We start from the raw sequence: 72,089 nt of genomic DNA on the forward strand, positions 1-72,089 counted from the left end.
TATGCAATGCAATATTTTTAAAATTTTTAAATTAGAAGGTTTCAAAGTACAGAGCAACATTGCAAACGAGGGTCGGGATGTGCTTACCCATGCATGCGGACTTGGTGCGTGCCAGACAACTAGACCGCATTAGCACACTCTCACCTTGGAGGTTCTAAAGTATCGAGCAACATTACAAATAGGGTTGGAAACAAATCGGGCTGGGTTGAGACACACCCCTCCTTGAGTCCGGTCTGAAATTTTTTTTTGAGCTTCGGGCTAGCCTAATGCCTAAAATCTTTTAAAATATGAGATCCGAGTTCGATCTGAATCCAATCAGACTGGTCCATATCATTCATGATGGGTTGGAAGCAAGCTCATCAGTGCCGCCACTCGAGTCTTGTTGATTATCTTTGAGGGACAGATGTTCTTCGTCGGAAGTACATTGGTCATCGAAGAACTCGTCGAGCTACTCCGACTGTTGTCGGAGTAGATGAGTGGGCCAAAATCAGTCCGACGATGGTCCAATCTCGAACTCCTATCGTCGAAGGCACTGAGGCTACTCTCATCGGAGAGATCTCCGGAGTGGTTCCACCTCCCGAGAGCAGCATCGGATGTAAGATTTCGTACAGTAGCGAGGCTCATCCGGATCTTGTCGGTACCCGAGAATGTGCTTTCTGTGCATAAATTAAATTCAAATATTATTAATTTAAATAAATATGATAAATCTAAATTTCAATATTAAAAATTTAAAGAGGGAACAGGGTGTTGCGGCAGCTCTATCACCGTTACTAATACTCACCAGATAGGGAAGAAGATCTTCTTGGTCTAATTGGGGCACGGGTTCGACGGTGTAGCTAGGGAAGAAGGGGGAGGTGGGGCATGGTGGATCCAACGAGGGGAAGGCCGATCCGACTAGGCACGACGGCGGGGGAAGAAGGGGGGAGGCCAGAAAAAAGGAGGGAGGCTGGGGTGTCGGGACGGTAGCTCCGAGAGGCTATCAGTAATGTCGGGGGAAGAAGGAGGCTCGAGGATGCAGGCTCGAAAACAGTCGATCCAATGTGGGGACACTAGATCCAAGGCAGGGACGGTGGTGCAGGGGTTGAGGGGAGGAGGTCAAAGGCTCCGATGGTGCGATGGGGGAGAAGGGGGATCAAAAGCAGGGAAGAAAGGGGAGTTGGTGGGGAATAAAATCGAGCCCATCAGGGACAGAGGGAGATTTTAGGATAGATTATTAGGTGATGGCTAAGTTACATCGCTAAAGCCGTCGCAAATAATAATTAAATTTATAGCAATGACTTTTCATTTCTAATAATCAAAAATACCATTGCTAATAAGTTTTTACGCTTTTAACGATAGATTTGATTTCTGTCATAATAAGTTATCGATAAATAGTAGTATTAGCGATGGCTTTTTTGCCTGCGCTAATAGCTGTCGCTAAAGCTGTTGCTAATAATCGTTACTAATACACTTATTTCTTATAGTAGGAGCAACAAATATTCTTCGGGATTGCCAGATGACATTAGCTCCATATTCGTAGGAGGCAAAATCCACAATTGGAGTTGGTACGGGGCACGACCTGCCATGTGATCGGGAGGCAGACTAACTTGGCATGAATTTCGAACCAACACAAGGTGGGCATTGAAGAGTTGCACATCCTATGCTACTAAAGGATCGGAATGGAAGCACATGCCAAAAAAATGCAAGAAAGAAGTAAAAGAAAAATCTCTTTTATTTCAAAAAAAACTAAAAATAAAATCAAATACATCTGATTAAAGCATGAGAGAGGTGGTCAGGTCCTAAATTCTCTTCTTCTCATCCTCCCAAACCTTCGCTGTTCCTCGAGAGAAGCTGATCGAGAGATGAGGTAATGTAGCACGGACTCCATTGCTAAGAGGCAGTTGCAAAGGATCATTTGGTAGCTTTCGAAGTCCCACTTGAAGGAATCAAGTGGCTTCTCTATCTCCTCTAGCTCAAAGAATCTATTTGCTTTGACAACTCTGTAGGTCAGGGCAACCTTGGTCCTTGGTTCCAGAGGTCCTCTCTTAGAAAATAGAGGTGAGCGCACATCTCTTATAAATGAGGCACATCCTGAGTTGTAGCCCTTCGAGATGTAGCTCAGATGGGGCATAACATTAGGACTCCTCCTATCTGGCACTCCAGTCGAAGCATCAAAACCTAGCTAGTAGTGATCAAAGGATATGCCTCAGCACAGCCTCACCTGGACAATCCTTATCAACATCGACCTTGGAAAGTCAAGGCACGAAGCTTCAGCACTCATTCTGATCACCAACACTAAGGCAAGCACAGACGTCCTCTCTACTCCCTTCACCCAAGCCAAAAAGAATACCTCTCAGCCTTGGAAGTGGGGGCGAAGTGATACACCGATGGACTATCTATCATGACATTGATGATTTAGTGATAGCTCGACACATATCCTTGGTAGAGGGTGACGGAGCGATTGTTCGATCTTTGCCATTTGACCTTTTACAACCATACTATAGGAGTTCCAAAGCATTTACTTGTAAGACAACAAGCGGCCCAGCTACTCACTCCTCCACTCCCTCCTCCATTAAGCCAAATATATGATCTTAATAATCTCAGGACGTGCATGCCGTAATCTTTTTGTCAACTAGAGTACGTCTCCACAACCATCACTCTTTGGTGCACGATGCACATCCTTAAAGACGATAGGTACCTATCCTCATTTATAAATCTTTTTCTCAGAATCTTTCAGATAAGAGGTGAACACCTACCTTGCATGCCCTCTCCCAGAGATAGATTCCATATGCACTGGAATCCAGCTCCTTTATAAAGCTCTAAGTTCTCTCTTCTCCACCCTCCATTCTTGAAATCCCATCTTTCGTTCTCCATTAATAGTCTTCCACACTTCATGCTTGATACCATCTCTCTTCTTCATCCACCGGTCAAATATATTTTCTATTTGTTTTTATGAGAGATGGACTTAGATATCGAAGGATTCATAGTCGAGGAATCCTTTAGTGTGAAGATTTTTCTATCTTTAGTAGTTTTTTAAAATAAATCCAAAAGATCGATTGAGGATCCAGCACTAACGTCTAGCTCTGAAAATCTTGATCGGTTGTCCTATGCCATCATCTTTTTTCATGATCTAAGCCAATTCCATTCTTCGGCGGCAACAATTATAGATGATGTTAGGATAAATTAGGTCCATGACCGCATATTTAGTTTTATCTTGGCCATGCACTGGACACATCATGGGTGTCTGCTCGGGGCCAAGTAGCTTCTAGCTAATTTTTTTCGACGAGGTCCTAAATTGTTACACCACCTGCGCCTGAGAAGAAGGGAGGTGGAGATGTGTCCGGGTCCCCTCATCCTTCTCGAGGTTGGCCGGGCATTTGGGCACGGGTTCCTTTTTTGCCCGCCCTTTCGAGCTCTTAGAAGCCTCTGTTCCGTTTCGGGGGGTGTGTTGGACTTGGACCACCCACCGCCGCTGCTCCATTGTATCAATCCAATTCCTTTCCTCCTGATGCTTTTCGTATTTTGCCTCCTCAGGTGCTGCTGCTGCTTCCCAGAAGGATTCTTACACGAGCCTTGGAGGAAGGTGAGAAACTGTCACCCGAAACCAAATTCTTGATCGGGGTCGGTTTTTTTCTTGGTTTTGCCGACTCTTTGAAAGAAATCTCCTGGTATATCTGCCTTCTTGATGACGTTTGAGGTGATCTCCAGCCCATCTATTCGGCTGTTTTTCGTTTGATTTTGGTCGCGTTTCTCATGGATTTGAATTGAGTATATATCTTGGTGGATCGGATTTCGAGACAATCTTCTACTCGTTTTGGGCATTTTGGTGATCGTCGATGCCTTTATCCGAAAAAACTTTCCGAAAGACTCTTAACAATACCGGGTCACCATTTCTTTTTGCTTTTTTCACACTATTATATAAATCAACGATTGTCTGTTCTCCGAAATCGGGATGGAGCCTTTCTTGCTCGGTGCCGAACAGAACGTGGATGACTTTTGAGATTAAAGAACGGGGTCGCTTTTCTCGTACACTATTTTTCTTGGTTGCTTCTAAGATGCTTGGCTCGTTTCGGGGATAATTTTTTGACTTTGTACTTCGTCTCTATAAAGATCGTAAATATAGCCCATCTTTTTTTTTTTTTTTAACCTTTGCTTTTTTTCTTGACAAAAGATGTTAGGATACGCCATCGCATCACATAACGATACGATATACATATAGAGATTTTAAAAATTTTAAATACATAACGAAAAAAAATTTTAAAATTTTTTTAATATCATTTTAGAATAATAATGCAACATAACATATCAACGTTATAACAGGATAATCTTATATCAGAACGATATAAAAATAAATCTCTAATTAGATCTAATCTAATCAAGCATGCATGCATAGAGGTCATATCTCAACATAAAATTAGACATCATCATATGTATAAAATTAAGATTTATGCAGAAATAAAAATTAAATTTTTATCTTTGCGTGGATAGATCTTCACTGCGATCGATGATCCGTGAATATCTTCATGGTCCGTTGAAGTCGTGATCCAATGATCTATGAATATCTTCAAGGTTCTTTTTGAAACCGCACAAGTGTCTGGCCTCTACAAGAATCCATAGGGAGCTAATCTGATAAGGATCCCAATCTCACCAAGGTACTAGCAGGGCCGGTCCTGATATTTTTTAGGCCCGAGGCCAAATAAAAAAAAAAATCTTCTCTATTAAAAATTAATATATTTTAAATATTAATTATTATTAAAAAATTAATCTACATACATTTTGTAATACAAAATTTTTTATAATTTCTTTGTAATCAATATTTGACAATAATTCTTCTTCAATAGATAGCATAGCTAAACCATTTAATCTTTCTTGTAACATTGTTGATCGTAAATATGATTTTAATCATTTTAATTTTGAAAAACTTCTTTCAGCAGAGGCAACAGTGACATGTATGGTCAATAATATTCTATATGCAATTGATGTATTTGGATAACAATCTATTTCATTAATATAATTAAGTATATCCATAACAGTATTTTTTTCTTTTGGCATAATTACTTTTAGAACTTTTAATTCTGAAAATAAATCAATCCCATCAAGATCATAATGATTACCATTTGTTAAAATATTTTGAAGATTAAGATAAATTTTTTTCAAACTTTCTTCATCCAATGAAATTAATGTTTTAAAATCAAACAAAAATTCAAAATTATTTTCATATAATTAAAATTATTTAAACCTACATTTTAATGAAAAGATAGCTTGATCTACTAAATATAAAAAATAATTAACTCTAAATGATTCTTCTGGTGATTGTTCAATATCTACATTAATATTTTCATCAAATTATCTTTTTCTTTTTACTTGACGTTTTATACGAAATATATGATCAATTCCCATCTCATTTGCAATTTTCTTAGCTGAAATCATGGCAGAAGTAAAGTCAGTCTCTCTATATCTTTCAAAAAATGAAACTAATCCTTTTAACTGATCAATGGCAACATCTATACGCATATCCTTAGATTGTAAATTTTTGCTAACTAAATTAACAGTAAATAGTATATCATACCAAATAATCATTCCTAATAAAAATTCAAAATTTTCAAGATCATGTGTTGCTAAAGATTCAGTTTCACTCTTTATTTTTGAATCCTCATAAATTTCAGCTAATTGATATAAAGCTTCTTTTATTTGTGAAGTTTGAAATCTTATTGCTTTGATGCTCTCAATGCAACTTTTTCAATGTGTTTGTGATAATGACTTTAATGTTAAATTAGGTACATTATCAAGTAAAAGTTTCCATCTCTTTGTAGAATCACCAAATGTATTATATATACGTTGTATTACACCAAAAAAAATTTTAGCTTTACTACAAGATGAAGCCATATCACAAAGTGTTAAGTTAAGACTATGACAAGCACATGGTATATAAAATGCTCTAGAATTTATTTCTAATAATCTTTTTTGTACTCCCTGATTTTTTTCTTTCATATTAGATCCATTGTCATATCCTTGTCCTCTTATATCATCAATGTTTAAATCAAGAGTTTCTATAATAGATTGTAATTCATTAAAAAGGTCTAAACCTGATGTATTATCCACTTTTAAAAATTTTAAAAAGTATTCTTCTATTGTTATTGATCTTTTTGAAATATTCACATATCGTATGATCAAAGATATTTGTTCTTGATGACTTGCATATGGAGTACAATCAAGTATAATGGAATAATATTTTACTTCTTTAATTCTTTTAATTATTAAATTTTTTATATTAGATGCTAATGTAATTACTAACTCATCTTGAATTTTATGACTAAGATAATGATATTGAATTTTATTATTTTGAATACGTCTAAGATGTTCTTGCATAATTGGATCAAAAACAGCAATCATTTCAATTAATCGTAAAAAATTACCATTACTATTTTGATAAATTTTTTCATTCGTTCCATAAAAAGCTAGAGAACTTTGAGCAAGAAATTTAACAGCAGCTACTATTCTTAATAGTACTTTTTTCCAATGTTCTTTCTCTTTATTAATTTGCTCTTGAATATATTTATCGATTGTTTGATATTTTTTTAAATCTATTCTGTAAATCAATCTAAGTGGTCATATTATGAATGTGATCATTACTAGTTTCATGAGCTTTAAGTCTTTCACTATTATCATTTGATTTAAATAGCTTACAATAAAAATAAAATAATTTGTCTAACTCTTTTGAATATACTAATCATTTTCGGTCATGTTGCTCTCCATTTGATAAAGTTCGATCATAATGTGTTAAAGAAAAATGTCTATTATATTGATCAAGAGGAAACTTTATATTAATATCTCTTTTAGGATCATTTTAATTAATAAATCTTTAGAATTTATATCAAGACTATCCCATATCCTAGGATCATAAATGTCAAAAGTATTTGATTCACTTGATTTTTCATTCATTAAATTTTTATCACCACTATATGAGATCATCTGTGCTATTAGTATTATCATTATTAATAATATTATTATCATTATCTAATTCACAAGTAATATTTGTATTTTCATTGACAAATTCACTAGAAATATTATTTGAATTCTTAACTATATCACTTTTTTTACTTATAATAAATTTATCAAGACCTTTTAATGATTGAGTCAATTGTTCTTGTTTTCTTTTTTTCTTAAGTTTTTCATGACTCGAAGGATATTTTTTTGGTATTATTTTGATAAATAAAATAATAAATATTAGCTAAAATTAGTAATCAATAAATTTGAAGTTTAGAACAATAGAACCTGATTTAAAGCTTTTTGATAGAACAATAGAACTTGCTTGAAGGCTTTTTTGATGGAACAAAATTTAAGCAAAAGCTACTGTACTTGTAATAAAAATTTAAATCTAAAAAATAAAATATGATAATTAATCAATTATTTTAGGAATAAGATATAGTAAAAATAATAAGAAAATGAAGTGAAACCACAAGCTATCTAAAAAAATAAGATGGATATAAAGACCATAATTATATTTATTTAAAAAAGCAAGTCCTAGGTGTACAAAATTAAATATATTCCATCATATGCAAGAATACTGACCTATTGATTGAGACTCTCACATAGACGGGCCAAATTTCATATACCTAAACCAATTAGATTATAATTAACAAATCTATGTAATTATATTGTGGGAACCATCTTTTTTTTTTTTTTTATTGTGTGGACTGTGGACCATCTTTTTTTTTTCCTTCTTCTTCCATAGTAAAACAGAGAACTCATCCTCTCTTTTTTTTAACGGAACAGTGTGGATCATCTTTTTTTTTTTTTTTATTATGTGAACTGTGGATCATTTTTTTTTCTCTTTTTTTTTTTTTTCTTTCATGGTAAAATAGGGGATCTTTTTTTTTTTTAACGGAATAGAGGACTCATCCCTCGTTCCTGAGGTAAGGCCGTAAGGGAGATCCTCCTCCCTGACCAACACTGCCCACAACTAAAGGAGCGATCCCCGACGATCGGATGACGACAACCACAAGCTCCAGTGATTTTTTTTTTAATTTTAAATTTATTACATGTGCGTAGAAAATGGTCAGAGAAAAAGTTCATCTGGAAGACTCAATGAGCTGAGAACAAGAGAAGCTGAGAGTACAACATATTCAAAGATCTAAAAAGAAAAATAAAAAAATTTATATATAAAGCATCAAAAAATCTAATTCAGCCAACAGTGGTCGAATAATTTTTTTTTCCTTCTTTTTCCATCGTAAAACAGAGACTCTTTCTCTCTATTTTTTTTTTTAATGAAACAGAGATGAGAGAACTCATCCCTGTTCCTGAGGCAAGGCCACAACCCACAAGGGAGATCCTCCTCCCCGACCAACACCGCTCACAACTAAAGGGGCAGTCTTCGACGACTGAACGACGACAACCACAAGCTCCGATGACCGACGGTGGCCTAACGGTGCCGAAAAGATAAAAAAATGAAAAAATAGGGAAACTTGCTGAACTAGGATTTCAAAAATTTTTCTGACAATAAATCGATAAAAAATCAAGTTTAAAATTCATAGCAGATTGAAAGAGGAGGATTGAAGAGATTTACTTGACTTTTTGATGGATTTTGATCTGATTTTTGGTGTCCAAAATAAGGAAGAATCACCGATGGACAGCAGAATAGGGAGAAAAGGTTGGAGACGGAGGAGGAGGCGGGGGAGAGGAGCCACAGGTCATCGGATCCGGAGGACATTGAGGGCTAAAAAGCTGTTGCTGAGAGCCGTTGGGGTGCTGGGACTCGGGAGAGGGAGAACGACGTTTGGTTTACCCAGAAAAAAAAAAAATCGGGGGCCTGGGGCGGTCACCCAGTTTGACCCACCCCAGGACCGGCTCTGGATACTAGTTCTTTTGCAGAGATTGCTCTTTGGATTGTCGAATCTTTTATCTCTTTTGATTCTTTTCTCAAAATAATTAAAAAGATCTACAGGAAGATCAAGAAATCAGATTAGATAGAAATTTTTTTTTCTTTCTCTTCTCAAGAGAAAGAAGAAGATCTAAATAAGAAGAATAAGAGATCCAGTCTCTTTTTTTTTTCTGTCTAACTCTTGGACTGATTATAGAGGAGAAGAAGAGGAAGAAGAATGTCTAACTCTTGGATATTTGTGGAGAAGAAGAAAGAGAGAGTCATATCCAACTCTTGGACAAAAGAGAGAGAGGAAGGAAGAAGATAGCTTAACAACCAACTCTTGATTGTAAGAAAGAAAGGAGGAGCAACCTCACACCTTTCTTCATGTGCGCCACTCCCTCTCTCCCTATTTTTCTCACACCAACCACCTCTCATAATCACCGTGAGATACCATGAGGTGCCCCCTTTTATCCCTAATTTCTAGAGTTTGTTAGGGTTTAGGTGGAGTTTGTTAAGAGTCCATCAAGAGAAGGACTCTTATGTGCCGCCCACCCTTGCCTTGCGCCATCCCCTTTTAGCACCATAATTTCCATGGTAAAACCATTATGGCATGGTCCTCTTGAGCATGGATAAGGGAAGAGAGTCCCAATCCAATGGGACTTTGAAATCTTATCTTAATTTCAATCTGATTCGAATCTAATTCAAATTTAAATTGAGTCAAATCTAATTAGGAATCAAGTCTAAATTCTATTTAGACTAAAAAATCAAATAAACCAAATCCAATTAGATTAGATCTGATTTAATTCGATCTATATTTGATCAAATCAAATAATTAATAATAATTACAATTAAGTCCTCCTATAACTTACTAACTCTTAGTAAGTTTTTCATGTAATTTTTATATATTAATCCAATCATCAGTCACATTGATAATTGGATCATTTTGTGATTTAAAATCACTATTGAATATCCCAATCAGTTAAGATCTTTTTTGCATATGACCCCAAGGTTCTATTTTATCTGGTAGTGAGATATACCATGATCTCTATCACAACATCATTGAAACTACTTTCAATGGGTTGAAATGATTCCAACTCTGTCCATTAAGGATTATCGATCATCAAGATAATGCTCGATGAGTCTCACAATCCATCAGTGACACCTAACAGTATATAGTAGCAACTCAGCAAAATAGAAGTAATAAATCTCTAGGTGTAGTTACCGTATGATTCAGTCTTTCTATCGTGAATCCCGACTAAACAGAGGATATGAAAAATTCATCAAATCCCATCATCTGTCATATGCAAAAATTGGCTCGACTCGAGTTCATTTATGAATTTTTATGAAAACTCTTTTTCAGTATTCACACTTGCTTCGATCAAAGACTTTTTAAACTCAGTCTCGCGAATTGCATAGAACTTCTCTTTTTCTACTAAAATTGATAGATTCCATCTAGATACATATCTTATTCCTATAATGAATCTACTATAGCTAACATATATCTCAAGACTCCATATGACTAGGAGATCGAGTTATGGTATAGTCAAATTACAGCAACCTCATTATGAATAATTAAAATTCGCAGGTCAAAAAATCATTCACACTACTACAGCATCGAGAAAATTACTGACGAGTGAGTAGACATCCAAGTGACTTTTCATATTGATCACGCTTGATACTTTTATTCTCTAACAAATATCTGCACTCTCGCTCTAGTATCTCCATATTATAGACTTGAGACTTGTCTATCCTAAGGAAGTGATCCGTGCATCAATCTAACTGAATTAATCATCATTTTCATGATGATCCAACGATCGAAAGTAATTTAAAAATTAACCATCAATGAGACATACCTCAAATTCTCAATTCTTGAGAATATGTGTCATCATCTTATTAACTTTCTGGACGATTCATGTACACATACACTATATGAATGATAATTAACAGCCCTAATTAATTAGATCAAGTACGAAATTACATCCTAAAAAAAATTAATGTGTCAATCCGATTGACTTTTAGGACATACATCTAACAAAACAAACAAATATATATTTTTTTTAGTGAGTTTTGCTCAAAAAGTTAATCCTCTATCAAATTATTATAGTTGTGCTGTTAATTATAGATCAATTTATTTGTCAAAAATTTAAGGAAGAAAATTTTTTCAGTATTGATCTCATGTAGAAGATTAGAACACAAGAAAATCTTCCCAAAAATCAATAATAAAATTTAATTTATAAATCATACCTTGAAATTTTTGAGTGGCCATTAACGATCGCCGTACCAGCATCCTATGGAAGAAAAAAATAATAATGCTGCATAGATCTTCTTCTCTGTCTCCACCTTATGTCTGTCTCCTTAATGAGATAGGTTCACCCTAGGAACGCAAACAATTTAGTACCTTAAGATTTCTCTACAAATAGATATATATATAAGAGTGGAGTGAGAATCTAGTCCAGTTAGTAATGCTAATGGGTCCATCCATCACAGAGCCCATTAATCGATTAGGCCTACATCGTTATCTGCTATATCACATGATTAAGATAATAGGATCCAAATAATATGATTATAAATAAGCATGGGCTCCTTAACCATTCATTCAAGCGACAACTTAGTCCGTATTTTTGTAACAAATCAAAATAAAATAATTGGTCTAAAATCAATGAAAGCTCATCTTATGAGAATTTTCAATATTCTACCACTTAGGTGACATTGATTAAGATCTTTTTTTTATTTAAAAAAATATATTTATTATATATATATAGTCTGAAAATGACTTTAGGGCTAAGCGCACCTCATGTGGCCATATCTGCAAATATCCTGAATATTGAATAATATCTTTAGTCAAAATCCAATCCACTAAAACCACTAACATTGAATCATAGCAGTTTTCATACCGTTTATCAATATAAGATCACTCTATGGTTATAAATATTAGTAATCTCACTGACATGGATTCCAATGATATAGTACGTGTAGTGCGAACTTTGTACTCATATGATCAAATCATATAAAGCTCATCATTAGTCCACTTTATGGTTTCAAATGAAACCTCTTTATGCTTTCTAATGAAAGCTACAACAATTTTCAACTTTATGTCATAATTTCATCATATGTCTCAAAATGAGTTCTTTATGTCTCAAGACAAATCATGATATCAATTATAATATAAGCAATATTTTCATACTTAAGTGGTATCTTTATGCTTAAGACTTCGATTCAAACAATGCCTTTATGCTTAAGCAACACCTTTATACTTAAGACTTTTATTTAAACAGTATTTACAATCAACTATATGTGTACAAATGTAAATACAATATTTCATTATGAAAATAATGAAAATAAAAGCTTTATAATATCCATATAATGTTCAATAAAAATAATACTCCCACTAACTAAGCATATCAAAAGATTTCAATAAACTCATATTTTTCACATATTTAATGGAACAATGAATCTAAGTCTTTTGGTCAATGGGTCTATCAGTATTGTATTAGTTTTTATGTGTTCAATTACAATGTCTCTCTTTTAATCAAATCTCTGATTGTCAAATATTTTATCTCTATATGGATGGAGATTTGGAAACTTTTGTTATTCTTTCAAAAGAATATAGCTATACTATCACCATAAATAAATCTAAAATGGTTTCGAGATAGAATCAATAAGAATATGTCTTGGGATGAAGTTCCTAAATAAAATTACATAAGTTGTAGCTCCTAATATGCTGCAAACTCTACCAGTATAGTACAAAATGTTACAAGAGTCTGATTTTAAATCTTTTAAAGAAATAGCGATATAGCTCCTCTTGCCACCATAAAAAATATAATAAAATCGTATTTCACATTATCCATTATCCATGCAACCAATAAAATTCATAATCATAATATTCAATTACCTCCAAATGATCAGACTTTCAAAAGTCAGCATGCATCAAACTACACAGTAGTTGAATAATGTACATTCCTTATGGATTTTTTTCTACATTATTCTTAGGACATTGATTCCTTCTGAATTTATCTCTCTTGACCACATGTACATCTTCAAGTTTGTAATTATGCATACCAAAATCATTCAGTATACCATTAATGTGAGCTCTCTGAGATAGTCCTAATATATCACAGACTATTCCTATGAATCTTAAAACCAAATATAAATAAAGTTTCTTTAAGATCTTAGATAGCATAGTTTGGTCTCATACAATAACAAAATCACTACTGACAAATAAAACAGCATCCATATATAAGATAAAGAAGAGAGAAATTACTCCCACGGACCTTAAGAAACATATATTGATGCACTTTATTATCTACAAATCCCAGAAAATGCTCAATGTCATCAACTTAAGATATCATTTTTCAATGACTATTGAAAACCATAGATATATCCCTTATGTCTGTATATTATATGTTCTTTTCCACTCTCAATAAAATCTTATAGTTAATTTATATAAAATTCTTCCGATGAAGCTCTAGGTCAAAATGGGTTACCGATGCCATGATTATACTTAAAGAATTCTTACAAGAGATTGAAGAATTAAAAAGCTTCATTGTAATTTATGTCTCTTTTATGTACTATTATGCAATCAATCTGATATTGAAGTATTTAATATTACCTTTAGAGTCATTCTTAATTTTAAATATCCACTTGGACCTTATAGGCTTAGGCCCTTCAAGTAATGCCACCAGATTCCTTACTTTATTTTTAACCATAAATTGTATCCCATAATACATAGCTTCAAGCTACTTAGCTAACTTGGAACATACAATAGTCTAATCATATAAGACTAAATTAACTTTTAACTATATGGATAATGCTATAGCCATTCTCATCTAAATAAATCAAATGATCATTAGGAATGATGAGTTTCCTCCTTTTTTTAATATGATTTCTTTATTGGTACTTCATTAAATAACTATGGAGGTGCTATAATCGATTTATATATCTGATATTGCTCTCGCACTATCCTTCTAAGATGAAATATGATATTTTCTTAGACAATTCAAATAAGAACAATAGCTTTTTTTCTTTAATGTCATATCTCTAATATAAGAGCATCTGTAATCATCCAAATCAGACTCTAAAAATTTGGCATGATTAAATTCAACAATCTTTATATCTTTATCAGGATAATAGAATTTATATCCTTTAAGATTATCTGAATAGCCAATTAAATAACAAGAAGTAGTTCTACTCCAAACTTTCATTATTAGATTATATATTTTAACTTTATAGGACAGTCCCAGACATGAAAAAGGTTAGTATCGGACTTCCTACCAACCAACAACTTAAAAGATATCCTATAAATTATCTTATTAAGAATCTACTCAAGATATTGATGGCGGTCTTCAGGGCCTTACTCTAGAGATATCATGATACATTGTACCCATTTATCATATTTCTAATATATAATTATGAGTGCAATTACTCCTTTCAGTCATATCATTTTGTTCAGAAGTTTCAAGCATGATGTATTGAGCAATTATCCTTTTTGGAACCATTATTCTTTTCTTATTATATATCGATCTCTTAGGGTGTGACCGATATACCATATTAGCACTCTTATCCTTTCCCCTAAAATATTAAAATTCTTGAACAAAAGTAGAAATAAAATTGTTCATATTCCATTTATCACTCTATGTATTATATATGGTTTTAAATTAACTATATTGCATGAGAACTAAGAGCTTAATGACTAAGAAAAGCATTAGGGATAAGAATCTTAAAAGTATTAAGCTGAGGTGCGATACTCTCTACTTTCATAATATAAGCCCTAACACCATCATGCCATCATTCCTCTTATTGATTAATTTATCTATTAGTTATCCAGCCTTTGTCTTATCAGATTCTACGTACCTCCTACTAATGAGGTTAAAGAATTATTTATAATAACCATTATTAAGTATAACATCCAGAATGGTATTAACAATGGACTTCTTCATGATTCCCGAGCTAAGATGATTCACTCTCTATCACCTTTTGCAGGTAGTTTGTATTCTATAGTACTCTCACTAATAACCTAAAATGAAGGATCATTACTCATTGCAACATCTAAATTCCATCAAATATAGTGCTAGCATAATTTCATATTTCTATATTTTATAGTTTATTGCAATCAAAGTCTTAATGGAAGCAATAATTACTCAATGTAGAGTGCTAACTGCTAAACAATCTTTATGTAGTTAATCAACAGGCAAATATGAGTAATTTATATGCTTGAAAAACTTTATAAGCATTATATCAATGAAAGCCCTTGGTGCATGCTACAAACTTTCTTTGAAAAAGAAGTGACCCACATAAGGTGTCTCTCTCCAATAGATAATATTTATTCAATAAAAAGATGCTAACTGCCAAACAATCTTTATGCAGTTAATCAATGGACAAATATGAAAAAAATATATACTTAAAAATCTTTATAAATATTATTTTAATGAGAATCTTTGGTACAACACTACAAACTTTCTTTGAAAAGAAAGTGACCCACAAAAGGTATCTCTCCAGCATCTAGTGAAATTAACATAGCAAGGTATCATCCGCTTTCGAAAGTCCATCTACTTTGGTAGAATGAATCCCTAGACTATGCACACTCACAAATCACAAAATATTCCGCTTCAATATTATAACACACTATAAGCTCCCTTTGGAGAGATAATTATATGTAATAATTTTGCAATGCTTCTCAGTCCCTCTAAAACATTATATATATATATATAGAAGATTTTGAAATGTCAGTGAATGGGCCACTTTGGTGGTTACCATCAATGAAATATACAATCCTTCAATTAGGGATTAACCAATCATACCCATAAATCTATTTATTTTATTTAATACACTAATAGCAAGCAAATTAAAAAAATCAGCATATTTAATCCCATGAAATACTAAATAGAGGGATCCTGTAAATCTCAACAAATGAGCCACTTTGATGGCTATCATCTATTGAAATCTATAACTCTCTAAATCATGGATCAACCAACCATTCTCATAAATGTATTCATTCATTTTGATATACCAATATCATGCATTCTGTTAAAATTTAACATATCTAATCTTCTTAAATACCAAATAGAGAAATCCTGCAAATCTCAATGAATGGGTCACTTTGATGGTCACCACCCATTGAAATTCACAACCCTCTAAATTTAGAGATTAAAATAAAAATATATCATTATGCAAACCATATGTGAGAGTATAAAATTTATAATAGAATATTTAAAGAGGATCTTTATGCAATTAAATTGTACTCCAAGGATCATAAAATAATTTTTCAGATTAGTCTTATGTAATATACTTAATGGGGACCAAACCGTGGTACAAACACTTTAACATAAAATAAAGTTTCATTTCAGGGACTAAAAGATAATTTTTTGATGACTGTGATCGTAAACAAACTTTTTAGAGACTAAATGTAATTTTAGGTACTGAAATCAAATATTATAAACTGAAGGGACCAAATTGTAAATATACTATAAAACTGAATTACCAAATCGGGTTTGGATTTCGGGTTGTAACCCGAAACCCATTAAGGGGTTCTTCCTCACGGTTGGGCGGCGGAAAAGAGGGCCGAACCGGCGCCTCTTCCGCCTCAAAATCCGGCCGGCGGCCGTCGGAAAAGGACCTAACCGGCGGACCGCCGTCGTCTCCCAACCGCCAGCCGCTGGCGATCAAGGGGAAACCACCGGTCAACGGAGATCCAGCGTTCCCTTCCCCTTTCATTTTTTTCATTGAAACCAACGAGAACCCGCGTCCGGCGCCTCTGCTCACCCGGATCACCGTCGGCCTCTTCCAGATGGCCGTCGGTGACCAGTCCGGCCACCGTATGAGTGGAGGATAGAGGGCACGACGGCGGGAACCACCGTCCCTTAACACTTTTTTTTTTTGTTTGTTTGAAACTTCTTGAGATCTGGTGGAAGGGAGAGGTTGGGCCGGCGTCCAGCGCCACCGCCCGCCAACAGCGCCGCCGATCTGTGCCCGATGAACACCTGCGGTCATCGGAGGAGTGGAGGAATGCACGGCAGTGGGAGCCGCCGCTCCTCCCTTTGTTCTCCTTCCCTTTTTTTGTTTGTATGTTTGGATCTTTGGATCCGAAAGGGAATCGCCGGCCCTTCACCGCTGGCTGGTCCCAGTGGTGGCCGGAGCTAGATCCTAACAGAGATTGGTCCGGCCGGCAAGAATAAAAGGAGAAGAGGTGAAGAGGGCACGGCTACAAAGAGACCGTCCTCTTCCCTTTCCTCAATTTTTTTTTTAATTGAATCTGAAAATTTTGATTCTTTATTTGACTCTAATCCTTTATAAAATTATGAATTTTGATTTTAAACTAATCTAATATATACATATATATATATATATACATATATATATATAAAGGCATGTTGGGAGAGAGAGGAAGGAGCCATGTGGCAAAAAAAAAAAAAAAGATTTTATCAAATGCGTCGGGCGGAGACGAGCATGAGAGAGGGAGCGACGATGGAATCAAATATCATGAGAGAGAGAGAGAGTGACGATGGGAGAATCGAACATAGTTCCGATCTTGCATCTCCCCAAGAGATGGAGAGAGAGAGGGGCCACTCATCTCCCCTTACCGTGATTGCTCCTCCGACGCCGTTCACGTTCTCGGATCATGGCCTCGCCTCCTTCATGATGTGCACAAAAAAAAAAAAAGAGCTTCGGTCTTGCTTCCGCAGTTTGGGGACATCAAGATAGGAAGGGAAGGCCTTCCACCTCAGATGGGGGTCGTTGGCAATGCCCCCAATGAGTGCGGGGGGAGAGGTTGGTGACGGGAGGGGGCGATGAGAGAGTAGGAGAGCTTGGGGACCGCTTGCCTCTCTCTCTTTCCTAGGTCCGAACCTGCACCATCTCCATCATCTCCGATGACCTCCGCCAAGATGTCGAGGTAGGAGGGGAAGGTCTTACGCCATCAGTAGAGACGTACACCAAGAGAGCTGTCGACTGCAGCTCGATTTCTTCTACTTTTACTTGTCTTCCTACTTGGCCGCTGGATCTCTACTTTTTTGGCTTTGAACCCAAAGGCAAAAAAAAATATTAATTGGGATTGTGGGAGAAGGTAGGAAGGAGGTGGAAGGAATCGTGAGTATCTGAAGGTGGCTAGCGACGAGTATTGAGAGTCTTCCATCGCCCTATGATCGACTCTGTGAGTGGAGCGACCGATAAGAAAGGACCGCTGGCGAGGGGGAGAGACTGGGCTACTTGTGAGAGGAGAGCCCTTGCGCACAAAATCCGAATAGACAACAGAATGGGGTTTCTATTTGCTTTTCCATCGTAGGTGACGATGGCACACATAATGGTCTTTTTTTTTTTTTTTTGATACAGTAGCACACATAATAGAATTTTGACCAATGCTATTTAAAATAGATTTAGTATGCCTACCTCCTACTACTACTTAACCATCTATTTTTAAATGGATACAAAACGGACACAAACTACTGACCTCAAATATGTATAGGTTATTATTGTATCTTAGTCATTCTGGATGAAATTCTGAGCTACTAGGACTAAGAAGTTATTAACAATTCAACTATCAGAAAATTTGTCTCTACCTTTTCGCTGGAGTAAGTCTTTAATGATGACTAAAAATTCAATAAAATAAAAAATTATATAATAATAAAATATATATTATTTTTATTGATACGACTATAAAGAAAAGAGATATACATGGGATGCAAATAGATGGTCATGTTTTACTTAATGATGATGATTTTGAAATAATTAATGCTGAAAATATTAATACTGAAAATATTGATTCAAGAAATGATTTCTCTGTCAGTAAAAGATAGAAATGATTATGTTACTTCTTATTAGTATATTATTTAAATATTTTGAGTTTATATTTTAATTTCGAATATTTAATATCATCTATGATATCTTTTATATTATGTTAGATTTTTAATTTATAAAAATTTTATTTAAAAAAATAAACTATTGACCTCAAATATGTATAGATCATCATTGTCTCTTAGTCATTCTGGATGAAATTTTGAGCTGCTGGGACTAAGAAGTTATTAACAATTCAACTATCAGAAAATTTGTCTCTACCTTTTCTTTGGAGTAAGTCTTCAATGATGACTAAAAATTCAATAAAATAAAAAAATTATATAATAATAAAAAATATATATTATTTTTATAGATACGACTATGAAGAAAAGAGATGTACATGGGATGCAAATAGGTGGTCATGCTCTGCTTAATGATGAGGATTCTAGAATAATTGATGTTGAAAATATTGATTCAAAAAATGATTTCTCTGTCAGTAAAAAATAGAAATGATTATGTTACTTCTTATTATTATGTTATTTAAATATTTTAAGTTTATATTTTAATTTTAAATATTTAATATCATCTATAATATCTTTTATATTATGTTAAATTTTTAATTTATAAAAATATTATTTGAAAAAATAAATACATGCTGTGCATCGCACGGGGTTCTAAGCTATAGTCCTTTATAAAATTCAGGTTCTGATATCAATTATCGAAAATTTATGGAAGAAAATTTTTTCATTGATCTCATGCAGAAGATTAGAACATAATAAAAGATCTTTTCAGAAATTAATAATAAAATTTAATTAATAAATCATACCTTAAAACCCTGAGCGGTCATTAACGATCGCAATACTAGCATCCTATACAAGAAGAAAACAATAATACAACATAAATCTTCCTCTCAATCTCCACCTTATGCTTGTCTCCTTAATGAGATAAGTTCACCCGCAAACAACTTAATGTTCTAAGATTTCTCTACAGACGGATATATATAGGAGTAGAGTAGTGATCTGGCCCAGCTAGTAATGTTAATGAGTCCATTCATCATAGAGCTTATTAATCGATCAAACCTACATTGTTATCTGCTATATCACATGACTAAGACAATAAGACCCAAATAATATGATCACAGATAAGCGTTCGCTCCTTAACCATTCATTCAGATGGCAACTTAGTCTGTATTTTCATAACAAATCAAAATAAGAAAATTGGTCTAAAATCAATGAAAGCTCGTCTTATGAGAATTTCCAACATGTGTTATCTTTTTCTGAACGTATTTCACAAGGCCAGATCAGGTTGCGTCATTCCTCCATGAAATTTTGGATTGTTCTAAAGCCAAAGGGTTTTCTCCTGCAGCTTTTGTAATCTAAACAGTTGGCGCTGTTCATTGAGTTGCTTCGGTTGGCCTTGCATTGTAGAGCTAACAAAGCGAAGTTGTGGAGATGGCAGCTGGAACAGTTTCAGCTTCTTTTCCCGGACTAAAAAACCTAGGATCGTTGCTTGACTTTTCCAAAGAGCACATAGATCTTGCAAGGGTGTCTTGTTTTCCTGATCTGAAGATATTGAGGTTCCAGAGAACCAGGGTGCCCGTGATTAGGAATTGCGTTTCTGGTTCAGACACTGTTGAGATGCAGTCTGCTTGAGAAGTTAGTCCTCTCTTAGGTGTGATCTCTCGCCTGTGGACATTACATTTCTCTAGTCATCTATTTTTGTGGATTTGACATGCAGCTGTGGACGAGTATCCCATTACCTTGGACATAGAATATCAGAGCATGCTAGCATTGGTATGCGAGAATATGTATGAGGTCCTCCGAGTTCCTTACAAACTGTCTTTTTATTTTGCCCCCCTCCGCTCCGTATGTCTTTTCCCCCAGCTTAAAAGTGCCTTTTTCCCTTTTTCTCTCTCTAATTTAGAACTTTGAGAAATTGTTTGGTTTCTCTCAGTAGTTTCTTCTTTTTTTTCATGCAAAATGTATTTAATTTTTCCGGTAGGTTGTTTATTTAGTTCTCATTATTCTGATAGTGGTAGATGGATTGAACCACATACTAGTTTTGCATTCATGACAAGATGTGATTTGAAGTTATCTGACTTGTGGTCCTATATTTGTTGGTAGATCCCAGACAGAAATACTGTGAATCAGTACACAAGACTGTTAGGAGAACAACTCGTACTGTGATGGTTGGAAATGTGGCTCTTGGCAGTAAGCATCCTATAAGAATTCGGACAATGACTACTTCTGACACCAAGGATGTGGCTAAAACTGTTGAGGAGGTTCATTTGCTTCCACAATTTTATGTCGATTGAAGCTATGATGGTCATTAATTTTACTATTAGATGTTCAAAGTTGCACTTCACTTGATGTCCATTGCAATAGTTTGCATACAAGATGTTGGGGGGAATACATTGGCCACCACAAGCTAATAGAAGTAGGGGTCTCTAACCCTATCAAATATGATGTACCTTGAGTATTGTCTGAATTTTATTAATGACTAGCTTGGAAGTTCACTGACCAGACATTCCTTTAAGAGAAAAAGACTGAGATAATACTAAAATTATTGGGGAGAGGAATCTCACTATAGCCGGAGCTCGTCTTCGCCAGCTACTTGGAGGAACCGATCTCCCTAAGGGTTTGGCATCGCTTTGTTTGCTTCGATCTCCGCAGCAAACACATCACTAGGAGATATAAATCCTGGGCTGCCTACTTTAAAGAACGATCAAGGATCGGATGAACGATCTTCGCCTAGAGCTCAGACTGAGAAACGCCAAACGATTCCCTATGTAGACTTGTTGGGCTCCATTATCCAGTCGCATCACTCCACCTATCAGTTGCATCACCATCCCTTCTACAGCTGCATGTCGAGAGAATTTATGGTCGTTGTCAGAGATACTTTAGCACCTCACATGGTCTCGTGTGATGGGACACGATCATAATGACCCCTTGTCCTCTCACTCTTGACTTTAATCCTCCATTTTTTGAAGAAGGGACCCCTGCCAAAATTGCAACACTGATCCTCAACTCGGCCATGAGTTCCGACACCTTGCCGATCCATACATTAGCCGATCTTCCCCAAGCTAGTGCTCGGGCACCAAGCATTAAGCCAAGGCCCGACTATCTCTAGAGATTTTAAGTCAATTCTTATGCCTAATCAGTCTTTGGATCATACGCTATTACAACTTATCATATATCGAGAGGTTGACCTTTTTTCGGGCCCCATGCGATGGACTAAACCAGCCCTAAGGTTGCACCGAGCCCCGCTTGTCCGACCCCCCAACTGACCTTGGATGGTCTGCTCCGGAGGATCTTCTAGTCTTCTTCCTGGCCCCCGACCTCTACCATAGTCAACCAATAGATAGACTGATCTGGACAAACCGATCGATCTCCTTGGCCAATAGCATCTGACAACAAGGACGTTCATAAGCTCTTGGGCTTCGACATGCTGACCACAACCCTCCATCTAAGATACGAGTCAAGACATGCCAATTATAATTTTTGTTTGCATGAGTCAAGTCAAGGTACACCCTTTTATGCCATTACCCTACTTGCGACCCATATGCTGGATAAACTCACATTACCTGACCTCCCCTGATTGACTACATGCCGCACAGCTCCACATGATGGGATAGTCGGAATGACTTTCTGTCCCTCCTCGCTTGATTTTAGTTCCCCTCCATTAATGAAAGAGCAGAGAGAACTCTTGGGGAATGCGTGAATAATGAGCCATCTGAGAATCAAGCTCGAGATCAGGGGAAGCTCAGTTTTGGGGTTATCCTTGGAGATTCTGAGCCGATCCTTACTCCTAACCGAACCTTGGGTCCTTCACTATTATAACGTATCACTCTGAGGGTGGCCCATATCATATTGACCCTTCGAATAGGATCCCCTACAAACTCCTTTGATATCTATATTCTTTCCTATAAACGGGTTCGGACCAACTGGCCCCCCCTCCTGGCTGGCGCTCTCCAACTAATAGTAAGGATCTCTTTGCCTCCAGACTTCGGCGTTAGGGGAGGGATCGAGCATCGGGCAACAGAACAGGCTCAACGATTAATTATGATTCTTATCCAAACATGTCAAGTCAGGATATATTACTACCATTTCACTTGCCACCCACATGCCTACCAAGCCCATGTCACGTCACCTTCCTTGCCAACTATGCACTAGCTAAAGATCCACTTGCCAACTAACATGATCCACACGGTCCATCACGTCGTCAATTTCCCTATAAGTAGAGGTAAAGAGAAGACCTCCAGGTACGCATGTGTGCCCATCATACTTGTGCTCTCTTGAGATTTCCTCTCTTTCTCCTCTGTTGTATCAGATTTCTGATTTGATCGTCGGAGGGTCCTCGCCGGAGTCAATTTCAGTCGGGACTTGTTTTGTAGGAACGCCGCTCTGGTAGTCCCCAGTCTACTCAAGCCATATCCGTACGTGGTCGGAAATCTTCCGCAACACAAGATATTCCTAGTTCCACACTTCAACTTTTCATATTCTTCCCTTTGATTCCAGTTAAAATAGTTAAATTGATAATCAGCCCTATATCTGACCTAAAGTTGTATGTGTTAATATCAGCAATCAGCATACATTGAATATGCGATTTAGGCTGTATAATATGCTTAGATAAACCATCTGAAGTTACAGTGTTCAAACATGTAAATTCTTCATAACAAAAGCAATCCATAATCATGTGTACTCAAATTTCGAAAGCATGTTTTGTTTAATTTAGTCAAGTCTGCAATAGATAGAGCTTGTCAGGATGACATGCTGGTCGTTAGAAAGAAGAAGGAAATTGGAAATAGGAAAAAATGAAACCGACAAGGATTTTACTGTGAGAAAGGTAAGCATGAGCTCCATCAGTAAACATCAGAAAAGTCAAATTTCTAGATGAACTGACGGAGATTTTGCTGGGTTATATTGGAATGCATCATTTGCATGTGAAACATGAGTGTGATATTTAATAGCACAGGACACGAACCTATCTTAGGTTCTCTCCTGTATCTTATCTTTATGGTGCAAAGTCACATACGGCTTTTGCTAGCCTGAAGTAGTATCTAGACCTGATGCACGATATATTCTTTATACACTTCTATATTCTTTTATAGATATCAATATGGGAACTCTGATGATGCTAGCAACACATACTGTTGAGGTAGGTCCTTGTCACTTAACCGACCTCATCCAACCGACCTCAACCGAAGGTCCATCTCGAAAAAAGCAGACCTCATCAGAAGATCGTGGTCCCCAGAAAGTCAGTCTCATCAGGAGGCCGACCTCATCTGAATACTGAGGTCGGTAAAAGTCTGACCTCAACATCACTTGGTCATGGCGATATTATTCGAGTTGAAGACTACATCGGCTAATGACCGACCTATTTCTCTAGTGGCTTCGGCGAGAAACCAACATACTTGCCTGTCACGACAGTCCTGATCCGAAGATCGGGTCCCTCAGCTGCGTACGGTGCCGATACTTCAGGTCAGTCATATACCGACCTGACTTTCCAATCCTACTCGACAAGTCTGAGACTGTTGGCATGCGGTGTACTCACCTCGGACCGCTTCCAATCCCTTTCATCTTGTCCCAGCTAATGGCTGACCTGGATATCAACATCGGCCAAACTACCAAAGGTCAAGTGAAGCTGTCATGCAGTCACATCAAATCGCATCATCTTAAGGTCATACCCTAAGCAGTCTGCTCCGCACCATGATAGGATGCTACAAAGTCATTAATTATGCCACATACTCGCAATAAGCCCTGTCGCTGCGACTACTAGTGCACCAGACAAAGGGCATGCCCACTGACCAGGCCATTTAAAGATGCCCCCATATAGCTCCGTATGACAGGACGTTATCAGAATACATTCCTATCCTTTCATCCTTCACCATGCTCTCTCTATAAATGGAAATAAGAGAAGACCCTCAAGAGATATGCACACTCAAATTCTCAGAGCCTGAGACTCTACCTTACTCGCTTCTCCATCTCTTGAGCTAAAACTAACTTGAGCGTCAGAGTTTCTTCGCTGTAGCCATCTCCAATGCGGGCTTTTTTTGCATGTCTCTCTACTGCCATCGGATGCCGCTAGCCGACTTTTCCATCCAGCCCAAGTTAACCCTGCTCCCGTTCAGCGCATCGTGAGCCTTTGTGCTCATTCTCGGCCCTCTCAACTGTGCCCTCTCTCCGACGAGCGGTCCTTCTCCACTAGTTCTTTGCCATTCGATACTCAAGCACAACGATCTTACTACCCCACTGGAGAAGAGCCACAACAGGTACCACATGCTAACCCTAATAGCTATTATATATTGAATTATACAGTGGAACGTCTGTTGTTTATTTTATACCATAGTACCTTTTTGCATGGCATATGGGATTGCCTTTGCACACACAGTATTGACCATAGATCAAGCTCCACAAGTTTCAGCACTTAACTCTTTTTTCCTAAAAAGCATCATGTGCATGTTTTTAAACTTGCAGAAAATGGTGTTTTACTAAATTTTGTCATTTTGTTGGAGGCATTTTCAAATTAATGATATTTGTTTCTTTTTTTTTCTTTTTAAGATCTATTTTAGAAGTAATACATGCTCTAATTGACGCACTTATATTGGATACGTACTTGACTTAAGCATTTGTGTCAGCAGATAATGAGAATAGCAGATAAAGGAGCAGATTTGGTCTGTATAACAGTTCAAGAAAGAAAGAAGCACATACGTGCTTTGAAATCAAGAAGTCTTGTTCAGAAAAAGTAGGTCTTGAATTTCTTAATCATTATCAGCATTAAGATTTGACTTATGGCCAATATCCATTTTGCCCCTTCAGTTGCGTTGAGAGTGGCTGAATACTTTGAAGAGATCCATGCCGACCCAGGAAACCTTTGTCCGCGTGCTTTAAATCTTCTTTATACAATTTGTGGATGTGTAAAACCTCTCATTGATATCCAAGTAATGTTTAGCTGCCTAAGATCACCAAGATTGTTTGCTTAGAGCTGATAGGAGGGCGCAGTTTCAGAATATAGAGTACACTGACAAAGATTATCAGATAGAGCCTGAGCATATTGAACAGGTCAGAGAATGTTTCTTTAGTTTTCTTAGTTTCCCCTACTCAGGCTCTCTATAAATTGCAGCCATTGTTATTTGATATGGTCCTTTGCTGGACTTCGCACCATATCTCAACCAACATTTTGTATCCATAGCATGCTTGATGGCAAGCTAAACATTTCATTTTGTTGGTATATGCTGCAATTGTTTGCAACAGTATACTGTCAGACCAACCATTGGTTTTTGATGCAGGATCTTTTATATATAGAAGATATCAATTACAGATTGACCAAATTATTTATCCAATATTTAATTTCTATACTTAGATTTTTTTTTCTTCAAGTAAAATCTAGCTAAGAGTTTTTTTATTTGTATTTTCTTTTTTTTTCAAGCACAAGTCATTGTGCCTATAAATTGTTACTCCTTGACGGTATTTGGCATCAATGAATTGAATTACTTTTCCTACTCTCATTTATCTTGATGATTTTCATAGCTTTGGCATTTATTTTTCTTCTCGATTTATTTGAAAGCATCGAACGATGCCTAGGGTTTGTCTTTTTCATGCTTTGAGCTGCGTTCGGTGGTATCAAAGCCTCGAATCTTCCTCAATGTTTGATCCATGGCCCCCAGTGATGCTACAAGTAGGAACAACATTGCAGGCAATCACCTTGAGATCCTCTATTTGGCGAATGTGATGGTGGCACTTCAAGACCTATCAAATAGGGTTGACCTTATCAACCACCATCTAAGAGTGAAGGCAAAAGTACGAAATTCGCATCAAATGGTGGGTCACCCCTACCACCAAGAGGAGACATACACCAACCAACATCAGGGTGTTGATGTCCATCTTAGAGGTAAAGGCCATCAAAATCTAAATCCAAGGATGGATCGTTGAAATCTATATGGAGCGAATGATCATATCCAGATCTAAGGTATTTATCACCCACTTCCTATGGATATGATAGAAAGTAGCGATAAAGATGATCTGCTAGAAAAAAAATACCCCAGCATGGTTGTAGGAATTTGTTTGGAGGGAGTCATATGAAGAATGGGATTCTTCTATTTAGTGGCTACATCTTTATTGAGGAAGTATTGCAATGGCTTTATAAGGTAGAAAACTTTTTTGAGTATGTTGGCATACCTGAGGAGCAAAAAGTGAGACTTGTTGCATACAAGTTTCAAGATGACATAGCAGCATGGTGGGAAGAAATTCATCGCGCTTGGCGTCATTTGCTCAAACCACCAGTTGCAACTTGGGCAAAAATGCAAAAGATGATCGAGATTGAGTTTCTTCCGTCAGATTATGATCAATTTCTATAGCAACAATATTATAATTTTCATCAGGAAAGTTCTATGGGCGAGTATGCTTCAAAGTTTCGATGACTTTGTGCCTGCAATTTACTACATGAGACCGCGTCCCTGAAGGTTGCTTGTTTTATTATTAGACTCTGACAATCCTATTGGAATTTCATGTCCGGACATGCATATATATTTCAATTTTTTTTAAATAATACAGTCGAATAAAAGATTAAAATATCTTTTAATCTAAATCATACATGCATAAAACATAGAATATATTGATTTACTTCATATATTAAATTTGAACACATGCTGAATTTTATGTTAAAATTAAATATGTGATCGAATCACATACCTATTTTATAATTTTTTTCCTCAAATCTGGATCTGAAAGAAAATAGATTCTCTCTTAGCCGCGTAGATGCCTAGTCTCTATGGGTATCCACTCAAGATTAGCCTGGAACATCCCTCTTTGGTGTTGATCTTTTTTCTCCAAGAACAATCACCCTGCGAATCTGAACGAAATCTGGATCACGATCAACTCTTTGATTTTTTTTTAATTTTTTTCTTCTCTTCTTCTCTTGCTCTATTTTTTTTTGATTATAAAGCAACCAAGGTCTGAAAATTAGTAAAAAAAAAAAAGAACACCCAAGCTCCTCTTGGGCGTGGAGATAGAGGATGTCCAACTTTTGGGCGTTGGAACTAGAAAGGAGAAGAGAGGGAGAGGCGTGGGGACTCTTGGGAGGCATTTGGAATTCTGATATAAAGAAACTTAGAGAAAGCTTCTTTAAATAGGCAAAGAATTTGAATCCTATTCAAAATCAAATAGCCCCTTAATGCAAGTCCTACTTACATTAGGAATCCTTATAGTCTTAGATATTTGACTCCCTTTAGGAGATCCATTAGGTGCCAATTATTGGAGCCTTTGCACCCACTTTTTCACATGCCACATGGGGCCTAGGGGATGCCCTATGCTGGTCCCACACGTCCTCTTTTAGGTGGGCACGTCCAACTTGATCAAATCAAATGGCGCTCCATGCAAACAATCAAGAAAATTGATTAAGGGTTTGAACCCTTAATTCATATGATCCCAAACCCAAGGCACCCAATAATTGAAGCTCAATGAATCTAATTATTTTAGATTATTAGCAGGTAATACACTTGAATTAATCTTATCAAATAAAAAATTTAAATGCCAAAAAAAAATTAGATTCAACCATGTGCTAGCAAGGTTACTTTGAACCCAATAAGATTTTTCTAAATCCAATTGAGACTTCATAAGTCTAATTGCTTATTCCAGATCTAATCTCTTTATTGTGTGATCCTATAGATTCAAATTTATCTGATAGTAAGATATAATATGATCTCTATTATAGTGTCATTGAAACTCTTTTCAATGGATCGGAATAATTCCACTCTAACTCATCAAGGATTGTCAATCTTGAGCAATCTTAATGAGCTTTCATAATCTATCAGTGACACCTAACAGTATGTAGTGGCAACCCAATAGAATTAAAATAGAACCTTAAGATGTAGTTCATATGTGATTCAATCCCTCTATCGTAAGTTTCGATTAGATGGCAGGTAATGGATAAATCATCAAATCTCATCATCAGTCATATGATAGATTCGATTATCTCAAGTCCAATTGTGATCCTCATAAAATTTTTTTCATCAATCATACTGCTGTGGTCACAGACTCTCAGACTTAGCCTTTCAAATCTCATAAGACTATTCCTCTCTATCAAGATCGATAGATTTCATTTAGATACGCACCTTACTCCTACAGTAGACAAACTGTTGCAAACATCCACTACAAAGTCTCAATGAAGTCATGTTTATGTGTCAGTCAAACTCCAGCAGCCTTACTGCGAGCAGTCGTACAATCGTAAGTCAAAAGATCATTCACACAACTACAGCATCGAGACGAACACCAACGATCCATTAAAAATCTAAGTGATCTCTCGTATGGTCACACTCAATACTAGTTATTCTCTAACAACTATCCGTACTCATTGCTCAGCATCTTTATACATTATACTAGAAACTCATCTATCCCGAAGAAAATGATCTGTGCGCCAGTCTATCCGGATCAATCACCATCCTCATGATGATACTATGATTGAAAGTATTTAAGAATTAATTATATATATCTCTAAATCTCAACATCTTGAGAATATGTATCGAAGTATTAATTTCATAAACGATTCAAGAACACATCACTCTTGAATGAAAATTAAACTTGTCCATTCATTGATCAAATCAATGTATTAAGTATAAAATTATGTCCTAGACTTATTACAATATGTCAGCCGTATTGGCTTTTAGGACATATATCTAACAATCTTCCACTAGGACTAAAGTCAATTGGCCACTAATCTAAGTCCCATCTTCTCAAGGTGGACTTTCATCTTGGACTAGCTCAATTGCTTTGTCAGCGGATCTGCCACATTATCTATAGAGTCTACTCTTTGCACCTCAACATGCTTTTTTTCGTGGTAGTCAAGTATGATATGGAATCGCTGCTCGATGTGCTTTGATTTCTGATGAGATCTTGGCTCCTTAGCAAGTGCTATGGCTCTATTGTTGTCGCAATAGAGTAGCATGGCATCTGATGTCATTACTTCAAGCTCCATGATGAACTTCTTGAATCAGAAGTCTTCCTTTGCAGCATCCGAAGCAGTGACATATTCAGCTTCTGTAGTCGAATCTGCTATGATAGATTATTTGAAACTCTTCCAACTGACTGTGCCATTATTATATGGAAATACATATCCTGACATAGACTTTCTATCATCAAAATCAGACATGAAGTCTGAATCAGTATACCCCTTGTCACGCCCCAAATCCGGGACATAACACGGCCATGCTACCGAGGGATGGAGCCCACGATAACACGAAGCCAATTCATCATAATCATCTAAAATCCATCAAATAAAAAGATTCAATTCTATTATTCATCAAATAATCGAACCAATATGGGTTCAGAGCATCTAAATCCAAAAGCAAGTACTAACCCGAATCTCAACATTCTTAAATAACTACAGATCCATGATTATAAAATAAATTAAACTTCTATTGTCAAATTTTTCAGCTTACTATGCCGATCTTCAAGCTTGGATTCCTTTTGCCGATCCTAACCTTATTTCTCTGTTCAAACAAAAAAAAAACAAAAAGAATATGAGCTACACTAGCCCAGTAAGTAGAACTTGCACTTCCTGATCGGATCAAGCATAAATTTTTCATGATAATGCAATACTTAGAAAATAACAGATAATACAAAATAAAGTATTTCATAGAGCATATAACAAAATAAGTTATAAACTCATCATGCATGCATAAATCATATATATTTCACAATCATGAATCATAAATCATTTTCATCATGTATTCATGTCATGTTTCAAAACATTGCTCACAGATATTCATGCTAAGGTCACTATTATACCCGTGACAGGGCCATGTTTCTCAATCGACAGAGTTCTTAATTCATGTGCCAACTTTATACCCGCTGGCAGGGCCATGTTTCGTGTGGATGCTAGCTTCGGATGTTGACCTTCCCGAAGGGATTCATTCATAGCCATCTGAGAGCCTTTGAAATCATTATATCTTTTTCTTAAAGCATACATATACATAGATGGAAAAATAATAAAATTCATGCTTCATAATCATGCTATTTTCATAAGACATATTCATGAAATCAATGCTCATAATAAACCATGCTTTTTCATATCACATATGCCGATCCTTATTTTATGAAAAATTATGATTTCATCAATACCAATTCTTTGCATAAAAATATGATCATTTAAAAATAAATAAGGAGCATAAAATTTACTTACCTCGTTCATCTTAGATCTTCAGACTTCGTTAGAAGAATCAGCTAATCCTATTTAAAATATCAAATCATTATCAATTTCTATTCCATAAATATAATAAGATTAAATCATAAGGAAAGAGGATTGTTGTCCGGATGTGTCGATCCATCTAGATACCAGGGCAATTCAGAGTCTCTGATCTGAGGATCAGATTTAAGTGACTTGATCAAAAAATCATGAAGCACAGATCGAATTAAGGTCAAGATCAATCAATAGGATTCTTTAATAATGAATTTGAAAGATCCTTGATATGATCAAATGAGGTTGACATACAGCACGGATATCAAAGCAATTTTGGATCATCTTGTTAGAGTCAATATGAACCCCTAAAAGATGAAGGCATGACTCGATACAGGATCCATAGACCTTCTTAGAGAGAGAAAGTCAATCATGAGAGAGAAAGTAGAGAGAAAAAGTGAGAGAGAATCTTCGTATCCTTTAAAAGTGACAATCATGATTGAGATCATCAGAGGTTATATCAGGATGACTTAATATGGATTAACCATGATCGATGTTATCAATTTCGAAGAAGGATCGGATCAGGATCTAATCTACTGCATGAATTTCGGAGCAGTCTCAGATCATCATATTTTCATCTTAAGTTTATCCTAGGGTCTATGATGCAATCAGAGAGAGAGAATGATCCTAGAGAGACAAAATTCATAATGAGAGATAAAAGGATCTAGAGAGAGAAAATAGAGAGAAAATCTAGAGAGAGAAAATGGAGAGAGAATATAGAGAGAGAAAGTCCAATTCTAGAGAGAGAAAGACTTAAGAGAGAGATGAGAGAAACTTTCTCTCACATATATTTTTTTATTATTACATCTTTCTTTTTTTTTTCTTTTTCTTTTTCTTTTTCTTTTTAGAGAGAGATAATAGAGAGAGAGAAAGAGAGAGAAAGAGGGAGAAAGAGGGAAGAGAGGGAATTTTTCTCTTTTCTTATTTATTATTATTATTATTTTTTTATTTTGCATTTTCTTTGCTTTTCTTTTTCTTTTTCCTTTTTCTTTTCTTTTTCTTTTTCCTTTTTCTTTTCTTTTCTTTTCTTTTCTTCTTCTTCCCGGGCTTTCATTGGGTCGAAACAGGGGACCTAGAGGTCTCCGTGCCTTGACCGACCGATCATGGCCATATCGTGCCCGGTGGTGGTCGGCGGCAACGGCCGACTCTCTCGGGTTCGGAGAGGCCAGAGCCGGCGGTCGGCGTGACCGTCGGTGCTGGAAAATCAGAGGAAAGAGGCGGCGTGAACAGGGAGTTTTCTTTTCCAACTAAATCCGACGACACCCGTCGCCGGCCATCATGCTCACAGGCACGGAAAAGAAGGGAGAGAAGAGAGGGAGAGGAGGGAGACCTTACCACAACCTCCGGTGACCCCCACCGGCGTGAAATTACGGCGAGCACAGGTCGAGGGGCCGCGGCTTCAAACGAAAAAATCGGAGAAAAACTCCGACGATCGTCGGTGACCGAAGGATCTACACTTAGAGGAGAAGAGGGGGTTCTTATAGAGCTCGTCCTAGGGTCTTTTAATGGCCCTAGGACTCCGATTTTTGATTGGAAATGGGGAAGAGGAAGACTCCGATCGGGAGTCTTCCTCCCTGCTCTGTTTTTTTTTTTTTTTTTTTTTTCTGGTGGGCTTTGTGGGCTGGTTTTGGGCCCAATTGAGCCGGATTATCACACCCCTCGATTCGCAACTCAGAACCTTCTCTAAAGATCAAGAACAAATTCTTAGTTCTTCTCAAGTACGTAAGGATGTTCTTCATAGCTATCTAGTGCTCCACATCTGGATTCGACTGATACCAACTCGTGACAGTCATAGCAAAGATAATATCCGATCGAGTACACAGCATGATATATATGAGGCTCTCTATGGCTGAGGCATAAGGAATCCTACTCATGCATTAAATTTTCTCAGATGTGGTCGGATACATCATCTTGGAAAGACGAATACCATGCTTAAGAGGTAAAAAACTTTTTTTAAAATTTTTCATACTGAATCTCTTCAGTACTTTCTCTATGTATAGCTTTTGTAACAGGCCTAGCATCTTTTTAGATCTATCCCTATAGATCTTTATTCCAAGAATATAGGATGCTTCCCCTAGGTCTTTCATGAAGAATTTTTTGGACAACCATCTTTTGACTGAGGTCAGCATGAGAATATCATTCTCAATGAGGAGAATATCATCCATGTATAATACAAGAAATGTTATTACATTTTTACTGACCCTCTTATATACACAAGATTCTTCTTCATTCTTGATGAAATCAAATGATTTGATCACTTCATCAAAATGAAAGTTTCAACTCTGAGAAGTTTTCTTTAATTCATATATGAATCTTTGCAGCTTGCAGACTGGGTGATCACTATAATCTAATGTGAAATCCAAAAATTGCTTCATATAGACATCTTCTTCAAGATATCCATTCAAAAAAATAGTTTTACATCCATCTGCCAGATTTCACAGTCATAATAAGCTGCAATGCAAGCAAAGTAAGGATAGATTTCAATATGGCTACGGACAAGAAGGTTTCTTGATAGTCAATGCTTTCACGCTGACTATAATCTTTTGCCATGAGCCTAGCTTTATAGATCTCTACTTTACCATCGGCATCTATTTTTCTTTTGTAGATCGATTTACACCCAATGGATATTATATCTTCGGATGGATCTACTAAGGTCCATACTTGGTTCGAGTGCATCAAGTCAATCTCTGACTTCATTGTATCTAACAATTTTTTAAAATCGATGTCAGATATCGTCTCATCAAAGATATTAGGATCATCACCATGATCCTTATCTTCCATAAAAAATATTTTTTTTACTTCCTCTGTAAGCATACCCATATACTTTTCTAGAGGTTGGAAGATCCTGCTAGATCTATGAGGTGGTGGAAAAATATCAACTACTGACTTATGAATAATGAGTTCCTAAAAATTCATAGCTCTTTGCTCTTCAAAGACATTCTCTTCAAGCTTAACTAACCTCTCACTACCACCATCCTGGATAAACTATTTTTTTAAAAATATGGCGTTCCAACTCACAATCACATTATGATTTTATGAAAAGTAGTAGTATCCTATTGATTTGAGATACCCTATAAAATGAATTGTTACAGATCTATCCTCTAATTTATCAGCCATCTATCTCTTGACATAGATCGAACATCTTCAAGTCTTAAGATAACCTAGACTAGACTTCTTACCGTGCCATATCTCATATGGTATGGTAGGAACAAATTTTGATGGAATCCTATTTAATAGGTGAACAGTAGTTAATAAGACATATCTCCAAAGATATAAGAATAAATTAGTGAAGCTCATCATAGACCTGACCATATCTAATAGGATTCTATTCCTCCTTTCAGATACCCCATTAAGCTGAGATGTTTCAGAAGAAGTCCATTGCGAGACTATGCCATTGTCCTTAGGATATCTTAAAATTTTTTGACTAAGATATTCACCTTCTCGATCATATCGAAGAATCTTAATGGATTTACTTATTTATTTTTTTACTTTATTTCTGAATTTTTAAAACTTTTTAAAGGCTTCGACTTATGTTTCATCAAATCCACATATCCGTACTGTGATAGATCATTGGTAAAGATGATGAAGTAGTTATAACCACCCCTGATCTGCACATCAAATGATTCACACATATCGGTATGTACTAGGACAAGTAACTCGATGGCCCTTTCTTCATGTCTTACAAAGGATAACTTGATCATTTTTTTTTGAAGACAAGATTCATAAGTTGGCTATGACTCTTAATCAAAAGAGTCAAAGATCCCATCTCTTTTCAGTTTATTTATCTTGTCCTCTCCAATATGGCCTAGTCTATGATGCCATAAGTACTTTTGGTTAATTTCATCTCTGGATCTCTTTTGACCTATGGCACTCACTACTTACTCATTTAAATTTACATTCGCATCAATATGCAAGTGATAAAGACTATCAATTAAAAGATCACGTGCAACTAATTTATTTCATAAATAAATAAAATAATTTTTTTTTATTAAAATTAAAATCAAAATCATCCTATGCTAGTACAGACATAAAAATTAAATTTCGACTAGCTACAGAAATAAAATAATAATCTTTTAAATCTAATCTAAATTCTGATGGTAATCGAAGAGGATAAATACCAACGATTTTTGTAGTAAATTTTGCTCCATTGTCGACTCGAAAGATTATGTCATTTTTCCTTAACCTTCTACTTTTTATTAGACCCTGCATTGAAGTACATATATGAGCACTCAAACCAGAGTCTAATACCCAATTAAAAGTAAAAGAAATCATAAGATTAGATTCAATTACGAGCATACCTTCTGAATGTTTGTCATCTTTTTTGATCTTCAGACTCTCCAGATAGAGTGGATAGTTTCTCCTCCAATGACTTTCAGCATCACAGTAGAAATATTTTTTCTTTGCTTCAGCCTTTTTCGGAACGTCCTTTGGATTGCTCTCTTTCTTCTACTTCTTTGTAGGTTTACTCTTTGTCTTCAAATCAGACTTTTTCTTGAATGAAGAAGTCCGCTCTACAGTGAGAACAGTGCCCCTTGAACTCTTCAAGGTTTCCTCAGTAATGACCAATATGTTGACCAGTTCAGGTATAGTGTAATCAAGTTTGTTCATATAAAAATTTATAATAAATTAACTATATAAACTTGTAAGGGATTGAAGGATCAAATTCATTTATAATTTTTTTTATATATCAAGCTCAAGCTTTTCAAGCTCCTCAGTATCTTTGATCACTATCATATAGTGCTCATGGACTGATTGCCCTTCGCGCATCTTCAGATTAAAGAGTCTTTTGGATACTTCGAAGTGCACTGTATGGCTCTGCTCATCATACAACTCTTGTAGGTGAGTGATTATAGCCCTGACAATGGGCATATACTCATGTTGGTTCTACAACTCATTTGACATAGAAGCCAGCATATAGTACTTAACCCAACTATTTTCATCTGTCCACTTTTCATATGTTGTTCTTTGCTCAGCAGTAGTACGGTTTGGTAACACTAGAGGTTCTTGATCAAGTATATAGCCTAATTTTTCATAATCAGGATAATCCTGAGGTTTCTAAGTCAGTTTTTATAATTAGTTATGGTCAAATGATTGAACTCAAAGATACGGGCTAGAGGGTTTGAAGCCGATATTATTTAACTGCGAGAGTAGAGACTCAAGTTAAACTTTTATATTTTAAATTTATATTTACTCTAGAGACTTTAAAATGTAAATAATGACTCTCACTATTTTTTTAGATCCCTCCACTCTCCGGATGAAAAATAAAAATTCTAACATGATAACTGAATTTTTAGTGGATGCTATGGTCCTACCGATGTCATGCACGTCATCTAATAGTTATTGGTAACATGCATACGGATGCGTAGACAACCCTTTGCCCAGATGCTTCTCTAAACATGTTGTAGCTACTTGATCTCTAAGTTATGTAAGCTTACCTAACAGTTATTGACCATACTCCTTAGTTAAATCTAACCCACCATCCACAAGCAGGTACAAAGCCATCATTGGAACCCTCACCTAACAGTTATTGGATCCAACCCCATTCTTAACTTGGAGCAACTCTTTGCTAATAGAGTAATTACATATTTCTGATGCAATTGAACCACTGTGATCAATCGAGAATAATCAACATCAGTACCATGTCCGTACATCTATAATGGTAGAAGACCTATAAACTTAATATTTATAGAGAGGTTTAGATTTAGGTCTCATCTAATTAGTCATTATATGACCGATCTAATTGGTATGGACTAAACCAAACCATCAAGCAACCTTACTCAAGACTCAATCTTCCAAATTGATTAAGTGGAGATCGGTAGGGGTCCCTCCGTTGCTTTCCTTAGACACCAATAAATTGATCAGGTCAGTGAATGAAACTAATTAAAAAATCACCTCTCAACTACTTGTCTTAGACACCTATAGGTTAATTGGTCCAAATAGGTTAGCTTAAGCGAATCAGGCTCAAGCCATCGAGCCAAATTAGGTCCTTGATTAATCAATTCTACTTATAGGATTTAATCGATTTGATCAATAATAATTATATGATCTTAAACTTAATTGACCTAATCTTAATCAATACTTGACTTGATTTGATCAATTACTTAATCAAATTAAATCCATTATATTCAAATCAAAAAATCTAGATGCAATCTAATTACATGACCTAATTTTTGGTTTATCCATGATCAAAACCTTCATGCATAAATACAAATTTCAGATTCTAAAACTAAATTTTAGATCTAAATTTTTTGTATAAAAGATAAGTTTTAAATCATAAAATTAATTTTTAAATTTAATATACAAGCATATATCTCATATATGTATGTAAATTCATATCTAAATAAAAATTCAGATCATAACATGATATCATATATCTCATATATAAATTATGAAATATATTGAAACTAATTTTTAGACCTAAATATGCAACCATATATCTTATATATGAATCATAAATTAAGTCAAAATAATTTTCAGATTTATGCATGCATCTAGATATCACATATATATAAACTAGAAACCTATCTAGAACAAATTTTAGATCTATGCATGCCTTCACATATCGAATATATGAACTAAAAATTAAATCTAAAAAAAAATTAGATTCAGAGCTATCATCTATACATCTCATGTATCAAAAAAAAAATCAGATTTTAAATTTTTTTTCAAAAATATGTATGTCAATTTTATGCATATGAAACTTGTGGCTTTGATACCACTGTTGGAATTTTATATCAGAATATGTATGTGTATTTTAATTTTTTTTAAATAATATAGCAGAATAAAAGATGAAAATATCTTTTAATTTAAATCATGCATACATAAAATATAGAACATCTGGATCTACTTCATATACTGAAATTGAACACATGCTGAATTTTATGCTGAAATTAAATATATGATCGAATCATATACTTATTTCATAATTTTTTTCTTCAAATCTAGATCTAGAAGAGAGTAGATTCTTTTTTAGCCATGTAAGTATCTGACCTCTATGGATATCCACTTAGGATCAGCCTAGAATATCCCTCTTTGGTATTGATCTTTTTTCTCCAAGAACAATCACCCTACGAATCTGAACAAAGTCTGGATCACGATCAAGTCTTTGATCCTTTTCTTAATCTTTTTCTTCTCTTCTTATCTTGCTCTTCTTTCTTTAATTATGAAGCAACCAAGATCTGAAAATCAGCAAAGAAAAAGAGACATCCAAGCACCTCTTGGGCATGGAGATGGAGGATGCCCAACCTTTGGGCATTGGAACTAGAAGGGAAAAGAGAGGGAGAGGCATAGGGACTCTTGGGAGGTATGGGGGCTGCTGAAATTTTGATGTAAAGAGCCTTAGAAAAGGTCTCTTTAAATAGATAAAAGGTTTGAATACTATTCAAAATTAAATAGTCTCTTAATACAAATCCTACTTGCATTAAGAATCCTTGTAGCCTTAGATATTTGACTCCCGACATCTATTAGGCGCCAACTATTAGAGCCTTCGCATCTACTTTTTCATATGCCACATGGGGCCTAGGAGACACCCCATGCTAGTCCCACACGTCCTCTTTTAGGTAGGCACGCCCAACTTGATCAAATCAAGTGGTACCCTATGCAAAAAATCAAAGAAATTAATTAAGGATTGGAACCCTTAATGCATATGATCCAAAATCCTAGGCACCCAATAATTGAAGTTCAATGAATCTAATGTATTTAGATTATTAGCAGATAATAAACTTGAATTAATCTTATCAAATAAAAAATTTAAGTGTCAAGAAAAAATTAGGTTCAATCATATGTTAGCAAGATTATCTTAAACCCAAAAGAGTTTCTCTCAATCCAATTGAGACTTCATAAGTTCAATTTCTTATTCTAGATCTAATTCTTTTGTTGTGTGATCTCATAGGTTCAATTCTATCTAATAGTGAGATATACTATGATCTCTATCATAGTATTATTGAAATACTTTTCAATAGATCGAAATAATTTTATTCTAACTCATCAACAATTATCGATCCTGAGCAATCCTAGTGGGCACTCATAATTCATCTGTGACATCTAGCAGTATATAGTAGCAACCTAGTAGAACTGAAATGAAATCTCAAAGTGTAGTTCATATGTGATTCAATTCCTCTAACGTGAGTTTCGACTAGATGGCAGGTCATGGATAAATCGTCAAACCTCATCATCAGTCATATAATAAATTTGATTAGCTTAAGTCCAATTATGATCCTTATGAAAAAAATTTTTCATCAATCACACTACTATGGCCACAGACTCTCAGATTTAGCCTCTCAAATCTTATAAGACTACTTCTCTCTATCAAGATCGATAGATTCTATCTAGATATGCATCCTACTGCTATAGTGGACCAACTTTTATCAACATCCACTGCAAGATCTTAATAAGACTATGTTTATGTGTCAGTCAAATTTTAGTAGCCTCACTGCGAGCAGTCATACCATCGTAGGTCAAAAGATCATTCACACAACTACAACATCAAGATGAATATTGATGATCGATTAGAAATCTAAGTGATCTCTCATATGATCATGCTCAATACTAGTTGTTCTTTAACAACTATCTACACTCATCGCTTAGTGTCTCTACACATTAGACCAGAGACTCATCTATCTTGAAAGAAGTGATCTATGCGTCGGTCTATCTAGATCGATCACCATCCTCATGACAATACTATGATCAGGAGTATTTAGGAATTAATTATACATGTCTCTAATTTTCAACACCTTAAGAATATATATCAAAGTATTAATTTTATGAATGATTCAAGGATACATCACTCTTGAATAAAAATTAAATTTATCCATTTATTGATCAAATCAATATATTAAGTATAAAATTATGTCCTATACTTATTATAATATGTCAGCCGTATTGACTTCTAGAACATACATCTAACAAATCCATCTAAGATTGAATGCAACTGTAAACCTATTATTAGGATGCGCGATGTTATCCATGCTACTAGATGTATCGAGGAGCAACTATCCTGCCCTACCACTAGAGCCTTCATAATTAAACGGCCACCCTATGGAATTGCTTGTTCAGACCAAATCCAAAGGAGAGATGATCAGGGTAAGGCATCAAGTCAGAATGCTACAACACCTTCAATAATCTCGAATAAGAAATGAGAGAACAAGCAAGGCTAAGCCAGCTGCTCAAAATCCTTATACACGACATATGCCAGATATCTATTATAGATGCACATAACTAGGGCACAGATCAAACCAGTGTCCATAATCAAGAATGAATCATCAAGCCAATATTGGTATTATCATGGAGGGTGAAGATCAAGTTGAGCAACACTATGAAGATGAAGCATATGATGAAGATATGAATGAAGAGGTCAACTATGGAGATATCGGTGAAAGCCTTGTAATCCAAAGGGTTCTTTCGAACGAAAAGTAAGAGGACTCCCAAAAGCACTATATTTTCAAGATCAAATTTACTTGCCAAGAGAAGATATGCAATGTTATTATTGATAGCAATAATACAAAAAATTTGATTTCATAATGTATAGTTGACAAGCTCCACTGAAAATCATGAAGCATCCATCTCCTTGTTCCCTTGGATGGATCAAGAGAAGATCGCAAAAAAAAGTGACACAACAATGCTTTGTTTCTATTTCTATAGGATGGTCTTACAAGGATGTGATTCTCTGTGATATCATTGATATTGACCTGTGCCATCTGTTACTTGAAAAATCTGGCCCCAATAAAAGAGGACCAATCCAAAGCTTCTGAAAAAATGGAGGGAAAATCTATCTTAATAATCAAAGATCTTCAACTTGAGCTAGAGGATGGAGAAGATATGTATGCCCTAGTATTTTCAGAAGAGGAACTACAAACCAGTGGTATTCTTAAGGAGATTATGCCTCTTGTGGTTGTGGAGGAATATCAAGGTATCATGCCTAAAGAGCTACCCACTGGATTTCCACCTATGCGAGAGATTCAACATCAAATCGACTTAGTACCTGGTTCTTCTTTACCTAATCTAGCTCATTATCATATGAGCCTGAAGGAACATGAAATTCTTCAAGAACAAGTGGAGGATCTCCTACAGAAGGGCTTGATTTAGGAGAGTTTAAGTCCTTATGCCATACCTGCATTGTTAGTGCCAAAAAGGGATGGCAGCTGGAAGATGTGCATGGATAGCAAAGTCATTAACCGGGTCACTATCAAATACTAGTTTCCTATCCCATACTTGGATGACATGCTGGATATGTTGGAGGGAGCAAAAATCTTCTCCAAAATTGATCTCAGAAGTGGGTACCATCAAATTTAGATTAGACTAGGAGATGAGTGAAAAACTACTTTCAAGATCAAGGAAGGATTATATGAATGGCTTGTTGTGTCATTCGGACTTTCTAATGCCCCCAACACTTTTATGCAGTTGATGACTTAGGTTTTGAAACCCTTTATTGACAAGTTTATTATTATTTATTTTCATGACATCCTTGTGTACAGCAAGACTCCACTAGAGCATCTAGAGTACTTGAGATTTGCGTTTGCTGTTCTATGGGAGACTACACTACTCTATGTGAATCTGAAGAAATGTAGCTTCTACATTGATAAACTTGTATTCCTTGGCTTTGTTGTCAATGCCAATGGGATTCGAGTTGATAAAGAAAAGATGAAGGCAATTCGAGAGTGGCCTACACCAAAGTAGTAGCGGACGTTTAAAGCTTCCATGGATTAGTTACTTTCCATAGGCGCTTCATGAAGAATTTTAGTAGTATTGCTGCCCCTCTCATAGAGTGCCTGAAGAAGGGTCCATTCAAGTGGAATAATGAAGCTAAGCAAAGCTTTACCCTATTAAAAGAGAAATTATCTACACCACCTATATTGGCGCTTCCGGACTTTAGCAAACTCTTTGAAGTCGATTGTAACACTTTTAATATTGAAATTGGAGTAGTTCTATCTCAAGAAGGCAAACTAATGGCATTCTTTAGTGAGAAATTCAATAACTTGAGAAGGCGATGGTCTACCTACGAACAAGAGATGTACGCGGTGGGCAGAGCATTACAACATTAAGGACACTACTTGAACCAAAAGGAGTTTATTCTTTATACTGACCATCAAGCATTGAAGTACATCAAGAGTTATAGAAATATGAACAAGATGCATGCAAGGTGGCTTGAAATACTAGAAGAGTATACTTATGTCTTGAAGCACAAATCTGGCTAATAGAATAAAGTGGTAGATGCATTAAGTAGAAGGACTACACTACTCATTAGATTTGATTATCTGAAGGACTCATATGCCACTAATGAAAATTTCCAACAAGAGTAGAAAAAAATGCATGATGAAACAACAAAATAATCCGCACATACAAGATGGATATTTATTTAAAAGAAACTGTTTATGTATTCCTCCTAGTTTGCTATGGGAACACATTATCAAAGAGTTGCATTCTGGAGGCATGGCTGGTCACTTTGGAAGAGATAAAACTATTGCTTTAGTGGAGGAGAGTATTATTGGCCTCAGCTACGTAAAGAGGTTCGCAAGTATGCAGGGAGGTGTGATATTTGTTGATGTGCCAAAGGACAAGCTCAAAATATGGGTCTTTACATGCCATTACCTATACCATAAGCACCATGAGAGGATATATCTATGGATTTCATATTGGGACTCCCATGAATTCAATGAGGTATGGATTTTATTTTTGTAATTGTTGATAGATTTTCAAAGACGACGCATTCCGTTCCTTTCAAAAAGATAGCTGAATGCTACCAAAGTAGCCAACTTGTTCTTTAGAGAAATTGTTAGATTGCATGGCGTGCAGAAAACTTATGGAGTCCTTGGAAATCAGAGCATTTATTATAAATCAGGTATTTCCAAGGAGATAATGGAGTCCTTGGAAATCAGAGCATTTATTATAAAGGGAGGATCAAAAAATGAAAGCTTATGGTATGTTACTTCATTTCGCTTGCATAATCAATAAACACAATCTTGCATATATAAGCTCTAGTCTTATCATGTGCTTTATAAATAGAAGCAAGAACAAATGAATGATCATCCTTTTTCATTGCCAGAAACCACCAGAATTTGAATTTTTTTTTTTATTAGTTTTCGTTTTGCAGAATGTCGTAAGAAGGGCCTCTAATATATTAATTTTCTTAAGGATTAAATTCTTTAACTTTGCAGAACAAATGATGCTCATCTTGTACAAGCATGTAAAGAAAACACACATAAGGAAGTTGTAAGAAAATGGAAAGTGTGCAGTTTGTCGTGCATATTTGCTTCCATGGTGCAAGTGAGAAAGTACAAAAGTAACTCATAACAGTAATACATACATATATATATATATATATATATATATATATATATATATATATATATATACATACATACATATATATATATATATATATATACATACATACATATATATATATATATATATATATATATATATATATATATATATATATATATATATATATATATATATATATCTGTGTGTGTGTTAATAGCTAAACAATCGTTCATAGAGTCTTCACCCAACTTTTCAATTTTCATGTGCTGGATCTCTAACATGACTCATCTGAAGTGCAAAATCTTCAATTTTTTTTCTCATATGTGGTTCTCTTGGTGAGATATGCCATTTGTTTGTCAAGCACAAAATCTTATTTCATGAGACCTTCCCACTTCGCCAACCCAACCCAAGAAGAAAAAGAAAAAAGAACTAAGAAGAGAGGAGCAAAAGCAATGTTCACAAATACCTTTGGAAAAAAAAAGTATTGCACGTTTTCCATGATCTTTCTTATACCCAGCACATACGTAATAAATTCCCTTATGACACGTGTGTATTTAATCCCTATGGCATCAAGATGTATCAGACATGAGGTTAACTTCCTCTCGCAGAAGAGAGTTAATCAAGGATGGTTTATTTGATTGACTTTATCTTATACCACTATTAGTGAATGTAGCCTCAAAAGCCTGTTTTGCTACAGGAGGGGTTGGGGGATGCAATCCGGGTCTCCCTCACAGAACCACCAGAGGAAGAGATTGAGCTTTGCGGAAGACTAGTTAACCTTGGCATGCAAGCTACAGATGTTCAGAAGGGAGTTATAAGTCTCTTTTCTGTCCTGCATTTTGCTGTTTTGCTCAACTGAAACAGGCTTTAACGAGCATTTGTAGGCTGGAGTTATTATTCTATTAAAACAGACATACTATATGTATGTGTATAGCTGCATGCATGTCTCTTTGAAACATAAAGTATATCAAATAATGCTTTTTGATAGGTCCCTTTTGAAGAGAAACATAGATGTTACTTGGATTTCCACTGTAGAAGTGGCCAATTACCAGTGCAGAAGGATATTAGCCTTGAGTTGATTCTTCAGTTAGTGCACATATTCAAATCCTATTGATTTTTCTTCCTTCTGATGATATAAGGGGAAGAGGTGGATTACCATTGGATAAGTTGAAGGTAAGTTTTGGCTTTGTACATTCTCCATCAATATAGGGGTCATTGCTTGATGCAATGGTATAAGGCTTGGGCTGAAAAGCACAATGACATGGTTGAAGTCCTAGGTAGATACTGTGGAAGAAAAAAATGCTAAATGTTAGGTCTGCCCATAGTTTGCCCCTCCCAGGACCCCGATTGCTAGGGCCATAAGTGGGTAATATGCATTCTCCATTAATATTTGTCTCATGTCACTTTTCCTATTATCGTAATGGTCTACAAATTGAAATACGATGTTTAAAACATCTTTAATTATGAAATATCATGCAACTCTGGTATATTCATGTTGGGGTAAGTCAATCGACCCCCGACTCAAGTCAACCAATCCCGACTTCGACTCAACAAAAGCTGACCGACCGAACATACAACTCTGACTATTCTTCGACTGACTGGATAAATCATATCGACTCATTATCGACAGATCGACTGACATTCGACTACTACCGATCAACAGCGAATAACTTGAATAATCTTCGACCCATGACCGTCGGCACATTAGAACTACTAGCCGATGGTTCGTTCAGACCTTCTACTGACATATCAACACTACCAATGTATAGTCGGCCAATCTGTTCCATATACTATAACCACTATGAACGGTTATCGACTACGTGTCACGATAATTAGTGAGAATTAACAACCCACTAACTCCACAATTATGATCCGATAATTTAGCGTCATAAAAAGTTGGACCACGTGCTCGACGGTTACATCAGAATTATTTATAAAAAGAGGATAAGTGAACAACATCGGTAACACACATCTAAACCAGAGCTTTATTACTCTCGACATTCATAAATCTACTATTTACCAATTTTCTCTCTGACTTAAGCATCAAAGGGTCTCCGTCAGACACAACTTCGATTTGTGAGGACGTTATTTTACAGATGCTCATCATCGGCGACAGATGATAGAGAGTTGGCCGTAACAGATTGGCACATCAGGTAGGGAAAAAATTTGCAATCGATCATGTCGAAAATCAAAGCCCAACTTTTAACTGATTCGGTGAGGCACTCTTCCCACCGGAGAGATCCTCCTCCCCCACCTCCGATAGTAGAGCCTAGTTTCTCGCATCCCATGATCACCACGGACGCTCAGATTGCTGCACTTGTGTAGCAGATGAATGTTTTGACAGAGACGATCAAAAATCTCCAACAGTAGCAAACCCAGCAGCAACAGCAGCCATCGGTGGAACAACTGGTGGCACAGTCGGTGCTTTCCAAGCACAGCCACTGTCCTCCACGGTGATCACCTTCTTCCTCCTCGGAGCGCCCATCTCGGCACTCTCATCGAGACGAACGATCATATTCTCGGCACTCTCATCGTGCCACCCACTACTCACGGTGTTCCTCCTCTCCTTCTCATCTCCACAGCATTAGGAAGGAGAAACGACCGCGGATGCCTTCTGCTTCTCCTTCAAGCTCGTTAGGGGGTTTCACTTCCAAAGTCTCCCAGCAATGACGGTTGGACGATTATGAATGCAAGTTCCAAGAGATTGACTGCCGACTCGTTCGATTTTAAGTGAAAGGTCGGAAGTCCTCTAGTGACTATGACTTCCACACCACCTAGCCTCTCTCTCAGTACATCTTGGATGAATCGATTCCATCTCGATTCAAGATGGATCAAGATGCCGCAAGTGGAGCCATACGATAGCTTCACCGACCTAATCAACTACCTGGAGAGCTATAAAGCTCTCATGATGATCCAGGGGGCAATCGATGCCCTCTTATGCATTGGCTTCTTAATAACTCTTTGAAAAGCTGCTCGAATCTGGTATTTCGGGCTTCAGTCAGGAAGCATCGATTTCTTCGAGTAGCTCGAACATTCTTTCGTGATCCACTTCAGCACTAGTCGAAGACCACCACGAACATCTGACAGTCTCTTCTCAGTCAAACAAGGAGAGACTGAGACATTAAGAGACTTTGTGGCCCATTTCAACACGACCACACTTGAGGTCAAGAACCTCAATGAGGACATGGCTATATCAACCATGAAAAGAGGTATGAGGGGATCCAAATTCTCTTACTCTTTAGATAAAACTCTTCCTCGGATCTATACTGAACTTCTCGAATGTGCATACAAATACATTCGCATGGATGAAGTTGCTTCTGATCGACGCAAGACAGAAGGTAAAGGTCAGAAGAAGAAATAAAAGAAAAATGAAACTCCAACCGAATCAAGTTGGCCGACTATCAATAAGTGAGCTTCACCTCGATAACGGAGTCTGAAGTCAAATTATAGCAGGTATGACTCCTACACTTCTCTTACTGCTCCTCATGCGTAGATCTTGATGGAGATCGAAGGAGCAGAATACTTACGACATCCCCCATCGATGAGAGCACCATCAAGGAGTCGAGACAGAAAGAAGTACTGTCAGTTTCATCGTGATCATGGTCACGATACTGAACAGTGCATCCAGTTTAGGGATGAGATAAAGATCCTGATCCGATGAGGCTACCTAAAAAAGTATCAAAGGAATCAACCAACTCAACTTCCTGCTGACCGACAACCTCAGCCACAAACTGAGGAGACTATCAACAATCGACCAATGGCAGGAGTAATCAATATAATCTCTGAGCAACCAAAGAACTAGGGGGCAGACATTTGAAAAGCTTCTTCAAATGATGAATCGATCTCAATCGATGATTCGAAAAGCTTCTCCAAATAATGACTATACTCTTCTACAATGGAGCAGTTTATGATCATATTTCGGATCAACAAAATAATCTACAACAGTATTTCTCTATAGCAGAACAATGCCTACTCGACTATGATTGTGCGGAACAACTATTCCACAAACCTGGAATGCCGACGACTTGAAGACATATTATCAATAAAATTATCCATGTATACATTGTTTGGAATGAAATACAGAATTCAGAATCACAAGTCTTGGTCGACTACGGAATGATTTTGAACTGATAGGTGAACAGTCGACTTCTATCAACCATCGACTGTACACCGACTTTTATTGTAAAAGCCGAACTACTTACTATACTTCAACTCAGAATTTACCTCAGTTTTCTACGGTAAAAATCGACATTAATCATATCGGCTTTCACTATAAAAGCCATAGTACCGACTATGTCTCGGTATTAAATATACTTCGATTTTTCACTGTAAAAGTTGATTATAGTCGAAAGACTGTCATGCTGACTTAGTCCTAACTAAGTAGAACATTATGCCAATACGATCAAGGTCGGATTGAAATTATACCGACTTGGCTATGGTCAGTCGAAGGATATTCGGCTTGCCACCGATTATCAAATGACTTAACATACAAACCTGACTAAACATCGGACCTAGGGTATTCACCTTATTATCATTTATCCTAATTCTTAAAGTATGTCAAAATAACTATATGACTGACGGATGATTCTATAAGTCCTATCGAATGTTCGGTTCTCTGATTGACGTTCGGTAGCTAAATAACTATGCATTGCAGACAAGTAAAATCAGACAAGCAAAATGAAGTCTTACCTTAGAAAATTCTTTTCATTCATTATAAAGAAGAGATTACAAAATTGGACCGAAGTCTGATTACAAGTGTTTGACTACAAAAGAAAAAAAAAATAAAAATACACCGATCATCAGTCACCACCTTCATCTCTTTGCTCTGGAGTAGCTTCGGAGACTTGGACGACCTCTGGTGTTGTCGGCATCCTTCCTTCAGCCGGCACTGCATCTTCTTCAGCAACTCCATCTTCTGATCCTGGAGGGACGATGCTGCTCAAGTCGAGATTCGGGTATAATTTTTCGATCGCATCTCGATCATCTTTATATCCGATGCAGTAGGAGGCGAATCCGCCTTCGAGGATCTCTTCTTTAAATTTTTTTGAATTTTTGAAGTCCTCGATTGCCCGACTCAACGCCTCCCTCACTGACTCTGCTTCTGCCTTCACCAACTCAGCATCGGCTCATGCAAAAGATGACTCCTCTTCGGCCAGTGCCAACCTTTTCAGGCTGGTCCGATGTCATCCACATTCGGCTTGGAGTTCAACAATACATCCGTCTCGTTCCCATCGAAGTCGATGGATGGAGTGTTTCTTGCTCTTAACCCGCAGCTCAATAATCAAAATATTTTAATGAGCTGACTCAAGCTCAGCTCCAGAAGATTCTAAGTCATCAGTCAATCGGGAGACTTTCTGCTGAAGCTTGGCCTCCCGTTTAGCTACCGACTTAAGTTGCTCAAGGACAACCACTTTCTCAGCATCGACGGCCGCCACCTTATTCATCCATATCCGACAGAAGTCATCGAACTTCACATAGCCGGCTTTTAGGTCAAACATGTCATGGACCAACTGCAGATAGAAAAATAAAAAAAATAAAAAAAATAAAAATAGCTTACCCCGAGTATCATCGGGTAGAAGGACACGAACATCTCAGCCACCGTCCGATTTCTTCGACTCTCCAGTCGGTCGGGAGAAGAGTGGCTTGAATGAGCCGCTTAGCCAATGTCGGATTGGCTAGAGCCGACTGATCTCTGGGCACTCTAAGGTCGAAGTAGATCGTGTGGCCCTTCGACGTTGCATCATCTGTCGAAGTCACTAGAGCCTTTCTCTGATTTTCTATCGGCGGCCCCACATTCGAAAGTGAGGGGAAGCTTGAACTTGACTGCGCCAAAGAAACTCCTGTTGAAGGACCAACCAGTGCAACTGCAGATTGCTCAGGCTCGGCCGCAGGCTCCACCTCAGCTCGAACTTCCTCGATTGATGGAGCTACCGATGTTGCTGCGGTAGCTCCTTCTCTTGTTGCTCCTTCTCCAGATGGTGCAATGGGAAGCACTATCGGAGCTGATAGCGCCAGGACCAGCTCAGGAACCGATGCAGATTGTACATTGAGTTCCCCAACCAGCATTGAAGCAGCAGTTGGAGCTTGCATTGAAGCAATAGCTGGAGCTTGCATTGAAGCAGCAGCTCAACCTGGCGTTGAAGTAGTTGCTCGACTCTTCTTGAATGGTCGAAAAGGATCAGCTTTGGACACTGTCCTCTTCCTCACAGCATGTTGACGAATATCGACACTTGACACCCGCGCCCTCGGCTGCATGGCTGCAATCGGCACAAAAGTCAGTACAATCCAAAAACAAACAAAAGAAGAATAAAGTTGGAAGTAATCGACTATATTATAGCTAAGTTAGTGACCGAACTGAGGCCGACATCATAGAGAGCTTGTTCGGTCATAAGCTCCCTCTATGGCAGGACCGCCATATCCTTCAGCCGATGGAAGTCCTTCTGATCGTCGACCTCTACCTGACTGTAATCATTGGGGCTGATTCTTGGATCGCCCCAGCGAGAAGGAAAGCCCCAAGGAAGAGAAGAAGAAGCAAAAAAGAACTGATTTTTTCATCCATGAATGGATGATGGAAGATCGATAATGAAAGAAAGACCTTTTCGAAAGTTGAAGAACCACCAACCATTGGCCTTTGGATGAGGTTGGAGGATAAAGAAAGCACAAAAAAGGGAAGGACGAGGTTCGATCGACAGTAACCGACATAACAGAGCAAAACTGATTATTAGCTAGATCGAATTTGGTGCCAGCTGGGCAGGACAAAGACTATAGTAGTCTAAAATATTTCGAACGAACTCTAGAATCAAAAATTGAAGATCCATTCAAAGATTTTCGACATAAAAAGTTATCTGACCTGAAGGAGGGCATTCATCCGACCATCGGCACCAAAGGCGAAGAGCTGAAATTACTTCGGGATGCGATACTGCTCCTGAAGCCGATCAACGTTCGGTTCCAAAAGTGAAGAAGCCTCCACTTCTGAGCTCAACGGGGAGTCATCAGTCAGATTCTCTGACCGACCATCCTGGGAGGAGGAACCCCTAGCCATTGGAGAAAAGACAACTAAAGACGGAAGGCTCAAAAAGACAGAGACTTAACCTAAAACTCAAAGAAGAAGAAAACAAGGAAAAGAAGTCTTCAGATGCTGGGACGATTCTCCGGCAGAGCTTCCGTAGTAAAGAAGATAAATAAAAAATAAAAAGTTGATTGAAAGCGACCCCATATATATAGGATCCCTCAATGGTCAGGATCAAAGCACCCAAATCAAGATCTCACCAAATATTGACACGTGGTGACATCTGAGCCAACCATTAATCGGACGATTCGACGTACCTACTCTAGATCGAGCCACGTCACCACTATCCACGTGAACAGCTCTGACCCAATGATATTTGAACACATGGCAAGGATCTACTTGTCAGAATCATATCATCCGGCATCGAATCATCTTATCGAAATGATGTCTGACACTGACATCTGATACCGAATCATCCTGTCAATATGATAGTCTAATGATGGTTCTGTACTCATCGAAATGACAAAACAGTCGATGCTCATATCCTGAAAAACTAGCAGCCAAATCAAGGTTCGATATGACACAAAATAACTCCCTTCGTCCAATGTGACAAAACCACCTGGTGTCACACAACGGGTCACCTTGGACTTGGGAGTGGGAGGCAATTATTGGGGTAAGTCAATCGACCCCCAACTCAAGTCAATCAACCCCGACTTCGACTCAACAAAGACTGACCGACCGAACATACAACTCCAACTATTCTTCGACTGACTGGATAAATCATACCGACTCATTGTCGACAGACCGACCGACATTCGGCTACTACTGATCAACAGCGAACAACTTGAATAATCTCCAACCCATGACCATCGGCACATTAGAACTACTAGCCGATGGTTCGCTCAGACCTTCTACCGACATATCAACACTACCGATGTATAGTCGATCAATCTGTTCCACATACTATAACTGCTGTGAATGGTTATCAACTACGTGTCACGGTAATTAGTAGGAATTAACAACCCACTAACTCTACAATTATGATCCGATAATTTAGCATCATAAAAAGCGGACCATGTGCTCGACGGTTACATCAGAATCATCTATAAAAGGAGGGTAAGTGAGCAGCATCGATAAGATACATCTGAGCCAGAGCTCTGCTACTCTTGACATTCATAAATCTACTGTTCACCAATTTTCTCTCTAACTTAAGTATCGGAGGGTCTCCGCCGGATAAAACTCTGGTCTGTGAGAATGTTGTTTTGTAGGTGCTCATCACCGACGACAGACGACAGAGAGTTGGCCGCAACAATTCACAAGCAGGAATCACATTTATACAGACCGAGTATTTTTTCAGTTCAATCACATTTATCTTAGTTACTTATTTTAGGTATATAATATATATTTCTGGGTAATTTGAGGCTCTCTTCCTCTCTCAAAATTTATTGGCAAGAACTGTTCTTCTGCTTCAAGATTTCATATTGACCAATGATTTCTTGATTACATATATAGCATACCCTCGATGGTTAGGTTATTCATAATTTTCATGTTGATGGTAGTTTCTTTTTACCTCCTTTCCCAGGTGACACAAGTTCTTTACAACTCCCTTGCAGCAAAGCTTGTTGTTGGCATGCCATTCAAGGTTTATGAATCTTACTTCATTGCTGACTTTGAAATCCATTTAAAGAAGTAAATAGTGTTATATTTAACATATCTGGTACAAATTTCAGGATATGGCAACAGTAGACTCAATTCTTCTGAGAGAGCTTCCATCAGTAGAAGATGTGTAACAACCCAGTTACTTGGGCCTGTAGCCCAGACGGCCCAACAACAAAAAAAAAAATTACAGAGGAGGAGGAGGACTCCTAACCGGAGTCTTCTTCCTCTCTGTTTCTGACGAAATCGGACTCGAGGAGTCCGGCTAGGGTAGGAAACCTCCTCTATAAAGATTCCCCGTTCCCCTTTAGGATTTTACAACAAAAATTCCGAAGAAAATCGAGGGATTTGAGAGATTTTCTCAAGGAATACCGTGGGTGGTTGATTGGAAGAAAGGGGGGGTCGTCGGAGCTATCTTTGGATGGCGGAGCAAGGTATTCCTCTTCTCTTTTTTATTCTCTGATCACCAGTGTATTTGGAAGCCGGCGAGGTGTCGGTTCGGGCTCAAACAAGGATACCCTGTTTGTGTGATCTTTTCTGCCGTCGGCAACAGAGATGGTGGCACTGCCACCGACAGGGTAGCATCACCGTCGTCGGGACGCTACCGGGGAAGGTGGCCGGAGGTGCTCATCTGGTCGGGTTAAAGGGAGATGTTCAGTCAGGGGGCTCGGGTTCTCTGTTTTCGGGTGTGAGGAAGAGGAGAAGAAATTCTTCTCTCTTCTCTAAAAAAAATATATATAATAAAATGTATATATATATACATAAAATATAATTATATATATATACATACATATATATATAAAATAAATAAAAAAATAATAAATAAAAATTAAAAATATATATATATATAAAATATAATTATATATATATACATACATATATAAAAATAATAAAAAAAGGGAGGGGACATGGATAAGAGTCAGATAACCTCAATATATATAGAAAATTTATTTGGTTAAATTAATTTATTTTTGTTTGAAGGAGAACAGTCCAACGACCAGGGGGACAACGAGTAGGGATTGATTTTCTGACTTTAAGGCTGTAAATTTAAATTTTCATTTATCGAGGTAAGAATCATTATACATGATCATCATCACATGTATATATTATTTTACTGATAGTTTTGCATCATTGGATTTGAGATCAATGAATTTATCATATGTAGAATGTTGATATTTACTTGTGTGGTTGCGAGCATGAATATGTTTTCATCAATGTATTTGATGGCATGATTATATAGTTATTACATGTTTATTTTTGAGTACACTACAAAATTTGAATTGATTAATGGTATACGTTCATAAAATAAAATATATAAAAAAAAGGAGAGAATATGATTTGGACTGACCTTGTCATGTGAAATAGCCAGCCAGGAGCTTATGCCTGGGACAGCCTCCACAGATTTATGTGTGGAAGAACTTGATCCGAGAAAGATCATGAATGATTTGATCCGAGAAAGATCATGGCCACTTTGATCCGAGAAAGATCATAAATAGTTCGATCCGAGGAAGATCACAGAAATCGATCCGAATAAAAGATCGTCGCATGATCCTGGTTAGTCCAAAGCCAAAAAGGAATAAAAGGTTGTCAAATCGAAAATGTGAGAAGATACAACAGTTAATATGAAATTCAACAATGAATGAAGATTTCACCTGATGATGTATGATGATACATATGCATATTTGTGACAATATTACAGTTATTATATACCTATGAGTTTTCTCAATTGTACTGGTTTTAGAAATATTAATTTTATCTATTGGCTTGATGTACATGTGCAGTGATTCTTACTGAGCTGGAGAAGCTCATATTTTCCTTCTTATTTTTTTTCAGACTCACAGGATGCTTAGTTGGATGGTTTGGACGAGAGCAAATGAGAACTGAAGCCTTTAGTAATTTAGTTAGCTTAGATTCTCTGATACCAATGAATATTTGAATAATTGTATTGAACAAGTTTACATTTGATTTGAAGTTGTGACTCGGTTGATTGATTGGTAATTACTTGGTTATTTAAAATTTTTAAAAGTGTTAAATTAATAGGCCTTACATGATCCTAGGGTGCTACTCTAGGGTTTGTGTGGCCGTGTCATGTGCCCAACTCAGGTGCTGGGTTTGGGGCATGACAGAGTGGTATCAGTAATGCTGTATGGGTAATTGTTGACCGATTGACGAAATCAGCACATTTCTTACCCTTTCGGATTGGTCTTTTCTTAAAAAGATTGGCAGGCTTGTATATAGAGCAGATAGTATGACTACATGGAGTACCAGTTACTATAGTGTCAGATCGAGATAGTAGATTTATTTCTCAATTTTGGAAGAGTCTTCATAAAGCTCTTGGGATCAAGTTAAATTTCAGTACAGCTTTTCATCCTCAAACTGACGGACAATCAGAACGAACCATACAGATCCTAGAGGATATGTTAAGGGCTTGTGTTATGGACTTGGGCGGTGTATGAGATAATCACTTATCATTGGTTGAGTTCGCTTATAATAATAGTTACCAAGCAAGCATTCAGATGGCTCCTTTTCGAGGCATTATATGGAAGAAAATGTAGATCGCCCATTTGTTGGGAAGAGGTGGGAGAAAGAAAACTGTTAGGATCAGAAATAGTGCAACAGACAGTGGAAAAAGTACACATGATCCAGGAACGACTTCGTATGGCTCAGAGCAGGCAAAAGAGTTATGCTGATAATAGAAGAAGGGAACTGAAATTTCAAGTTGGCAATCATATTTTTCTGAAAGTTTCTCCTACTAAAGGTATCATGAGATTTGGAGTGCGTGGTAAGTTGAGTCCAAAGTATATTGATCTTTTTGAAATTTTAGACAGGATTGGAGAGGTTGCATATCGATTAGCATTACCATCGGCTTTATCTGGCGTACATAATGTGTTTCATGTATCAATGTTGAGAAAGTATATTCCAGATCCAAGTCATGTGGTGAGTTATGAACCTTTGCGACTTCAGAAGGATCTGACTTATGAAGAATATCCAGTACGGATTGTTGACAAAAAAGATCAGGTGTTACGACATCGAATTATTCCTTATGTGAAGATCCAATGGAGCAATCATAGCGAGAGAGAGGCTACATGGGAACTCGAGACAGAAATGAAGATCAAGTATCCACAACTCTTTGAAAACTCAGGTATGTAAATTTCAAGGATGAAATTTTTTTAAGGGGGGGAGATTGTAACAGCCCAGTTACTTGGGCCTGTAGCCCAGACGGCCCAATAAAAAAAAAAATTACAGAGGAGGAGGAGGACTCCTAACCGGAGTCTTCTTCCTCTTTGTTTCCGACGAAATCGGACTCGAGGAGTTCGGCTAGGGTAGGAAACCTCCTCTATAAAGATTCTCCGTTCCCCCTTAGGATTTTACAACAAAAATTTCGAAGAAAATCGAGGGATTTGAGAGATTTTCTCAAGGAATACCGTGGGTGGTTGATCGGAAGAAAGAGGGGTCGTCGGAGCTATCTTTGGACGGCGGAGCAAGGTATTCCTCTTCTCTTTTTTATTCTCCGATCACCGATGTATTTGGAAGCCGGCGAGGTGCCGGTTTGGGCTTAAACAGGGATACCCTGTTTGTGTGATCTTTTTCCTTTTCTGTCGCCGGCAACAGGGATGGTGGCACTGCCACCGACAGGGTAGCATCGCCGTCGTCGGGACGCTGCCGGGAAAGGTGGCCGGAGGTGCTCATCTGGTCGGGTTAAAGGGAGACGTTCGGTCAGGGGGCTCGGGTTCCCTATTTTCGGGTGTGAGGAAGAGGAGAAGAAATTCTTCTCTCTTCTCTAAAATATATATATATAATAAAATGTATATATATATACATAAAATATAATTATATATATATACATACATATATATATAATAAATAAAAAAATAATAAATAAAAATTAAAAAAATATATATATATAATATAATTATATATATATATACATACATATATATAAAAAAAAGGGGGGGACATGGGTAAGAGTCAGATAACCTCAATATATATAGAAAATTTATTTGGTTAAATTAATTTATTTTTGTTTGATAGGAGAACAGTCCAACGATCAGGAGGACAACGAGTAGGGCTTGATTTTCTGACTTTAAGGCTGTGAATTTGAATTTTCATTTATCGAGGTAAGAATCATTATACATGATCATCATCACATATATATATTATTTTACTGATAGTTTTGCATCGTTGGATTTGAGATCAATGAATTTATCATATGTAGAATGTTGATATTTACTTGTGTGGTTGCGAGCATGAATATGTTTTCATCAATGCATTTGATGGCATGATTATATAGTTATTACATGTTTATTTTTGAGTACACTACAAAATTTGAATTGATTAATGGTATACATTCATAAAATAAAATATTAAAAAAAAAAGGAGAGAATATGGTTTGGACTGACCTTGTCATGTGGAATAGCCAGCCAGGAGCTTATGCCTGGGACAGCCTCCACAGGTTTATGTGTGGAAGAACTTGATTCGAGAAAGATCATGAATGATTTGATCCGAGAAAAATCATAGCCACTTTGATCCGAGAAAGATCATAAATAGTTCGATCCGAGGAAGATCACAGAAATCGATCCGAATAAAAGATCGTCACATGATCCTGGTTAGTCCAAAGCCAAAAAGGAATAAAAGATTGTCAAACCGAAAATGTGAGAAGATACAACAGTTAATATGAAATTCAACAATGAATGAAGATTTCACCTGATGATGTATAATGATACATATACATATTTGTGACAATATTACAGTTATTATATACCTATGAGTTTTCTCAATTGTATTGGTTTTAGAAATATTAATTTTATCTATTGGCTTGATGTACATGTGCAGTGATTCTTACTGAGCTGGAGAAGCTCATATTTTCCTTCTTATTTTTTTTCAGACTCACAGGATGCTTAGTTGGATGGTTTGGGCGAGAGCAAATGAGAACTGAAGCCTTTAGTAATTTAGTTAGCTTAGATTCTCTGATACCAATGAACATTTGAATAATTGTATTGAACAAGTTTACATTTGATTTGAAGTTGTGATTCGGTTGATTGATTGGTAATTACTTGGTTATTTAAAATTTTTAAAAGTGTTAAATTAATAGGCCTTACATGATCCTAGGGTGCTGCTCTAGGATTTGTGTGGCCGTGTCACGTACCCAACTCAGATGCTGGGTTTGGGGCGTGACAAGATGTTGATGCTGTGAGAACTCTAATCACTTCTCCTCCTCCTCCTCCTCATGGTGAAGGAAAGAAAACATCATCTATGCGTTTTGGTATCACCAGAGTTGAGAGAATTAATTATTTATTGTTTCTTATTTTACTTCCTCTTCTGATCACTAAGCGAGTTATTGGAATGCTTGGAACTGACTGAAACCTATTTATGTATGATCAGAGGTTAGCTCTTAAAAGGTTGATCGATATAAGTATGGGCATTTTGACTCCCTTGAAAGAACAGCTGACAAAGCCACTTCCTCATGCCACTGTTCTTGTGGACCTCAAGGAACTTTCTAGTGGTGCATACAAGCTTTTGCCAGAAGGTAAGCTACTTCTGATGTACCCTCAGTAAAAGCAAATAAAACTTCTTTTGCTTCATAATTTTTTTCTTCAGCTATCAGCTGATTATGTCAAAAAAATTTTCCTGTTCAGTTGATGCCATTTGTCTTTTAGGCACTCGATTAGCTTGCACCATCCGAACCTTATAAGGAACTGGACAACCTAAAAGATGTTGATGGTATAACAATGTTGCTACATATAGTCTTCCATATGGAAAACACAAGATCAGCAGGGTTCATGCATCAAGGAGGTAATCTTAGTGAACGCATTATCTGGTATTGCAGAGAATTAGTCATCTTCCATCTGGGAATGCCCATCTGTATTTTGTGGCAGGGTCTGTCCTGCTGCTACTTTCACAGCCTTTTTCCTTACCTGTCTGTGTCTCCTTCAACCTAATATTGCATCTCTAAGGCTTTCAAGCTGTCATTTATGCTTATACTTAGAAGTTAGTTGATCTTTTGCCTTCCTGTTTTCATGCTGCAGGCTATTTGAATATTTAGAAGATAATGCACTGGACTTCCCAGCTGTCCATAATATACAATTTCCTGAAGGAATCCACAGGTAACTGCATGATTCTAATGAATCCTTGAGGGAATGGCAGACCAAGTAATTGGTTTTTGTCTTCCTTTATTCATGCTAATCATGTTGTTCACACTTCACAGAGATGATCACTGCTGGGAGCTATGCTGGTGCTCTTTTAGTTGATGACCTTGGGGATGGAGTCCTACTTGAGGCTTCTGATCTTTGACTTCCTGTGAAATACATCTTTTAACTTACTCCCGGGTTGCAGAATGCGCAACACAAAAACCGTCACCTGTTTATTTTAGTGTTGGTTTCTTTCCATCGAGGGAAGCTTGTTAACAATCTTGATTCTCAGACTTGTTGCCTGATTGTCAAGAAATAATTCATGAATAACCTGATTTCAGGAATATGTCCCCATCCTGTGGCCGTACACTCTTTGATCTTCAAGAAATCAGTGCCCAGTTTAGGGAGAAGATGTCCCACTTGCCTGGTGTTTCAGTAAATTAGCAATCCCGTCGTCTGAAGGCATCGATAAAGTTTAGTGGACATTAACAATTTGCTCTTTTTGATGTTGCAGATTGCAATGATTTGTTGCATTGTTAACAGGCCAGGAGAGATGGCCGATGCAGATTTTGGATATGTTGGTGGTGCTCCAGGAAAGATTGACCTCTACATTGGGAAGGTAAGTTTTGTTTCTCCTATTGCAATGACCGCACACTTGCAAACTTCGTTCCATAAATTCATCTGATGATGCAATTAATTCATGAAGTTAATATGTTTTAAGTATTGCATTCAATGTGTGACATTTATATTTTTATAGAAGTTATTTACAGTAAAAAGTTTTGAGTGTCTCACCACTGGAAAATATCTGAGGTTTGAATCATCTCATGGGGTATTTTCCAAATACCCATACTTTGCAGTGTCAAGAGAGGCAGTTTATTGCTTGATAGGGCTTTCTTTTATTATTATTATTATTTTGATGGAAATGGGGCTTCCATTCTTACTGGATGAGACAGGGCTAAGCATTTGATGAATTTAATTAAGGGATATTTTAAGTTCCTAGGAGTTCAGCCCAATTTTTTCAGCATCTTGAAACATAGTTGTGTTGTTACTAAATCTAACTGGAATCTTTTACACTGCCATTTTCAATTCCATTTCACAAATTCTAGTTTGAGAAAATGAATGTTGTACAAAGATGGGACTGCTTCAACCTCGCTCACAAGTTCTAGAGTACCTTGACAAGTCATACATCCTTCTACCTAATTGTTTCATGTTTAGATGGTTTGAAACTGAGTTTTGATTTCTGGACCAGTTTTAGATTCAACAGTAACAGAATTTTCCCCCTAAAAGGTAGAATAAATTCATTAATTGTAAGAACAAATTAGTATAAACAAAACCAGAGAAGCAGATCAATTATGAAAAATGAAAGCTCTCACAATGACTTCCATACATCAGGTGGTGGTGAAGCGAGGTGTTGCAATGGAGCATGCAACTGAAGCATTAATTCAGCTGATAAAAGACCATGGACGTTGAGTTGATCCGCCTGCTGACATGTAAACGTGGACCATGTAGAAAGACTATCAGCAGTTGCATATTTTTTTGCTGAGAAATGCACGTTATGCACCTCGTTCAAACATTTATGTTAAAAAGGTGACTGCCTAGACACATGTGTACGGCAATTCCAATTAAATGAAAAGGTTATACGTTCTATGAATTATTCTTTTGATTGCTTGGATGGCGGTACTATTAATTAAGATGGAGCTGTCGACGATATTTCATCACAGTCTGAGTTGCAGATGCACAGAAAAAATACGAAACTTGAAAATATGTGCAGAGTATCTGAATTGCCATTAATTTCTGTAAACCTGGGAAACATAATATGCACTTTAATGACGTGTATGGGAACATTAAGCTAGTGAATTTCAAAAGGTGGATAAGCTAATGAGTTTCCAAATGCAATGGAAGTTTTACTGTCGTGTTCAGCGTCAAGGCTCCAAGTGTTAGTGAAAGTGACGTGTTTTAAGGACGATAAAATCGCCAGTCATGTTGGCATTAGTCATCTAGGTCATCTGGGGATTTTTTTTTTTTTTTTTTGTGTGTTCTTAAGTTTGGTCACTTCATGATGAAAGACCTCCAACGTAATTCAGCCAAATATCTCATGCTTGGAAAAAAAGTTCCTCACAATTTCACTTCACAGGTTGGAAAATGGGGCTTACGTTAAAATATCCTGTTTCAGGCTAATGATGGAAACACAACATAGAATGGTTCTGCCAAAAGCCATCAAGATGAAGGCATTTGTTTCTGTTAGAGAATTTCATGTCCAAGATTCTTAGATCACAAAATCGTTACTGATGCAGTATTCTGGACACGACATTTCCGCCGTTGCATTGCACAAACTCATGTTAATTGTGTATGTCGCTGCTAAACTTCGGTGAAAACCTCAGTATGATATGATGTCGCGTCTTGCTCCCAGCATAAATTGTTTCTGCAAACAAATCCTCTTACCAGAGTTTATTCGACGGGGGACCTTCAATGTTAAGGCAGCCTAAGTTCAGAGAACAGTAAAAAAAAAAAAAAAAACACGAAGATTAGAGCCGATTATCTGTTAGCAACCATAGAGATTCGCGTGTTGTAACCGCCTTTACGATCCTTAATCTTCCAAATCATTGGTTACAGTTTTTCAGATAATAGTGGGTCGAAATCCGGATTACTTAGTTTGTTATTGATCGATTTATGACTAACCATGCTTTTCAATTCACCTTTAAGTATTATGGGTGGTCATTAGGTACTCATCCGAGTAGATCTAGTAATGTGGAAGATTGTCGGACTTCAACTGAAAAATTGGATCCGGATTCAACCGAGATTGTAAATCTGAGTGGTTACCTAAACAGTATATATTATTATTCTAGCATCTGAGGTTCTCAGCTCCCAAAAGAAGAATCCCATTCAGGACTACAGGTTACACAGATCATATACAGATCTGGTGGTCATATACAGGCGACAAATTGTATATTCAGTCTCGTGGGCTTCTTCTCCGGATTACACAGATCATATTGTTCATCTTCTTCTCTGATCACACAGATCATATTCTTCTCCAGATTACGCAAATCATATGGTTCATCCTTCCCTTCACCATGGAGGTTCTACTTATAGTGCTCAGATTCCTCCTCACCCAGCTATCCATACTTTACGTTCACTATGTCCTTGCCCAGCTTTGGTTCCACTTTCAGCAGACAGAATATACCTTTTGTAATGATGTTTGCTTACCTTCTTTTGGCCTGTTTTTGTGTTGTGCACCACAGGCGTTTTTGTAACTAAACTGTATAGCAGTGTCTTGGGTTAATGAAGTTTCATCTTCTACCAAAAAAAAGAAAAGAAAGAAGAATCCCATTGCACATACAATGATTTATTTATGCATGCTAAAGCGAGCCAAAAGCTGAAATACGGAGGTCCTAACAAATACCTTTTTTTAAGAGACATATAAGCAAACAGGTAATAGAACATTCCTGTCTTCTTGAAATCACCAACTTCATCACATGAAGATTCACAGAAATTAGAAAGCAGCAGCTTCGCCTTCAACCCGCTCCTGCTGGGGCTGGGAGGCAGCCCGCAGCGCTCGGGCCTTGAGCCAGTCGAGGATCTCGCCGAAGACGAGCTCGACGTTCTCGTCAGGCTCCCCGACTAGCTGGTGCCACATCCCGGGGTAGATGCGGAGGGACTTGTCCTTGCTGCCCGCCCGGCGGTAAAGCTCCTCCACACAAGCCGGGTCGCACACGACGTCGTCCCCTCCGTGCACGATCAGCATTGGCAGCGCCACCTCCTCGTAGCGCCCCTGAACCTCCCGGCAAACCCGCAGCAGTTCCAGCGCCGTCGCCGCCCGTGGCGGCGCCACCGTCCGGTGGGGGCTCGCCAACGCCAGCCGACGCTTCCACTCCACCTTAAAGGAGACGTCCGGGATAGAGCCCCGCGTGACGGCCACCCGCCACGTGGGCACCAGGGCGGCGGCAACCCACAGCAAGTGCTCCAGGGGCCAGGGGGGCTTGAACTTGGGGCTGATGCCGCACATGGCTCCGTTGAGGACCAACCCGTCCCAATCCCGAAAGCTCCGGCACTCATCATGGAGGGGGACGCCACCCTCGTTTTGATTTTGAGCCCTCTTCCGCTCCCGGAGGTGGATGAGCAGCGCGATCGCCCCGCCCAGCGACTCCGCGTAGAGGAAGCAGGGCAGCCCCGGCGGGTAGCGGGCGCGGAAGGCGTCGAAGAAGGCGATGCAGTCGTCCACAACGGGCTCGATGTCCGGGATGTGGGCGACAAGGCCGTCGGAGAAGCCGTGGCCCTGGTGGTCGAGGGCCCCCATCGCGAAGCCTGCCTTGGCGAAGTACACGGCGGTGAGCTGGACGAGCCAGCTGGACTCCCCGGTGAAGCCGTGGACGACGCCGATGGTGCCGACGACCTCGGCCGGGGGGACCGGAGCCCACCACTGGGTGAAGATGCGGAGGCCCCGGGGGTTGACGAACGACGAGGAACCGTGGGAGACGGAGTGCCGCGCGTAGAACTCCGACGCTGTCAGCTGGCCGAAGGGGCTCCGCTCGTCGGCCTCGGCCACCGGGTGAACCATTGTTACTCACAAGGACAACAACGACAATCTATTTAGACCTGTAAGAGGGGAAGGAGGAGGCAGAGGCGACAATGCGGCGAATTATAACCGATATCCATCCGTCTATCCATCCATCGAGCTATCCGTCCGTCAATGGATTGTCGGCAGGAGTGGCTGGCTCGATCCTGCGGCCTTCTCCACGGATAAGAGGATCTTTTAAATTTTTCCCAAGCACCGAAGTGGACGGCTCAAATAGGTCCCGCCCATCCCCCATCATTTATTGGAGTGGATGGAGATTTAATTCTGAGGTTGGGTGATAGGGTAGGAACTGATTTTGACAATAAAAAATAATATAATTTTTTTTTCAATAAAAATAATTTTATTTTTTTTTGATTCCTCTTATTTTGTTAGTGTTAGATATAAAATACCCACGATCGAAGTTCTCAACGGGATTGATCCTTGCGGGCTCCGTCCACGACTCCAAGGAAGACTCCGTTCGGACTCCTACGGAAGTCGGGCTCCGTCCGCGACTCCAAGGAAGACTCCGCCCGGACTCCTACGGGAGCCGGGCTCCGTCCGCGACTCCAAGGAGGACTCCGCCCGGACTCCTACGGGAGCCGGGTCCCATCCATGACTTCAACCGCAAGGAGGACTCCGCACGGATTCCTACGGGAGCCGGGCTCTGTCGCCAACTTCAACTGTCGGTAAGCCCCGTCCGGACTCCTACGGGAGCCGGACTTCGCACCTAACTTCAATTGCAGGAAGACCCCGCCCGGACTCTTACGAGAGCCGGGCTCCGTCCGCGACTCCAAGGAAGACTCCGCCCGGACTCCTACGGGAACCGGGCCCCATCCACGACTTCAACCGCAAGGAGGACTCCGAACGGACTCCTATGGGAGCCGGGCTCCGTCGCCAACTTCAACTGTCGGTAAGCCCCGTCCGGACTCCTACGAGAGCCGGACTTCGCACCTAACTTCAATTGCAGGAAGACTCCGTCCGGACTCCTACGGGAGCCGGGCTCCGTCCACGACCCCAAGGAAGACTCCGCCCGGACTCCTACGGGAGCCGGGCTCCGTCCGCGATTCCAAGGAGGACTCCGTCCGGACTCCTACGGGAGCCGAGCCCCATCCACGACTTCAACCGCAAGGAGGACTCCGTCCGGACTCCTACGGAAGCCGGGCTCCGTCGCCAACTTCAACTGCAGGTAAGCTCCGTCCGGACTCCTACGGGAGCCGGACTTCGCACCTAACTTCAATTGCAGGAAGACTCCGTCCGGACTCCTACGGGAGCCGGGCTCCGTCCGCGACTCCAAGGAAGACTCCGCCCGGACTCCTACGAGAGCCGGGCTCCGTCCGCGACTCCAAGGAGGACTCCGCCCGGACTCCTACGGAAGCCGGGCTCCGTCCGCGACTCCAAGAAGGACTCCGCCCGGGCTCCGTCCGCGACTCCAAGGAGGACTCCGCCCGGACTCCTACGGGAGCCGGGCTCCGTCCGCGACTCCAAGGAGGACTCCGCCCGGACTCCTACGGGAACCGAGCTCCGTCGCCAACTCCGACCGCTGCCGAACTTCAGCCGACAGATCTGCACTCCCCGGCGCGACACAGCAACCACCACGATCCTGCTCCACTTCCTGCGACGGAGTCCGCACAGCTCCGTCATTCCCTGACAGATCGCTATGACGGCCACGACTCTGCTCCACCTCCTACGACGGATCCCTCGCGGCTCCACTATTCCCTGGCAGACCGCTATGATGCCCACGATCCTGCTCCACCTTCTGTAACGGATACTGTGCGATTCTTCCACCCTCTGACGAGTCGCGACAACGGACGCCGCTCCAGTCCCTGCGGCAGACTCCACGTGACGCGCTGCAGTAGGGGCCACGGGTCCACTCCACTACTCCTCGCAACAAATTCCTCCTGACTCTGAGCGACCCACTACCTGACGGTTACAGGCGTCGCTATCAATTTGTTGCCCCCTCCGTCTATAAAAGGAGAACCCCAGATACGTTATTCGATAAGCTCTCATTTTTACTTAAAAACTCTGCTAAAATTTTCGTTCGAGCACTCCATTCTTGTTGAGGCAGAGAACTGACTTGAACATCGGAGGATCTTGCCGGAGCAACCCCACCTCCGGTTTAAACTTCTTTTGCAGGTCCCGACGGCGACCGCGACTCCCTCGACTCCAGCTTCTCCGACGCAAGCGGATTTTTGCACCAACAGGATTGGCGCTAGAGGAAGGGGCTGTGTCTTCGCAGTATCCTTGTTCTTAAAGGAGCGCTCAACGGGACCGCCTCCGGGCATCTCTTCCGGCGTCCCCTCCCCCCTCCTTTCTCCACTTGGTCCTTGCTCGATGCCTCCCCACAAGGCATCCACGCGATGATCCACGGCCTCCGCGGCCAGATCTCAGGCTCCGACCTCCCCTCCTGTTTCTCAACCTCCTCCTCCTCCTCCGGCGACGGCGGTCGACGCGGAGCAGTTTGATCTGCTAGCGCAGCAGGTCAGAGGCCTCACAGAAGCTGTGCAGGCTATGCAGCAGCAGCAGCCGCAGGCATCAGTGCGTCTGGAAAGGGTGTCCCTGGAACACCAGAATCCGGCGGCGGGGCTGGCCACTTGGGCCAGCCGCCCCATCCTTCCTGGGAAAACGAACCCGAGGGTGGAGAGCCCTCAATCGGACCACGACTCCACCCCTGGAAGATCCCTGCCCCCGTTCTGCCAGAGGACCCTCGAGACTGGAAGTCGAGAGGATTTCCTAGACCGGAGACTCCAAGAGATGAACCGACGGATCGAAGAACTCCGCCATGCTCCCTCCGCTTATGGTGAGGATATTTGTACTGACCCTCCCTTCTCTCAAATGATCATGCAGGAATCGATCCCGCCAAACTTCAAGCTCCCCTAGTTTGAGAGCTACGACCGGACTTCGGACCCGGTCGATCACCTGGAAGCCTTCCGGACGATGATGCTGCTTCATGGCGCTCCCGACGCCATTCTGTGCCGAGCCTTCCCCTCTACCTTGAAGGGAGCGACGAGAAACTGGTACTCGACGCTGAAGCCAGGTACCATCTTTTCCTTTGATCAGATGAGCCACCAATTCGTGGCCCATTTTGTCAGCAGCCGGCGCCCCCGGAAGGGTTCGGAGTCCCTCATCAATATCAAGCAGAGGGAAGGGAAATCCATTCGGGCCTACATCAACCATTTCAACGTCGCGGCACTGGAAGTCCGAAACTTGGACCAATCAGTCGCAATGGCCGCTCTGAAGGGCGGCCTTCAAAAGAAAGACCTTTTGTTCTCCTTGGAGAAGAAATACCCCAGGGATTTTGCTGATTTGTTGGCTCGGGCTGAAGGATACGCCCGAGCGGAAGAAGCCTTCAAAATGAAGGATGAAGAGACAGTGAGGGAGCGGCAGGCGGGAGACTCGGGTAAGCCCGCAATCGAAAAAAGGTTGAGAGAAGCCCGGCCGCGTTCTCGATCCCCTCCTGGGCACAAGCGTGCCCGTACTCCACCCCGGGTGCACAGGCAGAGGAGTCCGGATCGCGGGGTTTGACGGGATTCTCCATCGGGAAGGTTTCGCAACTACGCCCCCCTCAATGCCTCGAAGACCCAGGTACTGATGGAGGTCAGGGAGCAGCTCCCTAGGCCGGAGAGGATGCGCACGCACCCCGGGAAGCACAACCTCAACAAGTTCTGTCTTTACCACCGCGACCACGGCCACGACACGAAGGAATGCATCCAGCTCCGAGATGAGGATGGGGGGAGAGGCCTTACAGCGCCCTAATGTGCCCCCACAGCCATGTCAGGAACAGGAGGAGAACCTCGTCCTGACATGAGCAAAGTCAAAGGCCCGGTTCTTTTAGACCGGATGGAGGGAGAGGCCTTACAGCGCCCTAATGTGCCCCCACAGCCATGTCAGGAACAGGAGGAGAACCTCGTCCTGACATAAGCAAAGTCAAAGGCCCGATTCTTTTAGACCGGATGGGGGGAGAGGCCTTACAGCACCCTAATGTGCCCCCACAGCAATGTCAAGAACAGGAGGAGAACCTCGTCCTGACATGAGCAAAGTCGAAGGTCCGGTTCTTTTAGACCGGATTGGAGGGAGAGACCCTGGCGATGGCCCTTACGTGCCCCCGCGAAAACGGAAGGAGAACCTCATCTTGATGGTGACGAAACCCGACCGTCCAACAAGATCGGATGAAGGAAAAAAGTCCCTCAGTGGCACCTCCACACTCCTATGCAACCCCGCAAAAAGCGAGGGGAGGGCCCTCACTCTGAGAAGAGGAGGGATATTAAGGAGGAAGAGCGGCGAGCTACGGCGGAAACAAATAAAGGACGAACCACACCAAAGACCTAAAGAACCTCGTCTCAACAAAGACGGGGAGCTCCTACCAAACACCCCCGGTCTCAGAGAAAACTCTCGACATAGGTCAAGAAGACAGCGACGCCCCCGAGGTAATGCGGAGTTCGGACCGCCAGGCTCGAGCTCGCGGCCATGAACGATGAGGAAGGCAAGCCAACGTATCGACGACTAGACACCTCCCAACGACGTCAACATCAGACAGGTCGGACGACAAGAAAAGTTCAGCAGACGATAATTTAATACAACGCGCAGACGAGGTAACACAAAATCCTCTTTTCATTTCATTTTCGAAATACACACTACAAAGCCCGGAAGGCCAAGGAAAGAAAAGCAAAACGACAAAAGCGGAATGAAACAACAAAAGGAAAAATATATACATGAAAGGACAGAAGGATGAAAAGAGCCCTAGAGAAGCTCTGCTCCCTCTGACCTAGAATTATCTGCTCCACCCCTCATCCAGGACTGTCTGAGATTCTCAATTTCTTCTTCTAGCTCTCTCATTCTCTGCAGCACGTCCTGGAGCGCCCGACGAAGTCGCTGGCTCTCGGTCTCTGCCTCTCGACGCCTCTTTCTCAAGACCTCAGATTCCACCTCCACGTCCGTGATGGCCCGCTGCTCGTATGCCTGCTGGATCTTCAGTTGTTGCAGCTCAGCCATCTTTTCCCCGAGGGTGACGGAAATTCCTTCAACGGTTCCTCTTAGGGACTGGAGCTCATCAGAATCCCGAGCGGAAGTAAGCTGAGCCCTGTCAGCCAGCTGCCTCTGAAGACGGACGACTTCGTCGGTCGCCACCCTGAGTCTCCCTTTATATTCATCCACCTGCCTGCGCCAACCGGCCCGGTGCACGTCGTAGCTCATCTCGGCGTCTTGAAGCTGCTACTGAAGGGTGGAGACCCTCTTCGACCACTCCCGGTCGCCGTCGGCCCGGGCCAAGAGCCGGGATGAACTCCCTTCCAGCTGGCCGATCTTCTCCTTCGCAGCAGACAGTTCCACCCTGAGAGCGCTGATCTTGGCAGCTTGAGCCCAAATTCAGTCGCTGGCGCTCTTCTTGCATTCCTCAAGCTCCTTCGCGAAGTCCGCCTTCCTCCGGCTATACTCCATGATCCCCTTCACGTGGAGATTCCGAAAGCGGGTGGCCTCGGCGGTGGCTTCAGAATGGCCCTCCCTCAGTCTACGAAGCTCGCCTTCCATCTTCTTTGACTTTTTTGTCAAGTGAAGGACTTCCTTCTTCAGCCGCTGGATCGTCGACTTCAGCGAGATCCCCAGGGGTAGGGGAAGTGCTTCCGCAGGATGCTGCCATCGGAAGGCAAAAGCGTCAAAACATGACTCATCGCAGGAAGAAAAGCAGAGAGAAGAAGGGAAGGAGGGAGAAGCCACCCACGACAAGAAATTCAACTTTATTGATTGGATGATTTTTGAAGACAAGAAGGAAAAGAAAAATTACGAAAAAATAAAACTACAAGGTCGGAGGTCTCAGACCTCAGAGGCAGGAGTTGGAGAGCTCGGCGTCCCCGGCAAGGGAGCTGCGATAGCAGTGGTAGTGGGCGAGGGACCGGCCTCATCTTCGGACTCCTCACCTAGGAAGCTGAGGTCGAGCTCCAAAAATTTTCTGGCCACTTTCTCTTGGTAAAGCTCGAACCCCTTGATGAACGCCTCCTGGCTGAATTGGACATTCAGGTCCCTCATCTCCGCGGAGGCCTTGAACTCCTCTACCGCAAGACCCCTGGCCTCCGAGACCAGGACTGGAGTCTGCTCAATCAAATTGGCGACCTCGGCCTCCGCCTTCCTCGCCGTCTCCTCCAAGGCCTGCTTTTCCTCCTCTCGGGCTTGTTTCTCTCTTTCCAAGGCCTCTTGGAGGGCGACTACTTTGGCCGTCTTTTCTTGGAGGCGAGCAACCTCGGCCCGACAACGCTCCTCCACCTGGACGATGTCCCTCTTCGCATGGTTCGTCGCCTCGATATTGGCGAAGAGCTGGTGCCCAATCTGCAAGGGCGGCTAGGGGATCAGAACAAGGGCCGAATGGTCGGGTAAATGAAGATTTGCTTACCTCAAGGAAGGACCCTAAAGAGTCCCAGACCCGCTGCTCAGGATCGATGTGGTCGATCCTCTCGATGACTTCGGGCAGAATGCAGCCGTCGATCAACCGCCTGATCAAGTCCCTGTCATTGAAGGGATTCTCTGACCCCTCTTTGAAGCCGAGGGACTCGTCAGCAGTAGCTCGGCGGCTACTCACCCTGCGGGCCACCGACTTCCTTCTCTTCCCCCTCTCGGCTACGGGTACCTCCATGGGGCGGACCCCCAGAGCGGGGGCCCCAGTCGGCGGACTTCTCGAGGAGGTCCGGGGAGCCGTTGGTTCGGCATCCGAGGGAATGTCGATCACTGGAGCCACCTAGGCGGGCGTGGCCAAGCTCGACTCCTCCGCCCTGGCCCTCTTTGCCGATTCGACGGTCGCAGCACCCTTTCTTTTGTGGGCCTTGAGGCCCCTGGCAAGCATCCGTGCTGCTTCGGCGTCCATCCCTTAAAAAAAAAAAAGAGAAAAGAAGAAGAGAAAGAGGAGAGAAATCAGAGATCAAAAAAAAAAAGAAAGAAAGAAAGAAGAGAAGAAAGAAAGAAGAAAAAAAAAGAGAAAAAGAAAAAGAAAAAGAGAGAAGAAAGAAGAAGGACAGAAGAAAAGCAGAGAAAGGAAAAGGAAAAGATGAAGTACTCGCAGGATCCTGGGGGCTCAGGCCAATGTTGAACAAAAATTGCTCCCTCAGAAGATTGGGAAGGGAAGGAGCGGAATAGGCGAGAAGCTTCCGGACAGCCTGGAGGTCATCCTCCCCCAGGCTGGGGGCCCGACGGACAGAATCCCTCAGAGAGCCCCAAGGGGGCAGGCCCAGCCTCAGGGTCGGACAGTGGACGAAGAGGTATTTCTCCTTCCAATTGTGGATTGAAGAAGGGGCGCCTTTCAGCAACCCCTTCTTGCCGAACTGAGGAGAGAAGTACCACCAGTCCTTCACCGAAGGATGACGCTTGAAGGTATAGAAGTGCCTAAACAGGGAGAGGGACGGTTGGACCTCGACTACGTGGCAAAGGGAGAGAAATCCTATCAAAAACCTGAAAGAATTCGGAGCAACAGAAGCCAAGGAGATGTCTAGGAAGCGGAAGAGGGCGACAACAAAGGACGGAAGCGGAAGCCGGAGTCCGGCACGGAACGCCTCCTGATACAGGCAAAAATGATCGGGTGGGGGAGTGCTAGCCCAGTCAGAAGGGCCAGGCAGCTCCAGGTTGCACTCCGAAGGAACTCCATACTGAACCCTTATCAGAAGGAGTTCCTCCGAAGTCAAGGAACATGGAATGGCGCCCGACGCAAAAAACCAGGCGGAGCCCAACCCCAGACGCGGGTTCGTCTACAGAGCAAGGGACCTGGGGGTTTGAGGCGAAAGAACTCCCGGAACTGCTGGGAGCAGAAGAGTCGGACGATATTTCGAATAACTTCGAATGAGGACTCTAAAGATCCCGAAGAAGGCGGGCAGGATAAGGGGCGAGAGGTCATAGGAAACTAACTCGGAGGAATACAAAAAATAATGGCGAAGAAGAGGCCCCTAAGTGGCGGAAAGGAAGATGAAGGTGCTGGGACTAACCTAGATCACTCTGAGGGATGCAGAGGGGCGAGGACAGGGATGACTTAAAGGGCGCCAATGGCCGAGAAGACACCGACAGAAACAGGGCTCTCGAAGGAAGGACAGATACTGGTAGAACTCTGGAACGGAATAGGACCCCTAAAGGTGGAAGGACGGGTTTAAATAGACTCTGGGATCCGGCGCCATAATGATCGCGAATCCTCCTAAGCCAGCCCGCACCCGACGTATGTCCCACTCCCCCGGCAGGCGGCTAAAAGCGGCTGACGGATTGGCAGGGCCATTATGGCGCTGTACCTGGGCCAGTGCACTGGTGGAAATTTCGAAGGGTCCCTTCGTATCGCCCCGATTCGAAAAGACTCCAGCACACGTGCATTTAATGCCAAAATATCTGGGGGCGGTCGTGAACAGGATTCGAGGAGACAACTTCGGCTATGCCAATCTCTCTGTACTTCCTTCATTCGAAATTCAAACTCGAAAGTAGGGGGACTGGTGTTGGGTATAAAATACCCACGGTCGAAGTTCTCAGCGGATTGACCCTTGCGGGCTCCGTCCATGAATCCAAGGAAGACTCCGTCCGGACTCCTACGGGAGCCGGGCTCCGTCCGCGACTCCAAGGAAGACTCCGCCCGGACTCCTACGGGAGCCGAGCTCCGTCCGCGACTCCAAGGAAGACTCTGCCCGGACTCCTACGGGAGCCGGACTCCGTCCGCGACTCCAAGGAAGACTCTACCCGGACTCCTACGGGAGCCGGGCTCCGTCCGCGACTCCAAGGTGGACTCCGTCCTAACTCCTACGGGAGCCGGGCCCCATCCATGACTTCAACCGCAAGGAGGACTCCGCACGGACTCCTACGGGAGCCGGGCTCCGTCGCCAACTTCAACTGTCGGTAAGCCCCGTCCGGACTCCTATGGGAGCCGGACTTCACACCTAACTTCAATTGCAGGAAGACCCGCCCGGACTCCTACGGGAGCCGGGCTCCGTCCGCGACTCCAAGGAAGACTCCGTCCGGACTCCTACGGGAGCCGAGCTCCGTCCGCGACTCCAAGGAAGACTCCGCCCAGACTCCTACGGGAGCCGGGCTCCATCTGCGACTCCAAGGAAGACTCCGCCCGGACTCTTACGGGAGCCGGGCTCCGTCCGTGACTCCAAGGAAGACTCCGTCCGGACTCCTACGGAGCGGGCTTTTCCACGACTCCAAGGAGGACTCCGCCCGGACTCCTACGGGAGCCGGGCCCATCCCGACTTCAACCGCATGGAGGACTCCGCACGGACTCCTACGGGAGCCGGGCTCCGTCGCCAACTTCAACTGTCGTAAGCCCCGTCCGGACTCCTACGGGAGCCGGACTCGCACCTAACTTCAATGCAGAAGACCCGCCCGGGCTTCTACGGGAGCCAGGCTCCATCCGCGACTCCAAGAAGACTCTGCCCGGACTCCTACGGGAGCCGGGCTCCGTCCGCGACTCCAAGGAGGACTCGCCCGGACTCCTACGGGAGCGGGCTCCGTCCGCTCAAGGAGGACTCCGCCCGGACTCCTACGGGAGCCGGGCTCCACCAGACTTCAACGCAAGGAGGACTCCGCCCGGACTCCTACGGGAGCCGGGCTCCGTCGCCAACTTCAACTGCCGGTAAGCCCGTCCGGACTCCTACGGGAGCCGGACTTCGCACCTAACTTTAATTGCAGGAAGAC

General features: G+C 40.0%; 1 protein-coding gene and 1 pseudogene across 1 annotated transcript; one reads left to right on the forward strand and one right to left on the reverse strand.

Annotated features, from left to right (window-relative positions):
• Positions 1-20,058: 20,058 nt before the first annotated feature.
• LOC105053502 (4-hydroxy-3-methylbut-2-en-1-yl diphosphate synthase (ferredoxin), chloroplastic-like) lies at positions 20,059-60,165 on the forward strand (annotated as a pseudogene).
• Positions 60,166-61,222: 1,057 nt separating this feature from the next.
• LOC105053483 (caffeoylshikimate esterase) lies at positions 61,223-62,644 on the reverse strand. The gene has a single exon (XM_010934678.4). It carries the CDS (start codon positions 62,448-62,450, stop codon positions 61,386-61,388), a length of 1,065 nt encoding a protein of 354 aa, XP_010932980.1. The 5' UTR covers positions 62,451-62,644; the 3' UTR covers positions 61,223-61,385.
• Between the last annotated feature and the right edge of the window lie 9,445 nt (positions 62,645-72,089).

Source organism: Elaeis guineensis, chromosome 12, assembly GCF_000442705.2.
Source record: "Elaeis guineensis isolate ETL-2024a chromosome 12, EG11, whole genome shotgun sequence".
NCBI lineage: Eukaryota > Viridiplantae > Streptophyta > Magnoliopsida > Arecales > Arecaceae > Elaeis > Elaeis guineensis.

Excerpts from the sequence above, each read along its gene's own strand:
- LOC105053483 (XM_010934678.4), bottom strand. The coding sequence starts at position 62,450 with ATGGTTCACCCGGTGGCCGAGGCCGACGAGCGGAGCCCCTTCGGCCAG.